Below are 60,948 nucleotides of genomic sequence, written 5' to 3' on the forward strand. Positions count from 1 at the left end.
CAGTAATACTATCATTTGATACCATTATATAAGATCTGGAAAGGATATGCTGGTCTTCGGGACAAAAAATTATTTACTTTTCGTTAATTCTTTTGACAATCTCATTTCTTTTTGAATTGCTTTAGTATGAAATCTTCTTCTACTGACACTCGAAGCTAAATTATTTATATCTATTGCTTTGTTCTTCGCGTTCTTATGATTCTATCGATGGGCGAAGGGAAAATGCTACAAGAACGGGTTAAACTGGTGCGTAAGACGTCCAGCTGTTGATAGGGTATCCTTTGAGAAGAGTGAACCAGTCAATGTACCTCCTCGCTACTGTACCCAGAGAAATCGCTCTTAGGAACATTAAATGAGTGCTTGCTAATTAGATTATTATAGTAGTGAAGGGTTATTTAAACATATTAATGTTTAGTGACCTCAAAGTGCGTGGTACTTGTCAATACAAAAGAAGCTAAGTGCTTTCTCTACTTTGTTGGTTTAACGTATAAGGACAGAGTTGTGGAAGTGTTCTTTTTTTTGTTGAAAGTCGTGGAAGTGTCTGTGAAATTAGTTTGTTATAGGAGTAATTGTTTTCTTTCCCTTTCTGCTTGAATATAAAAAGTTTGGATAAGATTGATTTTATATTGTCTTTGTCATTAGAAGTTTTTGTTGAAGACATATTTTTAAACCTCAATTACTACTTTTATCACTTTCAAGTACACATTTTTTTTTGCAAATCTAATTGTTGTCAAGGTAACGTTTTTGTTTTTATTTAGGTCACCAATCATTCTAACTTTCTTCCTTCCAACTCCCCACTCACTTTGTTTTCTCTCTTATTTTAACCATTTATCCTCGCTCTCCCAACAGAATCGCTCGCCCTAGGGTCCCACTACTTCTCAATCTCTTTACCTCATCTTCCCAATCCGATTAGAAAACCTTAATCTCTTGCGTATTGAATTAATATGATTGTTAGTGTTTCAGATTTGTAAATTAGGTAAATCTTTGGGTTTTTCTTTTCAGCTACCAGACTAATTATTTCATCTTCATCATTTTCATCCTTGGTAAGATGAGAACAACGAAATTTTGCTTCAGTTTCGTGGTAGAGTTATTCATTTCTTCAGGTTCCTGGTAGATTTTGCTTCTGATTAGCTTCAATTCTTTTGTATTTTTCATTTCATGTTTGGTTTTTCCCAGTTGCTACTAATGTTGACAGCTCTGAGAATCGTTTTCCTGAATGATGGGGAAATTATATCATGTTGTTATGTGTGAGTTGGATCTTCTCCTCCTCAAGCTATCCAGAAGAGATTTTTGGATGTTGAGGTAATCCTAATCTAAACTCCATATCATTCATAATACATTTTTCAGAATATGGGGGTTTAGTTCAAAAAATAGATTGAAATCTGGTGGATTAAATGTGATTTTCAAAGTAGATTTTCAGATATTTTGTTATTTAATATTCCAAGCTTGTGTATTAATTGATGCACTGGTTGAGTTCATTAATAGATTTTTCTTTTGAAATGGGTGGTATTTAAATATGATTATAATTTAATCTATGGTCGATTAGATGGTATCCAATAGATTTTCAGAGTAAGTTTTCAATTATTTTCGATATTGAGCAACTAGGTTTTAGGCATCTTTTAATTTTCTATGTTTTGACTCTTAGATTTCTCCTACTTGAAATTTGGCTTCACAGTTGTTTATGTTTTACTGGAATTAAAGTGTACAGTGCCCAAGAGCTCTTCCTATTCCCCCTTGCAGAGGATTCACTAATGGAAACCGATTTATCAATAAGTAAAATCGAGTGGTAACCAACTAACCATGTTTTCCAAAGTTTGAATGTGCTAATTCCAAGCTTGAAGGGGCATACAACTCTCCCTGTTCATTAATGTAACCATCTTTGTTCACATTTTTCTTTGTGGGTCTTGGCATATTTGTTGTTAAAGTAAAAATGCTTATTTGGTAGTCGTTACCCAATGATCCGAAAATGCTTATTTGGTAGTAGTTAAAGTGACAATGAAAAAAGTAAATGTCACCATGTCTGGTGCATTTGCACGTTCGATTTGGTTTTCGTTTAACATGTTTGTTGTTTTGAAGTGTTTAAGTCAGAGTATCCTGGTTTCAAACCAACCCGAATATTTTGGGACTGGGGTTCAAAAGAGACTCTCGAGAATGGTTTTTGATTGGGTTGTTTTGATACTCACTTTTTACCCTGTTCAGACGTTCTCAAATTGACTACTAGACGAGTTACCCATTTTAGTGAAAGTAATGGACAATTCAAAATTCAAGAACATGAAGTGCATAGTAGCATGACTCGACTTATTTACTGGCACAAAAAAGATTTCTCTTCGGTTTGTATATATCTCCTTCATTAACTGTTTTTTCTCATGTTCTTTCCGTACAAGAAAAAGCAGCATGTTTTCTCTATAGCACTCAAAAAATTTCAGGACATGGATTTCCTTTCAAATCGATTGTAGACTACTGAAACAATGTTAGGTCTTTCGTCTCCACCCCATGCCATTACTCCTCAAACTTCTCAGAACCCAAGACAGCTAAAAGGAAGGTCGGTAAAGATAGTCAAAATTTAACTTCCTGAATTCTATAATGAGCTTACAAAGAAAAAGGTCTTTCGTTTTCGCGACATAATCTATTTTCAACTTGAATCCAGGTAGCGGAAAGTGAAGATCTTCCTTTGAGGAGCGTCTGGAAAGTCGGTTAGAATCTTTGCTTTTCTTTTTGGACCGGTTAGAAATTTGTGCAGAATACTTTCATTTCTGAACCTATGCTGAATTCATTTATGCAGATCTGATCAGTTTTATGACATTTTGAATTGCATCTTTATATATATTATCGTAGAACAAACTTCATGACAAGTACATCAACAAAGAACATTAAAACCCAAAAAGAAAAGGAATCATTAGATTGGATTCAGTATTTGGATCTTGTAATACTACTTTTGTTCTTTGTCAGAGTAATCACGACAGATAGAGAACCTCAAAGTGTCAGTTCGTTGTGTTGAAAGGGCTTCTTGAGTTTCAAAGTTGTTCGACTCGCTTTGTGTAGGAGATGAAAAATCTAAGAACATCCCTCGAGCAACTTGGTAGCAAGATTCAGAGAAGTCTTCTTCTTGGGAGGTAAGTTAATGATGAGTTTGATATGGTTGTAATGATTCCAAAGTAGAACTCGTACAGTTACTTCATAATGAATTATAATGTAGTCGATATGGTTGACAATGTATCAAGTGTCATTTGGCTAAATTATTTTGAGGAATGTAAAACGGGTGATTGTAATGTACTCCATATGGTTGGCAATGTATTAGGTGCCATCTGTCTATCTTTTTGAGGAATATAAACCACCTTTTATAAGAGGAACATAACCCACCTTTTATAAATGAATAAAAAAAAATTAATCAGATTAATATGACTAGGACAAAATTAATACCCTAGCCAGCTGACTAGGACGAAATTAATACCCAAGGACATGCTAATTAGGTACATCAATCTTTTAAATACAAAGACAACATTAATACCCTTACATGCTGATTAGGACAAATTGTTGTTCTTATATACTGACTAGATACATCAAACTTTTAAACAAAAAATGACCGTCCAAAACTCCATATTTACGCATAAGAGTGTTAATGACCCCCTCCTCTTCCTCTCATTAAAATTCCATCTCCTAATTTCTTCCTTGCTTTTTCTTCTTCTTTTTTCAATTAATTTACAAACTCATGTACTGAGAGAAGAAAAAAAATCTCAAATACTCAGATACTCAATGGTGGCTTCTTTAGCAGTTGCCTCTCATAATTTATCTTGAAGCAAATCTTCCTCATCTACTTCGGCCAAAATCCTAGCTTCTTCAATTTGACATCCTCAGTCTAATTTTTCTTTTTGGCAAACAACTTGGTGTATTGTCTTTCTTATTTTCATGATAATGACACTATTTTTACGGCAATGGGAGATGCCTTCCACACTACCGAAGGCATCGAGGTGCGTCAATTTGTAGAAAAAACCATAATTGTGCTAAAAGCTTAACGATGATTATACGATTATCATAGGTAAAGTTTCGATTTCTTATGTTTGTAACTTTTGTTTAAGCTGATAACAGATGGACCACTCTTCAAATTTGGTCTTCAATCTCAGGATGTGTCGTACGGTTCCGGAAGGTGTGTTTCATCTTTCACTGCTTTCTTAATGGAGTGTAAGAAGTAAGCTTCAACTTTGATATAGTGCAATTATTCTGATATAGGAAACATATATGTAGTAAGAGATTTACACATGTTCATTCGGTGTAGCATGTATCTTTATCTATTTTCAATTTGTCCATGTTCCATTGGTTAGACCAGTCTCATGAGATTAAAGTTTTAGTTAAACCCTTTTATAAAGATATAGAGAATATTTGTGGTTGCCTTTATAATTTTTCGCTATTATTCTTCTTATTATTATTGTTATGTGATAACCTTTGCGACTAAGATGACCTTTTATAGTGACGAATGATGTTATTGTATCTTTTGAAATGACTAACCTAATCTTATGGACGTGCGTTTTAGTGATCCAAGGGGTGCAAACTGTTTTTTCACATTGTGGACGTAGGTGATTGCTTCTAACGATCCAACTTGGCTTAGTTTGTAACATGAAGTTTCTTTATATAGGTTGTGGATATTACATAATGTTGCTGCTCCTTAGTTTGTAACATAAATCTTATTTATGTATTCATTGATTGTTGTTGTAGTATTAATTTTTGGTTGTTCATTGTTGCCAAGTATTGATTTTGGTTTATATTTTAATATGATACTTTATATCTTTTAAAATTCATATACTTAGACTCTTAAACATCATTTCAAAACTTGCTACTTTTTGCTTAAAAATTTGTTCATTAATTGTTATACAACCCGCATAGCTTAAAATCGGTTCATGAATTGTTTGTGCAACTTGTATGTACTACTAATGTTAATACATTTTGCAGGTTTTCAACAACTAATCTGGAAACCCCTTTTCTTCGTATAAATATTATAACAAATGACCGAACATACACAATGGTTAACTTAGTTAAATAAAAAAAACTTGTTTGGTACACAAATGGGTGGAATATATTTTGATGTTGCAATCTATGTCCAGAAACGGAATAAAGTGAGGAGGCTGGCATAAAAAAGAGAAGGTACATGTTTTATTTGTTTGCTTATGTTAATCTCATACACTTGTAGATTGTTGTTTGGTTTTATAATCTAAAAGTACTTGTGCATCTCTAATTCACCAATGAAATATTGTTGATATGATGAAAGAAGGTGGAATGGACAAAACCATGAATTATATGTATATCTTGTGGGAACATTCCAATCTAGATGAATCCAACGGTTAATAACTCACTCGGACTAACACCCTTATAGCCTTCTCTTTAATGTTGCATAAAGGGCATTCCCCCGTCCGTAGGACGGGGGTTATGCCTAGTATATCTATATAACAAAACAGAGTGGGGTTATTGCTTACCAGGACAAAATGAATGCAAGATGACTAGGACAAGATTAATGAGTTGTGTTCAAATCTCAACCTTTGAGTATGAACCCATGAATCCTAGCCGCAAGATCCCACTGGTTATTGGAACGCCACAGTTCCTATCTCTTTGTCTTCTCTTCCTTACCTGAAGATTAATGAGTTGTGTTGAAATCTCAAATTCTCGCCTCTTTCATCTTCTCCGTTACAAATCTTCTCAAGACTTGTCGGTTGCTACCTCTCCAAGCCTTCTTCACTTTCTTCCTGACGCCAGGAAAATTAAAGGAATTGGCGATGTGAATCTCTTCCAATGGGTGAAACACTGGACCATCTCAATCGAAACCTCTATATCCTCGGTAATCCTGTTCTTTTCTTTGATCGATGTAATTTCAAAATCTTCATTTCAACTCCGAATGTGTTTCGATTTATGAAGATGTTCTTGTTTAATTTGAGAAAGTGAAAGATCTCATCTTCCCCTGATCAAATTTCATTTTATTTGGTTTATCTGAATTTGTTTCTTGTGAAGTAATTGGATACACCTAACGTGTTTGAGAAAATGTTTGTGAGGGAATTTGTCAATCTCTTACTTTGTTTGGAAAAATATCTCTCCTTTAATTTGTTGTACACCTACATCCCATCCACTTTTGCTTCAGCAAGTCAAAGGATTCTCTTTGGTTGGTATTATATTTAGCTTTTTTTTTTGCCATAATTGACCATGTAATTATTTGATTCCTATCAAAAGTTAATTTGGGTATTCTTTAATCGTGATCTGGTTCTTTGTTTGATATAGATGTATTGGACAAATGAAGCAGACTCAGGTAAGATTCTAATGCGTGGCTGAAATGTGAGTGATTTTGCTTCTATATTTGAATAAATGTTCATGAATTTCCTGTGTTTCTTTTGCATTCCTTTGGAACATTTACATGGTTAATAGATAATATAAATGTTTATCATCACCCCAAATCGACCCCAAATAGTCTGTACTATGAGCCATTCTCTTCCTCCTTCATTATTTCCTTTTCCTCCATTATTTCCTTTGCCGTACATTCTTCTCCTTCACAGTCTTGCTCCATCTTCTTCTTCAATCTCATGCTTACTTCATCATCAATGAAGGAACTATGGTTAAATCACCTTATATAACAGGAAGTGGAACCGACTATCTCTGAGAGAAAAAGCACATAAAGACGGTCACAGGAAGAATCGTGAGACAATTTCTTCATCTTCACATACTATCTCTGAAGCTAAACCGTAAAATCTTGTATATTCCTCTTCACAGTTATATGGCTTCAGATTTTCCCTAACAATCTAAAAATCTAAATCTGTTACCTTTTGCAAATCGTTTACTTGTTCAGTTTGGTTTTGGTTTTAAATGTTTTCTAAAGTTAATGACATAGTTTTTCTTGTTACAGACTGTGGAATACGGAGATCATAGACTCTGGGAAGGTTACAATGTTAGGGTATAAGCTTATATCATTTCTTCTCTTCATCTTTGTTAATTAATCGAGATTTATCATACACCTAATCGGGGTATATGGTTCTGCATCTTTCTTACTTTTTAAGTGCTTTACCGAGATAATATTCTACGTATTTGTTAGTGGTAGTCGAGATTGACGAAATACTTGATTAATTGACTGGTTTCCGTCCCTCTTGAGTGTCAAGAAGGATTAGGTTAGGTTTCATCAATTTAGTATTTCAATAGTGAATTTCTGGTTCCAAGAGTGGTAACAATCTACCTTGGCAAAGTGACATCCATAAAATTCCCTTTCTTCTTAAAGATATCTCAAAGTTTCATGAGCAAATTAGATAGTTGATGTGTCTACATTAGCAAAGTGACATCCATAAAACTTAGGATTCCCTTGCATTTTTTGGACATGGGATTATCCATTTCCTTTTGTTTGGAGCAGGAACATATGATGAAAATGGAAATGGAACACTAGAAGAAATGCCTTTTTCATCTATACGTTCTGTCTATAAGGGAAACAAATAAAACAATTATAGGCAACATAACTCTTAAATTTGTTGTTGAAAGAACAAAGTGAAAGATCCTCTTAATAGCATCAACGGGTATAATGCAGTCTATAGGATGAAGAGGTAATCGATTAATAATTTTGATGTCAGTTAAACAATTCATTTTGTATACCCATATGCTTTACCAATTTGATTTTGATTTTTTTTAATCTTTCTTTAATAGAACTGCAGAAGAACATCAAGTATCTCGTGGGTTTGTCTAATAACAGGCCTAATCATATGTAATCAGCAATTAGATTCTTTTATCACCATTTAATGAATTACTGTTCATTACCCTAATTGTTGTTCTATCAAGTCTCACTTCTTACAGATTTGTGATATGGTTATGATTGCAAGATGTCTGAATGTTATACTTGCAGTCCTTCAAATCGATAAAACTTCTTTCTGGGTCAATCCTAGGTAAATTCGATATTGTTCCAAATTCCATATGTTTCTTAATTTCAAGAGATACTATTCACTGATTATATGTTTACTTGGGTTTTTGTGAATTTCAAGATATATTTGATCTGAATGATTTCATTGCATCGTTGCGAGAGGTAGTTCGGATACTGAAAGTTTTACCACCCGAGCTTAAGACAATAGTGGAGCAATAAATGTTGAACTCTATGCCAGCAATTAGTTGTTTGAACATATCATACTACCTTCATCAGGTTAGTTCAGTCTTCCTTTCAAGTCTTGGTTGATTTCTTTATTGACTCAATCCGATATCAACCATTTTATGTTCTACATTGATGTTTAAACAAAACCAATGCTCGCCTTGATAGCATTGGATTACACTCATATTTTGAGGTGTCGAATAATGCTCTTACGTTCAGTACATAGATAAAATAGTTGGGTAAAAGGGTTAATAAGGCCAAACTTAGATAATTGAATACTTGAGTGTTGTCTGGTTAATTCTCAAACTGCTATTTTGACATCTGAGACACCATTTCTTAGAAATCCAATGAACTAGGACAAATTATAATTCGCTTGAGTATATAGGAAATTTAGGTATTTGTAGTCATTGACTTGATCTCTTGTGTTTCACATATGCCATGGTAATCGTCGTAGTTACTGTTATGTTAGTTTATTCAAGTGCCTAGAGTACTTTTTTCTCTTAAGAGGAAAACACTCATGTGCTTCTCTTCTATTACTCGGATAACAAATTTTATGATGAATGTAAGCGACGGTTTAACTTGAGACTCTTGAAGACCTTTACGGATTATTTTAATTGCCTTCCTGTGCCAGCTGTCATACTCGATAAGGTTTTGTGCATTCATGGTGACCTTTCCCATGAATTGTCGCACTTGGATTAGGACAGGAACATAACTTGCCACTAGATGTTCCAGACACAAGCTTGCAAAACTGACCAAACTGATCAGACTGTCAAACTATATAACAGATTATGATTTTTTTTTTTTACTGATTCCACCTTTGTATGACACATCAAGAGTATTTTGCCAACACCCCACGGAGAGAGGAACAAAATTCTGAATTGGTAATGACTGAACTTCTTTTTCATTTTTTTTGTCGAAAACAACTTCTCCTAAAAAGGATTTCAGTTTCTATTTGATTGAAGAACAAAGTTGTGAATCTCCTTTGCAATTTTTCTTCATTCATATGTTTAACAGTAGGTTGAGAACATCAGATTGATTGATTCACTCTTTGCCTTTCTTTGTTTTTCAATTTGTTAGTATTCTTATGCTCGCACTCTTTCTCTTTTATGGTAACAGATTAAGACCAGCCTCTGGCTATTCTAATCTATTTTCCCCTTTATTATTTTTCCTTTGATCTACTGCCATAATCTGCTAGAGTTTTGCATTAGAAAGATGCAACCCAAGTACCCAACTGCAGTTTTTTACCATACTCTGCCAAATCTGACTTGCTTTTGTTTTACATTGATAATCATATTTCCTTTTGGATTTTCCTTTTCGAACTTTTTGGGTGATTGAAAAAATATGTAACTTTAATTTACTGTAATTTTTCGAGGTCGGTGTCCTTTTGTTGGTCTTTGTATTATCAATTTTGGTTTAAGATCTTACATGTCAATGAATAGAGACGTTTCCAGCTACTCGTAGTTCAAGGGCAGTATAACTAGATTTGGATTACTCTAAGTTGTCCTATTTTATTTTTAACATTAATGATGACTTCTTGATAGCTATGTATCTTGTAACATGTTTCCTTCAAGGTTTTTGAGTACTTTGCATCTTTCATTACCCAATGAAATGGGGGCGATCATTCCCATCTTCCCTCCATCTGAACCAAGTGTTAGAGATGTATACTTGAGACGGGAACGTGCTCTCGGATGTGTTCCTTCAACATTTTTTTCCTTTTTTGTCCTAATAATGATGGCCATATATCCTTTGCCGTGTGAGATCATCAATTTTGCTCTCACATAACAACTATAGGCAGTGGCGTATCCAGAATTTAATTTCAGGAGGGGCTAAAAAATTACTATGTTCGCTTCGAAAATTACAACTATATAAACTTAAGCAAATAATAATTAGCCATTTTAGAATTTTAGAAATTATTAGTAAGTAGTTGTAGATTTATAGAAAAAAATTGTTGAATAAAAAAATTGTAGGATTAGTTCGAAATTATATTAATGAAATTGTCTTTCTGAAGTTCGAAATTAAATTCAAAGCGTACCCTATAATTTGTATTTGCCAAAAATCTCAGGAAAAACTTAAAACTAACACAAAAGACGATTTTGAAAGAGTATAACACAATTAGCTAAAAATTGAACCAAAGAATTGGTTATCACATACGGCTTACCTATGTTTGTTAGGAACAGAAAGAATCACTGCAAAAAGACGATTTTGAGAGAATATAACACATTATATCTAAACTACCTATGTTAGTTTAGATATATTTATGAAATTGTCTTTCTAAAGTTCGAAATTAAATCGAAAGCGTACCCTATAATCTGTATTTGTCAAAAATCTAAGAAAAAACTTAAAACTAACACAAAAGACGATTTTGAGAGAATATAACACAATTACAGAAGGAATTACTGCAAAAAGTTGTAAATTGATGAACTCCGAACTCAAGACCCCAAGTTTGGTATGTAAGGGATTTATCCATTGAGATAACACTACCTAGTGATTAGAGTAGCAAGACTTATTTACTTGTTCTAGTCACTTATACTTTTTTCTAATTTATCTATATTATAATTTAATTATAAAAAATGAGGGGGGTCTATAGACCCCCCTAGTCCTCAAGTGAATCCGCCACTGACTATAGGTGTAAATGTTGTAATTTAAATTGGTTAACATAGATATAGGTTCTATTGGTTTTAATTTTTGGGTTATTGCTGAATTTATTATATGCCATCTTCTTACCATCCTTGAATTAGGCCTTGCTATAGACCTCGTAAACTTCGTCCTTGACAACCACCTGTAAGTATTTTTCTTCTATGAAAATTGAGTCTTAGTATTTAGAGTGTTCTAAACTAGCTTCTCGAATGACGGAGGTCCGTGGTAGTCTATCCGCGTAGTGTTTATTTATATATCTAGGCTATGCACTAATATATATATATTGATTGAAGAGATGGGTGTGGGATTTTCTTTGTGTTCACCATTATTTCTTATTATTTGAGAATCCTTGAGAATAATCAAGACAATTGTAAACCTATCCGATTGTTGATTAAATGTAAAGTTTGTTTTTGGTAATCCCATTTGTAGTTTAGAAGTTTAAATAGTAGGAGCTCATCCTTAGCTCAATCGGTTACTGCAACTTGGAATGCAAATTCTTCTTTGTTATTGTAATTTAATGTTTTCTCTTTGTTGATAGTCGGCATATATTTGAGATATTGCTCCATTCGACTGTTTTTGATGTACTTGAGTTCTCTTGTATATTCAACTTGTTCGGTTAGAAGATAATGAGGGAATGTGTTATGTGATTAATTTCTGGCTTCGTTGGTAAGAATACAGTTTGATGCAAATTTCAGAAGAAAATAAGATAGTTAGATCTTTAGTGCAAGTAATACGCCTAAGCACAGTCACAGTAAGAGATGAAAGTCGAGGAAAGGGAAGGAACAATACTATAATTACTAAAGAATCATAATTAAATTTGTTTACATTAGGTCATGCCTCTGAGTACTATTTACTTTACATTATGCACTACCAAATAAGTTATGCTAAAATACACTCTTAATAAAATTTTAGGTTGCAGCTACAATTCACTCATTAAGACTTCAGTGGGGACAAAGAACAATATTGGCAAAGGATCCTGCATTGTCCATGGTTGATTCTGTTGATATCGGTCTTACGAAAAAAAATCAAACTTGGGGCGCCGAAAGTAAAATTATTCTTTTTGTCTTTTAATATATTGTTTTTATAATTCAAAATTTTACTCTTTTATGTTGCCTTAAATTCTTGTATATTCCATTTCTTAATTATTTAAGGTACAAGCTTTTGTTTCTCGAGACTTTCTATGATGGCTACAATATCTATTTCGAAGCTTTTTAAAATCATGTCCATGCAAAGAAAGATTGGTTTTTCTTAAGTTCAGTTTCGAACTTATCTTTTGGTGTGACAAAGAGTTAGGAATGGTTAGTGGACTTCATAGAAAAAAATACATGACATAGACCAAAACACTTTCAAAATTATTAAGTAATTTTCTTCCTCCTCTTATGATGCATAGCTTTACGAAATCGCCCGTGCCGGAGGCACGGGTCATGCCTAGTATATATATGCTGCTAAGATTTTGTGACCCATTAATATACTTCTCCTTTTATCCTCAAAAAATGTATTAAGTATATGTTTATCTTTTTATACTACGTCAAAAGTTGTTGGAAGTGTTATAACATCAGAAAAAAAACAATACTCCATTAATACTTCATTAATATATTTCATTTATAGAAAATGCAATAGTCTAGATAAAACAATACTCCATTAATACTTCATTAATATATTTCATCAGAAAAAAAAAACAAAAACTACTCGATTAATATACTAATTACTCCATTAATATATTTCATCAGAAAAAAAACAACTCCATTTATACACTAACTATTCCATTAATATACTAATTACTCCATTTATATACTAACTATTCCATTAATATACTAATTACTCCATTAATATACTAACTACTCGATTAATATACTAAAAGTCTCTTCCTATATTACTAACTACTCCATTTATATACTAAAAATCTCTTAAGTCACCTTCCTCACTTTTATGGCTCAGAAAAATCGGTTATGAACTTCATAGCATCAGCATGTTTTTGTTTGATCTCCATATTCAATTTAACCAAAGCTGTCAATCCAGCTTCCACGTCAGCCACATTCTTTCTGAATTTACGCCTCTGAGCGATTGTGGGCTGGCGGCGAGCTGGTTGTTGTTGTTGAGAAGTAGGGCCCCTGGTACCCCCCCGGCGGCGACCCCTAGTTTGACCTCCACCCCTAGGCTGCCGGGGGCTTTGCTGTGAGGTGGTTTCCGGTGGGGGGCTTTGCGGTGGGGTGGTTTCCGGTGGGGGGCTTCGCTGTGGGGTAGTTGCCGGTGGGGGGCTTCGCTGTGTGGTAGTTGCCGGTGGGGGGCTTCGCTGTGGGGTGGTTGCCGGTGGGGTGGTTGCCGGTGGGGTGCTTTGCTGTGGGGAGCTTTGCGGTGGTGGGGAACCCTGCCGGCTAGTTTGCCCCCTACGCCTAATTCTGGTTTGACCCCTACTCTTGCCGATTCCGATTTGAACTCTTTCACCAGCATTTTCAACAGGGTCGGAAAGAGATCTAACAAACAACCTAGTATGCGGTCGAACTTTAGGGACTATTTTTTGGCCTGATTTGTTTTCAGATCCACCTTTATCGTTATTATCCTCAGTAACTGGGTTCTGATCTTGGTGCTGGACAATATTATCTTCGTTTTCGCCTGATTTGTTTTCAGATCCACCTTTATCGTTATTATCCTCGGTAAGTGGGTTACTGTTAATCGGATCTTGGTGCTGGACAATATTCCCTTCGTTTTCGCCTGATTCGTTTTCAGATCCACCATCACCGTTATTATCATCAGTAAGTGGACTGTTAATCGGATCTTGGTCTAGTTGATCGGCTACTTGTTTTTCATCGGCTACTTTTTGTTTATCCACTACTGATTGTTGACCACCAGTCGAGATTTGAACTGACCGAGATTGATCTGAGCTCGGTGGCTTCAATGTCTTCAGATGTTCTTGATATAGTTGTTTCATATTGAGAGAAACTACCCTAGGTAATCCTTCTTTCATATTGGCCCAACTGGATCCGGTACACCTACTACTGGTTGGATCGATACTATATAACGAGCATTAGTTGGATATGGCTTTTGGTGATCTATAGCAACTCGAGTATAGTCTTTGCTAAAACGGGAAAAATCGGGATGATGAAACAAGTACTGAGTAGGATCCCGTTTTCCTTGACCATAGTCCGGTTCTTGAAACCCATATTCCTTCATTCTGGATACCAATTCACCCAAGTTCCAAACAGGGAACTCCTCTTCGAAGGTTTGTATGTGAATGCAAACGATAATGTCTTCATAAAAAGAAACAGCCCCTCTTCTTGTAGAGTTCATGAAAAACAGAAGTTCCATGGCGACCATCGGTATACCCACTGGCATCTTTGAAGAATGGAAGATGGTGGATTTAGGTGAAAGAAGATGAATTGATTAAACTACTAATTTATTCCCCTTTTAATAGGGCTAGGGTTTTGTGAAATGACGCTCATGACGGCTAGGGTTTTGTGAAATGACGCTCATGACGGCTAGGGTTTGGTCTGAAATGACGAAAAAGGTATTAAACTAATTTATTAGGGTTTGGTTGTGAAATGTGAGAGGGTTTGTTCTGAAAGGACGAAAAAGGTGTAGGTTAGACGAACCGCCTGAATGGCCTGCCTAGGGAACGTCCACGACACATGGAGAATAAAACAACCAGAAGTTAGCTGTTACTTTTTGCTTAAAAAAACGGGAGAGAGAAAAGTTACTTTTCTCCCTCCACTGTCCCACATGTGAGCAAATGTGGGATGTTATTTTCGTCCTTTCAATCTCGACCTTTTAATTTTTTAAGGGTTGAGATTAACGATTGTCATGGTTTAGACTTTTTTTTTTTATGAGATGTCATGGTTTAGACTTAATTAGTGAGATTTTATTACAGGAAAGTGACCTATCTTTTTTTCTTTTTGAGCAATTTTAATATTTGAAAGAGAAAAAATGAACAAGAAGAGAATTAAAGATATTTCACGATTAATATTGTATAAGTTTTTTTATGTTGAATGATTTCCGTTCTTGAAACACAAAATTCTTTTGTGGAACAATATTGTTTAATTTAGTGAGGCTATTTATTCTTTGTCAAAGTATTGTTTGTTAAATGTTGTCATGGTTTTAAGTCAATGATTAGTAGGAGTTTTATTTCAGATTTTTTTGGGTTATTTCTTTAATAGCCCCCAATTTTATGACCAGCTTCCTGCCTAGCCTCTAATTTTATCAAAAATACCGAGATGACCCCTTTTTTTAACTGACCGTTAAATGTTCGTTACTCTCTCTCCTCCATCTCATAACCTCTCTCTGCCACCTCATCGTCTTCACCGGCGACCTTCAAACATAAAAAAAAAAATTCCTCTCTCTTCTCTCTCTCTTTTTTTTCTTTCCTCTCTCTCTCTAGAACAGATCTAGAGAGAGAGATGAGAGAGGAATTTTTTTTTATGTTTGAAGGTGGCCGGAAAATTTTCCGACCGACGACTTTCGCCGGTGAAGACGATGAGGTGGCAGAGAGAGGTTATGAGATGGAGGAGAGAGAGTTACGGACATTTAACGGTCAGTTAAAAAAAGAGGTCATCTGAGTATTTTTGATAAAATTGGGACTAGGCAGGAAGCTGGTCACAAAGTTGGGGGCTATTAGGAAAATAACCCTTTTTTTGTTGAGAGTATTATTTTAGATTTGGAATGTCATTTTTGTGAAACTATATTGTTGGTTGATGGCTCCTGTAGTCCATTTTGAAAAAAAAAATATTGTTACTTGAATTCACAAGAACAACTTTCACAAAAGTTTTCATAATCATTTCGAAGGATGACATTGTTCACAAAAGTTTTCATAATCATTTCGAAGGATGACAATAAATGGATCGTAAAGAAATTTCACAAGTTCAACTTTACAGACATGATCAAATCCATATGGGTTTTAATTCTTTTGTTTGTTGGTTTATAATAGTTTTTAACAGGAAACCCATTTATGAACATATCATCAGATTGCTCTCCCGAGTGATATGGGACTACTACACTTAGTCTCCCTATTGGAAACTGGAGAGAAACGCATATTACCATCCAACCAAAGTGAACTTCACAATTCAAAGATTTGGGTTCGACAAACATAATCATCCAGAGATAGCTACAAATCACAAAAGTAATTTTTCCTTGTTATTTGTGGGATTCCCATTTCCTCTTAAAGATTTACCTACTAGTATCAGGTACAAACTTTTCTTGTAGAAAAAATCAATAGACAAGGTAATTTGGAATTAACAAGTGATTAAACTTAAAGATCTGGGGCAGTTCATTTAGGAATTTAATCATTCAATATCAGGGTTGAATGAAAAACCTTATACTAACCTAATCATATATACAACTGATGATCATATTGATATCTAATGAAATTAGTCTCAAATCAGCGTATTACTTAAGAAATTAACAAAATGAAAAGTCTAGGATGACGACCCATGATTCGAATTGAATAACGAATTAATGGGTAGTGACTTTTTATTGAGAAAAAGTAAGAATAAGATTAAAGAGAAAAGGAAGAAGAAGATGACTTTCCTGAACGAGGTTGAAAATGTTGGAGAGAGCTCAAGTGAATTCCAATTCTAATTGCTTTTACTTTTTGATCAGGGGAGTTTGGGTATTCGATGATTTTGTTCTTCAGATCTGATGAATTCGATTCCAGAATTAAATAAATTAAATAAAAGTCTTATTTCCAACCGAGGAATTTATAGAGTTGATGTTGAGAGAAAAAGAATCACGTTTTTGTCGTAGAATTCATTACGTCACAACTGTGTTACGGTTACTATTATAAGGGTTTATTCCTATTTACCCCCAAAATGTGATTAACAATACTTTAGGCCATGTTTGACACGCGGGAATATAGAGGGAATCCTATTTCCGGAGGAATGGGATTCCCTCCAAATGGAGTAATAGCAAACTCAGAGAGGGGGATGGATTTGTGATTCCCATTCCCGGGAATGATTTGATTTAATATTTCTGGACAAAATAATCCTTGGTAAAATATTAGAATGACTAATATTAAAATCGTCATTCTCATAATATTTTTATTAAAAAAATTAAAAACCTAGGGTTTCAACCACCACCATATCAACACACACGCACACACTCTCCCACCCTCTCGCTCGAACATAACTCCCCCCCCCCCCTCTCTCTCTCCATATCTCTAGTTTCTTTTCTTCTCTCTTGCTCTTGAATTGTTCATTAAAAATCGATTTCATAACGTTTAAAAAAATTAGTAGAGACCTTATTTATTTTAAATAAATCTTTAAATACAACTTAAATTAGTGTATTACGTTACTATTTCATATCTATAAATTTGAATAGACAATACTAATTAAAATATATATATAACAAAATTGACCTATAATTTATGTAGTTTAAGTAAAGGATATAACAGGACTTTCGTAAAAATTTACATTCCTATTCCTACAAAAACCAAACAACAAGTTAGGAATCCATCGGGAATGGAATTCCTATTCCTGGTCGAACCGAACATTAACCAACCGGGAGTGCTACAATGACAAAATCTTTGACAAAATCCTTGACATGATGAGTCATTTTCACTAAAAGACAAAGCTTGATCAAAGTTTTTCAAAGTTTGACTTTCATCCGGACCGTTGTTTTAGAATTTTGTCAAGAATCTTGTCAAAGATTCTTTGTACACTTAGCATTTCCCTTAACCAAAATAATCTGATTCCTGGGAATCGCATTACGGGAATGTGATTCCCGGGAATGACATTCCATTCTCGCGCGTCAAACATGTTAGGCTTCCCCAACTAGCTAACTGTTATCTACTATTTACTTTCCAATTTTACCCATCTTTTTTTACTCCCCAAAAATGTACATAGAAATAGACTCTTGTAGTTTTGAGCACTACTTAGAATAGAATAAGTGTCTTTTAACTTGCCTTTTGTTATATTAGCCACACGGGATAGGCAGTTCACAAGAGTACACGCGAAGGTGCACTTTAATCAATTTTAACTTTCTCATCTCTCACGGTTAATGATGGAGAGATCGGTCGGCCCCCTTCCGCTGGAAGATGGAGGGTGTTGCCTTCTGAGAAAAGATGGAAGAGGCTAGTTGACCCCTTCTCTTCCTCCCCAATTTTCTATCTCTCCTTCACTCTTCCTCTACATTTTCTGATCTGGTGGTCGAGGATCAAATAGGATTAAAGATAACGAATTCTTCCTTTAAATTGATGGAAGACGATACGTTACCTTTTTGAACAATTTTTACTTTTTCTTGTATGTGGATACATGACAATATGTAACAATTATTTTAGAGATAGATAAGGTGTCTATTCTGATGCGGTACTTCCACAATGAGAACATAAAAGCGAAGGGTTTTCAAAGTCCGTCGGGCCGTTAAGAGCCTTCTAACTTTCATCTTATAGTGCCTACTGGAAGTTTGAGGAACTTGGGACAAAGATTTCATTTTTTTTTTTGATACAACAAAAAAAGCTATTGTGATTAGTGGAATCTTACTTTTAGAAATTGTTTTGAAGTGTTGTTTATTCATCAAAATCATTTGTTTTGAAATTTTAAGTTAAAAAAGTGAATGAATAATCAAAAAGCTATTGTGATTAGTGGAATCTTACTTTTAGAGTATATTGTGGAAGCCATTGTCACGTTCCAACGGATTCTTACCCTAATTTGCCCATCACACGCACCCCCATTATACTTTCCAATCTATGATGCCTCAAAAGTCCAAAAACAAAGCTATAATTCCAAAAAAAAACATTTGAAATGGATTACGTTATAAGTTAAACTTGTGTTTTCACGTCGAGAATTCTTTACAGATCAAACATTACATGACATTTATACATCATGAAGTGTGATAAGCACGATAACCGCCGAAGTTAAACGGAGGCCTAAAGTCCAACAAACTTATCATTTATACTTTTAATAACTTAAGTTCAATAACCATGGATTCCACTTACTATAGAAATCGAACCTAGACCCTCTAGGTTCTTAGATTTTATGTCAATAGTTTGGACAACCAAACGTTGACAGTTATAATTCCAATTAATACTTTTTTTTTCGCTCGGTATATGTTGACTAAAACAAATTGAATTTTACCAAAACTGAAAATAGTTTTGTAATGAGATGACTAATATGCTTGTTCGCTAAAAGACTAGTCAACTCCATTAGGAAAACAAAAACGATAGAATGTCTGATGTGCGCGCCAAACATAATAAATAATTATAAAGTTCTACCAAAACTGACAATAGTTTTGTAATGAGATAATTAATATACTTGTTCGCTAAAAGCTAGTCAACTCCATTAGAAAAAAAAATGATAGAATGTCTGATGTGCGTGCCAAAATCTAACGTGGCTAGACGCATCAAACATTCATGTAGATGTGGGCGAAGTTGGTGAAAGCAAAAAATTCAAATTAAGAGACTTCAAAGTTTAGTCATTATAAGATTGTATGGTTAAGATCAACTGTTCATAAAATAAAAATGCAATTCTTATGCCCTGATTCCCAAATCCACCTGAATTATGTTCCTAATTGGGACGTAAGCTTCTCAATGGATTTTGACGAATTAGAACTATATAGATTTTGGCTTAGTTATTTGTATTTCATATTATGTGCTTTATCATCAAATCTATTTTCATGCTTTCAGTAATAAGTTAATTTTTCGTTCTTTATAAGTGTAAATTCTTCTAAGAATATGGGAGACTTGCTTTCAGAAGATAACTTCTTAAAACATTGACCCACCTAATGTTGCACGTAAAATTTTTCATTCTTCTTCCATTAAGAGATGAGTACAAATTAACAAACAAATAGGATTAGAATTTGAACCAAATTATCCAAAATTGAGTTTAACAAATTAACAAAAAATAATGAACCCAATTGGTATAAAATGGCTTCCATTTCCTGATCAACAAATCAATAAGCCCTAATAATGCCCCATTCACCTCCACTTTACTCACCTTCATTTATTCTTCACGGAGGAGTTATCTTAAAACCACCGCCACCACCGCCGCCACCATCGCCACCACCATCGTCGCTGCCGTCGTCTCCTTCGAATCAAAATCCTCACTTATGAGTATAAACATCTCCCGAGCGGCCGAGCCATTAATGTGAAGTCTTTCTCTCTCTCTTAACTATTTCCCTAATTGATTTGTTTTGCCTTCGTGAACCGAATCTCAGAAGTAAAAAAAGGTCGGTGCTATTTACAGAGCTACTAAGTGCTATTTACAAGTCTGACTATTTGTAGATCTACTTTTTACTATTTACAAATCTTTTGACTTTATCACAACTTATTATTTATTTAAAATAAAACCCCTATTTTAGAGATAGGTCCCTGACCGAAAATGCTGAAAAATTAAACATCAAACTGGCCGAAATGTTAAAAAATTAAAGAGTTATTTCCTTAATGGCCCCCTACTTTGTGACCAGCTTCCTTTATGGCCCCTTTTTTCGTAAATTCAAATATGACCCCCTCTTTTCAAGTAAATGTCACTCCTGCCCTTTCTAATTCTAAATAAAAAATTTAAAAAACCAATTATTTCCACCTCACCTCTCTCTCTCCAACTCACCCCTCTCTCTCTCTCCAACTCACCTCTCTCTTTCCAACTCACCTATCTCTCTCTCAAACCACCTCTTCTTCTCCGGCTAGGGTCGCCGACCGGAAAATTTTCCGGCCGGAGACCTTCAAACTTCAAAAAAAAAAAAATTTTTTTTTTTAAACACTCTCTCTCTCTCTAGATCTTGTCTGCGAACAGACCTTCAAGGTTTTCTCCCTACTATAATAGATTTGTAAACCTATGAAAAATCTGGTTCTTCTGCTTTTTTTTTAGCCTAAACTTGGGATTTCATAGCCTTCTTACAAAGACGATTCATGTTAGCCCTAGACGAAAATCACTCAGACATGGAGTTCTTGATGCTATTCTTGAGGATGAAGAAACTGAGAAACTCCCACAAGCCATGAATGGTGTCTTTCAAAACAGGAACTTGCAGGTAATTTGAAGCAAATACCTTTCTTATGATTTGATTGTTTGTGAATTGATTAACTATTGCATATTTGATTCATAGGCAATTGTATTTAGGATGATTTTAGATGAAAATTGTTCACTTTTTTCCGTAATGTGGGAAACCAATTCCTTTTAGAACCTATTTGTCTTGTTTCGTTATATCGATTACCAAGGACACCATAAGCCATTACCATATCTGCAAAAGTTTAATAAGATCGATATGTGGATGTTTTGAAGATCCAAGGATATGGATGTGTGTCTTTTGTATAGAAAATGAATCTTAATATGAAATTCTGTATAATTGCTTTCATTTTAAAACCTCAATTCAAATTAAACTAGTACACAGAAATATACATGGTGTGATATTAGCGGTACTTTGCTTTCACGACTTCTTTTGGAACGTATATAAGAGATTAGGAGCAAAGGATGATTGGGGATTTTTATCGAAGTTTTGTATTGAACAGTACTTAGTGTTGTATAGTGTCGCCTGTTTCACCGAATTATTTCAAAGAGGTTTATATCGATTTTCTTTTACGACTAGTAATTTTCTGTATTTAGTTTCTTTACACTATTGATATATTAACCAGCTTACGATACTTTACATGTTCTTTCTATTTTTCTTCTTGAAACTAATTCTAATCCCATTTGAGCTTCAACAGGAAATAGACACAGAATTTGATGATTATGAATTATAGGGGAAACTTTCAAATGATTTCTATAACTCACAAGATAGTTACTACGATGAAGATGGACAACTCTCGTGGTTCAATTTTGGTGTTAGAGTTGGCGTTGGAATTGGTTTGGGTATATGTGTTGGGACCGGAATTGGCGTTGGTCTTCTAATGCGTTCTTACTAAGCAACAACTAGAGTATTTCGAAGAAGATTCATTTGAAAACTGATCTTCTTGCCCGACTCCCCTGAGTTGTTTCAAGCGAAAGATTGTTCCGTTCATCTAGGACTACGGAATCATTCGTATAAACATTGTGAAGTGAGCAGAGGTAGTATATCATTTAGATGGTTAAATTTAGTTTTTTTTTTTTTTCAGTTTTCTCCTTTTACTTCTTCTTGATGAGGGTTTTCTACGTAAGGGGAAATCCTTACTAGATGACTCCACTGCGGAGATGTTATTTTCTTTCATTTTTGTGGGGGAATTAGAGTAAGCTTATGAGTGCATACAAATATGTTCATTCATGTTTTTTCCTTTAATTTACTTTTTTTTTGCTATTGTTTTTAGAGTTGAGCATTCTTTCATGTGAAAAAAATCTTGTAACAAAATCACTTTGTCCCCATCCTCTCTCTCTCTCTCTCTGCCTCTCTCTCCTGTATAAATGTATGTAGCTTAAAACATTCATCAAGAAGGGATGAGCTCAGATGGTAGAGCACTCGCTTAACATGGGAGAGGTACGGGGATTGATACAGATGGACGTTGAAAATTGCTGTAGAAATGCAATGCATACAGATGAATGCAGACACACGTTTGCAGTTTACATTATGCAAACACCGTTTGCAGTTTACATTATGCAAACACATGTTTGCATAACAGATTGTTGCAAACACGTTTGCATAACAGATTGTTGCAAACACGTTTGCATAACAGATTGTTGCAAACACGTTTGCATAACAGATTGTTGCAAACACATTTGCACGTTTGCATAACAGATTGCTGCAAACACGTTTGCATAACAGATTGCTGCAAACACGTTTGCATAACAGATTGCTGCAAACACGTTTGCATAACAGATTGCTGCAAACACGTTTGCATAACAGATTGCTGCAAACACGTTTGCATAACAGATTGCTGCAAACACGTTTGCATAACAGATTGCTGCAAACACGTTTGCATAACATATTGTTGCAAACAAGTTTGCAGAAAAACGTAAAGGCCAAAAAAACGCCGTTTTTTTCTGGGTTTTTTTTTAGAAAAAAAGTATTGAAAGTGGATCTTGTTAGAAAGCTAATGAAAAATCATTTCTAAATGTATAATTTTTATAGAAACCCGACATCTCAAACAAAAGTTATATCGATTTAAAGTTTAAAGAAAAATAAAAGAATTTAGTTACACAAAATGACAAAAAAAGGTATTTTAGTATTTGCACACTTTTTGACCTGAATAATAATTTTCAAATGTTTTGTGCGTTTCTACTCATTTTCAATATTATTTTGACATTTCTAGAAATTACCTCGGTTTTTATAAGACCCCATACCCCAACAGTGAACTTCAAAAAATTGGGTTGGGCTGCCATGCTCGCCCAATAACGGTCCGGACATTTGTATCGTCGTTATGGCCTTATCGGGACCTTGTTTGGGAACGCGAGGACACGGCCTGTTTCATGCTATGGGCTAATGTATCCGTCTGGCTGACACATTTAAAACCAGATAAAATAGGGAATTTCTCAAAAAACTGAACTCACCTCTTTAAACAGCCGAGCCAAAACTTCCAATGGATCCCCATTGAAAACCAGTAAACGAGACCCAAGCTTTTGAAGACTAGAATCAAGATCAACTAGGCTTTCTAGCATGAACTGAATCCGATTCAGACCGGACCGAGTTGACCCGGGAGAAAAAGCGGTGGGATCGGGCTTGAGATAGTAAGGGTCGATGATAAAAACCGGGTAAAGATGGTTGGTACCAATTCGAGCGTGTTCAAGAGCCGGGTTATCGAAGAAGAAGAAGAAGAAGAAGAAGAAGAAGAAGAAGAAGAAGAATGGGTATTCGACATTGTTGCTGTTAATGAAGAAGGAGAGAAGTAACGATGAGAGAGAAAGAGATAACGAGCAGTTTTATTAGAGAGAGAAAGTGAAACTCCACATTGAAGCATTAAAACCTAGAGAGAGAAGATATGGTGTGATTTATGCTAACGTGAGCTGTTGGATGTCTTAGGAAGGATAGAGTCCTCCATGGATGTTCGCCGGTGGTACTACTGGTTGGCAGTTCAAGTCGGAAAAGAGGAAAAGGAAGAAGATGAAGAGCTAATGTACGCCATAGGTGGAAAGCGTATGTTAGTACGGACAATACGAGTGGGCCGTTTCGCGCCACGTCGTTTCATTATGAGAAGGGTGAAACAGTTTAAAAGCAGCGGTTAGTGATCCGCATGGCTTCACCCATTTTCATAGGTTCTCTAGTTCTGGTCAAAATATTTAGGTGGGTGATTTGGGAAATCAAAAAAATTATTTGGAGTAAAAATTTTTAAACGGAATACATGAATTTTAATGAAATTTTTAAGTCATCTTCTTCCTCCACATCTCTCATCACTAATTTTGGCTACCAGCACCAACTCTGGTCACTACCTTTAACTCCGACCCTTACCATTTTTATCATTTTCCTCTTCTTCTTCCTTCAAATAACACTACTATCTTTCTTCTCTCTACTCCTCCCTCTTATCTCTACTTCTCCCTTTCCTCTCTCTCTCTTTATTTAATCCGACGAAAGGGAGGATCCCCTTCGCCGAAAAACTGATCTGGTTTGGTAATTTTTTCAAACCAGGTCCGGTTAAGAGTTAATTTAGTGTTCTCCCAAATCAGTGTCGTTTTTCAGCGATTTTTAATCGCAAAACGGCTAGATAGTAAGAGAGAGGAGAAGAGGAAACAAGAGAGAAAAACAATGGTGGTTGAAGGTGTTGGAATGAAGAGAAGAAAGATTATAAAAAAAAAATATTGAAGGTCATCGACAATGATGGTTTGTCATAGTGGATAAAAAATGGTGGTAGAGTTGTGGAGAATAGAAAAGAAAACAAAATACTTCACTCAAAATGGTTTCCCCCTAAAACTCTAATAGAAAAAAAAAATGAGTGAACTAAAGTTGACCAATTTTGAGGAAAGTCTTTGCACTTCAGATACTTTTCTTATTTCCCCAAATCATCTACCAACATTTAACATCGTTTTGAGCTCTTAATATGTCACCCTTTTCAAAAGAATGAAAACTGTCTATACAAAATTTCGAGTGACTTTTGCTAGTGTTTCGAGGAAAGAAATATTTTTTGTTTTGGATACAAATTTTTATGTAAACAAAAAAAATTGATATTATTTTGTTTGCTCAAAACACCTACAAATCTCAAAAATTTGAGTTTTTTTCTCCAAAATAGGATTCTTGTTCATATTTTTCACTCTTATCACTACTCTCTTCTGCCTCCTCACTCTTTAGGGTTTTCGATCAAACTTTAGAATCCTTTCCTTTGTTGCTGACAAAAGAGTTATCCTCCACCACCTTTTGGTGCAGTGGTTGTTGATTTTCAAAGTGCTGGCTAATGTCTCACGTTTAGGAGTGACAATACTCCACCACCTTTTGGTGCAGTGGTTGGACGCCCACTCCATAACTCGGAGGTCTTTGATCTAATAAAAGTAAAAAATCTAAGATTTATTGAACTTGGGTAAAAATAAAGTAAAGATAGATTAAATGGACTTTAGGCCTCTTAAGATTGTCTTCAATAGTTGATAAATGGCCTTTAACAACCCAAATGTCTTAAATCAGACTGTTATAGCTCTTATTTAATGCATGAATCTTGATGTACCTTGGTTTATCTCTTTATGATGCATCAATGTCTAATAACTAACTTAGTATTGATATTGTTGCCAACCGAGTGGATCAACTTTGTGACGCCTGCGGGCCCGGTCCATATTAATAGATTTCTTCCCTATCACCTCTTTGTTGGTTTATTCAGCCAAAAAATATCATATTTTCTGTCTCTAAAACCTATGAACAAATGTTTCACTACATTTTCGCGTAAGTTTAGACTAAATACAAGATTTTCTTTGGTATGTCCGCTATAGCTCTTACAAAGTTAATGTAAATTGATGAACTCCAACTTTATACTTACTATTTTTATTTATTTTTGTAACTATTATTAGAAGAAAACCAAAGGGGTTCTTAAAGAAATTTTGCATTATTAAGTGTCCATTAATAAATTTACATTTTGTTTTCACTTAATAAGTTTAAACACTAATAAATGCTACAAAAGTAAATGCAAAATATTAAGTTCAAAGTTATATTATTACTAATTTGCAATTATTTTGTAATTGCTAAAAAAAAACTAATGAATCTTTGTTAAGAATGAAAATTGGAGAAACCTACCCATCCAAACAACATGTGAAAGAAGTGGTTCCACATTTGCAGATAGATTTGAGCCAATGAAAGAGCAACTTAAAAGAAAGGAAGAGTCTTCATTTGGAGATCTTAAAAGGAGAGGAAAAGAAAAACTTCAATGATAATGTAATGTATTAAGTCAGTTATCGATACAATTTTTGGGCTTATAGTCCAAAAAACGGGTTCTAATAGTAGATATAATCCTCTCTAATCCTATAAAGGGTTTTAAAACCAAAAAAATAATATAAATGGATATCTAGTCCATTTGGTCTCATCTAGAGAGAAAACACAAATCTCTAGAATAAATATTATTTCATAATCCCTAATCTAACATTTCTATATATTTATAACTGATTTATCTTTGAAATCTATGCATATCTTTTTTCATATTTATCTCTCATATTTCTCTCCAATCATGTTTCTATTCAAAGTAAGGATATCTTCATTATTATCTCCCATATTTCTCTCCAATCATGTTTCTATTCAAAGTAAGGATATCTTCATTATTTTCAGTAACGGAAACTCTTTATTTGATCTCTCTAAAACCGATTTAGTTGACAAACCTCCATTAAACTCAGAAAATCTTCTTCTTCTACATTATATTGTTGTCCAAATTCATCATTTATCAGGTTTAATACTTTCGAAATCTTTATAAACACCATTGTTAATATCTAATCTTTCTTCTTATAATTAAAACCCTAATTATTTCGCTCTATTATAAAACGTATCAGATTTATGATACATATCTATAAGATCTGTTTACTAATTCATTAACTTCGAATGTATGATGTTTATTTTCTCTCTCTAAAATTTTCATAACTGTTTAAGATCTTTATGTTTATTCCTTATTCAATGATTCATAACTAAAACCCTAAAATCTTCATAACTATTTAAGATCTTTATGTTTATTCCTTATTCAATTATTACTTCAAAGTTAGTATGTTATGTTTGCATCCAGTGATAATATCATATTTCTTTAGATCTATGTTTAATCTTCTGTTGTTTGTGATATTTCGTGAGATCAGATTATCAATCATCAATCGAATGTTTGATGTTTATTTTCTTTCTCTCTCTTAAAATTTCATTTATGTTTTTGATCTTGATGTTTAATCCTTCAACTCGAGTTTGACATTATTGCAATCAATCATCATAGCAGATATCTTTAGATTTGTAGTTTAAGCTTAATGATATTCTCATTTTTTTCTTCAGATCTGGTTTTCAATCGGTACGGATTTATGGAACATTTGTTCTTTCATACGGTTACTCATAACAGAATTTACAGTACATGTACTTTACCGTAAATTACCACAATTTATAGTAAATTATGGGTAATTTATATAACATTACCCGTGCTTTAAACCAAAACAGTACTCATTTCATTAGTAGAAATACTTCGCTTTACTATCAAATCTCGTGTACTTTGCAATAAAGTATATATAATTTACGTATATCTTCATGTTCTTACCATTATGTATATAATTTACGTATAAGTGCACATAAATTGTGTATTATTTATTTACCATTACGTGTACTTTTGATCCAAAACAGTAGCCTTGATAAGTTTACCAAACTACTCAAAACCTTCAAATGTTGTCAAAATTTGACAAACATTATATATAATTTACGAAACTGTACATGTAGTTTATAATACAATATATGATTTTTTTTTCTTCTTTAATGTATGTGTATTTACGTGTGTAGATTTGATATACCAGATGAAATTTCAAAGAGAATCATCAAATCAAAGTGAGTCAACGAAACTAATGGAGAGTACATGGATGGGCACTATTTTTGAACCAAAGAAGATTTTGTACTTTTGTTTTGTAACAGAATATAAAGGATGTGTAATGTAAAAGAAATTATGTGTAATGTAAAAGAAATTATGTGTGATTTATTGAACAAGACCCACATACATTTGATAAATTATGTTGTATACTTGACAAATGATGGTTTCCTCGTCATAAATAATACATAATTTACGTATTTGTTTCATAATTTGTATTCTTTGTGTATTTATGTATGAGTAAAAACGAAAACATATGTTGCTTTAATGTTCCCAGAAAAATATACTATTTCCGAAACTGCAAGTTAAGTGAGAGAAAGTGATATATATGTTTTGTATGTTAACCCCCAAATCACGCTAAATTGATCCTAGAAAATATACTATTTCCAAATCCGAAAGTTAAGTGAGAGAAAATTGATTTGAATCGAAAAAAATTTACATAGTAGGAGAGAGAAAACTGATTTGGTTTCCAAATCTGTAAAGAGAGAGAAAAATTGATTTGGTTACGATTTTTGTTTTGAATTGATTTGGAAATAGATTTGCTTTCCAAAACGGTTAGAAGATAGAGAAAAATCAATTTCGGATTTATACGTTAGTTGCTTTAAATCCCCTAAATCACGCCCACATTAGAAACGTTCCAAATTCACCCTGGAAAATTAAAAATCCTGTGATTTTTGTAGGAGGGACATGGACGGTAGTTCTCTCATAAAGAATGGGTTATTATGTCCATAATGTAAAAGGACTAAATATCCATGTTTTGAGAAGATTGGATCATAAACCTTTTTTGAATATTATTTTGGTCTATATACCCACGGACCCTTATCGATATTATCTCAGCTTTCGTACAGTTAGGCCCTAGCTAAGGCTTTAGAAGTTCATCTGAAAGATTTCGTCCCAGCAAACTTAAATCGTTATTCATATTAATCTACTTTACAACCAGTGGCGTATCCAGAATTGACTTCGAGGGGGTCTAAAAATTAGTAGTTCCCTAATTTTTTTAAGAAACCTTAAAACCTAATTTCAACACAAATGCAACAACTGGTAGTCCAGTTGGTTAGTGCATCTACTCCGTAATGCGTAGGTCCCAGGTTCTATCACATGGAAATGCAAATCCAAGAATATTGAACTTGGTATAAATAAAGTAGTTTTGCGGGCTTTAGGCCATTTAATTTCATCGGGCTTTAGGCCATTTATTTCATCAAGCTTTAGGCCAGTAGTAGTTCGACAGTTATCGTTTATCACAGTATCAATGACTTTCGTCACTAATCAAAAAAAAAATCAACACAAATATAGGTGGAGGGGATTGAACGAGTGACCTCCAAGTCATCTCATAACTAAGTTGAAACTCTAACCCTTTTTATGCACGGACTATGTATCTATCCCCATCCGAGTTCTAACACAATTACCATAAAAAATGTAAGAAGGTGGACTCGAACCCAAGACCGTAAGGAATCTACGAAAATAATAAACCCCTAGAACAGGCTTTAGGCCATTTAATTTCGTCGGGCTTTAGGCCATTTATTTCATCAAGTTTTAGGCCAGTAGTAGTTCGGCAGTTATCGTGTTTATCACGGTATCAATGACTTTCTAGTGACCGTTGTAGTCACTAATCAAAAAAATGCACGAGCTATGTATCTATCCCATTCTGAGTTCTAACACAATTAACATAAAAAATGTAAGAAGGTGTACTCGAACCCAAGACCGTAAGGAATCTACGAAAATAATAAACCCCTAGAACCGTTGAGCCAACTGTGATTAGTGCTAAAATGGGTAACCTAAATTTACTTGTTCGATTACAATGATTTTTTTATTATTATTTTCATCTTATTACATGTTACCTGTTTTATCGCTTAAGTTGAGGGGGTCTATAGACCCCCTAGGCCTCACTTAGGTCCGCCACTGTTTACAACACACAAATTCGTATACGACTACAAAGTTTTGTTCGTGACAAAGACTCTACAAATTCACCCTAAAAACCTCAACGCTCACTAATCATGAACACACACCCACAGACCAGACTATCGACGCACGCAGGAGCGGAGCCCGATCCTTGGCTGCAGTCAGGGGTAAAATTATGCTGGTATGATATAGGGAAGAGCTCTTCTGTGTGTTTTATTATATTAGCACTTTTCGTCTCAAGTTATGTCCCTATTTCTGGACCTTATTTTTTGACCCATTTTTTTGTGCTAAGTCAAGTTTTACTTCTTTTGTTAGGTTCCAATGCGTCATCCAAGTTATGTGTTGATTATTTCTTTGTCTCCAATTATCAATGATCACGTGCGTTATAAACTGTTAAGGTTAATTTTTCTTATATTCTTTATGTATGAAATGCTCACGAAATTTTACATATACCTTACTAATTCTAATGTAAAGTTTTGTAATTACTTTTTTTATTAAATAATTAAGATAATAACTAAAAAGAAGTCAACAATTAGTTGTACAAGTGGTCCAATTTGTTGATCCAAATTTAATAACTTTAAATCTTGACTCTGTCCTTGAGAGCACGCAAATAAAATGTGACTAACATGGATAATACTCACATTATAAGTGATAAAGTAAAATCCTATTGAAGAGAATTAAAAAGATTAATCACCACTTACTTGTGCTATAAAAATGGTCTCATTTGGCCCCACTATAATAACTGCTTGAGGGATGATTTCATACTCTATAGAATACTAATCTTCAGTAGCCCTGTCCTCACATATTGACCCACTAATCAAAGATGAGCCTGACCCTACCTTATAATTCAACCCTAACTCGATATTGACAAATTAGGTTTATGTTAGGGAGAACATGTTGACTAGTAAACGTAATTAAGCTCAACTTGAAGTACAAGTATTAACATTACGAATTATTTAGCTGCAACAGGTGGATAAATAACTCTGCAGTGGTTATCAAGTTAATTTTTGCTTTCTAGCTTCGGATTCGAACTACATAGTAATACCCCTCAAAATATGCTCAAGGTTAAAGTTAATAGAGCTAAGATCGACCAAACGAGAAATGTTAAAAGTGTGCATCACCAACCAATTGACTGATTGAAATCCATTCAAACCAATTCATTTGTTTTTTAACCAAACTAAAGAGGGTCGCTTTGATACGTCGATGAGATTCAAATAAATGCGCAATTTATTCGGGCAAATAGACGAAAATTTAAATAACAAAACCAAACGGCATTGTCCATAAAAAAATGTTATCGGGCGAGTGAGTTCTTAACCCATCATGATTCATGGAACTATTAGAATTGAGTAACATGTGATCACAATCCTTAGAGAATACAAGAGAAAATGGTGTATGAAATTGGTACACACCATAAGCCTCATGATAGAGAGAGAGAGAGAGTTGAAGAAGGAATAACAAATCCACCTTATCAAGCTATTCGTTGGGCAGTTTTGAGAGATTACGTATATTCGTTGTTTATCAAGAAACAAGTCCCCTCAACAAAAAAAAAAAAAGAAACAAGTCCGGACTTCAAAATCACGTCAAATTCGGAATTCTTTAATCACTTACTCTCTCTCTCTCTCTAAAACTAAAACTTAAACCTCTTCCTAATTTTCTCTCTCTATAATTAAAAAAAAACACCTAAAAAGTAAAAAACCATCTGTTTATGTGATTATCAATTTCTCATCAAATTCGGTTCTCAAAATCAAAGACGAGAAATATTGAACGATCGAACTCAGAAGATTATTGATTCACCAAGGTTAGTGATACCTTTCTCTCTCTATGTTATTTGATTAACGTTAGGTTTTACTTTTCTATGTTATTCTTGTTGTTGAGATTCAATTTCTGCTTCTGTTTCTGTAAAATTTTGAATTTCATTACTTGTTTCATGGATGATGATAACTGAACTTTGTTGCTTTGATGTTAAATTGCTTAATTAGTTTACATCTGTTCTGATTTCTAGTGTTTTTATGGAAATTTTGGGGATTTCATTGGTATTTTTTTTCTTTTTGATGATTAAAGGCTACGGTAACGATCGATTTTATTGTGGAGAAGGTCTTTGGATTTTTAGGGTTAGGAAAATGGTTTGCTTTTTGAATATTGCATCGTTAATTTTGTAATTTCTTGAGCATAAAGTTTGATCCGAACAAGTTGCTATTGTCTAGTTTTTTGTCTTGTTTGTTTTGATTCTTGTAACAAAAGGTTTTAAATACGAGATCATGCCATTATATTTGCATTCCAGTATCATGTGAGATTCGTGTGTAAGTAATCAAGTATCACTGTCAAGAGGTTGTTCCTTGGATAAGTGGCGAAAGTTTTGATTTTTATTAGTTCCGTCTTGATCAATTTGTGGTTAGTCCTTAGTGATTCTTGTAATTAACCATGTAAGTTTTTCTCATTGGAAGCTTTGTTATGTTGTTTGATGCAGATTTTTGGAGTTGATTTGCTTTGAAGTTGTAGCCATGAAATTCAGGAAAGGGGGTAAAATTGAAGTACTGAGCAAAAAGGAGGTGCCTTCGGGGTCCTGGCGCTGTGGTGAGATTATTTCGGGTAATGGGCACACTTACGATGTAAAATATGAATGGTATCCTGGTGGTACGGGCATTGCAACTACAGAAAGAGTTCCTAGGAAGAACATCAGGCCTTGCCCACCTCCAATTAGAGATGCAATTGATTGGGTTGTCGGTGACCTTGTAGAAGTGTTGGACAACATATCTTGGAAAATTGGGACAGTTGTGAAGGTTAGTGATGGAGGCTATTTTTTGGTTAAACTACTTGGAACCTCTCAGGAATTAAGAGTTCACAAATCTTACCTTAGGGTTCGGCAATCTTGGCAGCATGATAGATGGGTTGTAGTTGGAAAGGTAAGTTATTTTGTTTTACTTGTATTTGCGAGTTTGAATCTTTTATTAGTTTAATAAAGTGAAACTTGTGGAGATTTATCGAATTGGGATTCTCTAATTATTTGCTTCTTTGTGCGTACAGGAATTTAGAATTTGCGAAGATGGAAAAACTAGCACAGTAGCATCTTCCAGAGTTTACCAGAAGACCAATTCTCAAGGTCCGGCGAAAGTTGTAAAGGTGAAAAGACGTGTTAGAGGTAAGTGCTTGCCGGTTGAGAACGTCGGTGATCACGAGCCAGATATGGTTTCTTCAAGACCCCTGAAAAGAGAGTCATTTTACGCCACACCTCAGGTTGAAACAACTGGATCTGATCGAAAACGGAAAGCAATTGAAAAAGATGGTAGGCCTCAAAGACTGGTCGCAGATCATCCTTCCTCATTCCAGGAAAAGGTACATGCTGTTACTTCCCCACAAAATGTGCTGGGTGAAAAATACATGCATGCTTCCTTTATAGAAAGATCTGGATTTTCTGAACTGAATACTGAGATAGCAGAACAAAACGGAGATTTTGGGTGTGGTCTTGTGACAATCTTAGAACCTAATGTTGCTGACAGTAGTGAGTGCTCAGTTGGTAGTTGTAGTAGTACTAGCAGTCCCTATAGGTTGCCTTACCGTTCTTTAGCCAATCTTAGTGACAAACCTGATGGTTATGTTAGTGATGCTGAATCTGTATGCTGTTTGGAATATGAAAAAGAATGTCTCTTTCCCTCAGAAGAGGCATGTGCAGCAGAAGTCCATAAGTTAGAACTCGAAGCCTATCATAACATCATGGAGGAATTATTTGCTTCTGGGCCCTTAAGTTGGGAACAGGAAGAACTAGTGACTAACCTTCGTCTTAAACTCCATATTTCAAATGATGAACATTTGATGGAGATAAGAAATTTGGTTTCAGCTGAAACCTACCTTTCAATTAGTTAACAAGATAACTTCCCTATCATGAGAGTTTTTTTCTTCATACCATTTCTTATAATTGGTTAGTTTTCTATGTCTCAATGTGGTATAAATGGAATTGTAATGTGTTTAAATTGTTAATGGAAATTTTTGTATCATAAAAACCTTATCAAAAAAGCAATTCTGTCTTGCATTTCAAGTTTATGTTGGTATTGTTTATCTCTTCTTCAGTAGTAAATTGTCTTAAGCATTTCTTTGTATTCTTATCTCTTGTCCAGTAAGACTTTTTAAGCAATTGTGCAATTTAATCGATAGATACAAAATTCCAGTATTGTGTTTTTTTTACATGCATCCATTGCTTATGCATCGGTTGTGTGTTAAATAGATCTATGTTGGATACCTCTTTCAAAACAGGATTTTGAGGGTATCTAGCCCCCTTCCTTGTATTTATACTTGATTAGAAGAGTAAGCTAGTTACAGTTCACATACAGCTTTTTTCCTTTTCCTGTATGAACTAGAAGCAAAATGGCTTGTAACTGATAATAATTGTACATCCAAGACTAGTGGAATTCAATTTTTTCATTTGCATGTTTAGTCTTTTTGCCTTTATCTATATTGATGAAGTGCTAATAAGATTGAGTGATGATTTTTTCTCGTCTTCTAATTTGAGTACTTCCAAACATTGGCAGCTTTATGGTTTTCATTTTGAGGATGCTATTGATGCTCCCCCCTGCATTTTCCAGGACCAGAATTGGGGGCTTGCACCTTACTTCCAAAGGTCCAAAGTTGATGGTGGGGCTGCCACCTTTCTCTTGCTGTAGGAGAAAGGGCAAAAGCTCTATGAGCTATTGGTATCATTACTCTGGTGTTCCTTTGTTCCTTCTTTTTCAGGCTAACTCTGGTCCTTTTATATTGTGCTTTTTTGAAGGAAGCACAAAAATCTAGATGCATTACTTCGGGTGGATGCTAATGGTTTTTTTAACCTTCCGTTATTTGTTATGTTACTTTGAAGTCTAAACGGTAATACGTTATACTTGACTAGATCCCCTCCTGCGTTGCTACTCTCGTGCAACTTAAGCAGTGATAATTAGGTTGAGACTGTCCGATGCTTTATGGTTATAGAGGATCTTTCAGATTTCCCTCTTGACAAGAAGATCCTAAATTCACTTCAGGTCATTAAGGTACTGGTATTTGCATGTACAAATATAGAATGATATAATGTAGTTAAGTACAAGAATTTCAGTCAAATGTTATGAACATGTGCAGTATGTGATATGAAGCAGAAGTTACATTTTTTAATTTGGCTGCCTACGAGATCACTTTTTTGGTGGAGCTGTTACCTTGGTTGCATTGTGAATAAAGGGAGTAACTTTGGATGGCTCAATACAGGAAAGTCGTGCAGATGTGTTAGGTAAGTTGACCAAAACATGAATGACGGGTTTCAGTAAAATTCAGTGCAAGGAAACTAAATTTCATAACTTAATGATCTATTTGTTGTACCTGTTCCTCTGATATCTCAGTATCAATCTGGAGATGAATTTCAGAAAATATGCTGTTAAGATTTGTCTGCTTAAAACCTAAATGCTCTGCCGACATTTAAGTTCCATGCTGCTGCTACTACTATTTTTCTGCTTTTCTTTTTCCCCCCACTAGTTTCCAACGTGCAGATTCTGATAATGCGAATTTTGTGTATCTCCTTACTAGAATAAGAATACTTAGGTTCACCTGTCGACAAATGACATTGCAGTTCTATAATGTTGTCTCTTGGGAATGCCTCTTTATCTGCTTCAACTGGCTTACCTTATTTTTAGTAACTAACATAAATTGGAAATGTTGTTTATCTATATGAGGTCGATGAGTTTGAAATGAGAGTAATGGTAGATCTGTATACACATATGTGTTAGAAACAGCTACAATTCCTCATGTTCTATTACTCAGTCATGTAAATTCTGTAGATGTTTATTTCCTCCATGGAATCACATCTTCGACACTGAGTTGCAGGTTTTGATCAGCAAAAGCAGAATGTTGAGAAAGCGGAAAGAGTCAATTAGAATTGCTCATTATAATCCAGTAAATTGAAGGAGAAGCGAAAAATATTGATTTGAACAACTGTACCTAGTACTCCTGAATCTTCGACAAGAATCAAAGACAAATATGTACACATTTATTGTATATTTTACAATTCAATTGAATTATTTACTGATTGTTAATTAAAAGAATTTTTGTTTACTTCGGTTCGGAAACCTTGTGATTTGCTGTTATATGTGTTTCTGCGTTGATTCAGGTTCATATTTCATCTTCTAGTAATGATTCTGCAGCAGAACCGACATAGAACTACCAACAATCAAGACAACTGGTTAAGACTCTCAACGGAAACCTCTTGGTATTTATTGATGGAGAGTTTGAGACATTATTCCTTTGAAGCCATCCGGGCCTATTAGTAGGGGTCCGTGGGCTTTTACTACCCAACATAAGTGTACAGGCCCTTTGCTCAACGACAAAAGTAACTGGACAAAAAAAAAAGGTTTGAAGTTGGTTAGCCTAGTTCATTGTGGATCGCTCTACTTATAAACCCAATGTGACTCACCATGATTGGAGCGGCAGTGGATAAGAATCAGTAGAAGCTGAAAATATGGGAAGCCACACCGGATTTCTGCTAGAATCTTTCCAAAATTTCTTATTCTCTAGCACTAATGTTTGCCTACAGATTAATGTTAGCTTCAGGCGGGTTATAAACAAAGGCAAATTAAATGAAACTTAGAATATCTTTTGGATGAATTTCATGTAGAAATCCAAAAGATTGTGTTGAGTGTGGTCCAAAAACTAGTGGGTTTTTTCACCTGCCAATTATTGGTTAAAAGTGTAATGTCTATCGAGAGAGAGAGAGAGAGAGAGAGAGAGAGAGAGAGGAAGAGAGGATAAGGATGAATTTTCATGTTGGTTTGCTGAACATGTAGCATTTGTTACTATTGCGTGCCCTAAAAGAACACATTTCTGTGTTGGACAGCTCTTTTTCTTTTTTTCTTTTATATAGGGTGTAGTTGGTTTGTTGATTCAGTACATCCCACTGTTTGGCAAACTGAAGTGGTACATGTTGAAGCTGTCTTTATTGGTTTTCTTTTTCGATTTTTGTATAATTTTGATTTAACTTGTAGGAATGGTCTAAATAGTCGGACTCAATAGCTTACTGAGCTAATTTATGGTCTATTTCTGAGTTAGACTTAAAAAAGTTCGAATTAAGAATCTATTATCTAAAACTTAAACAACTAGTGTAACCTAGACAACAATAATTTACACTATTCAAATCAAGACCAAAAAGAATCTTTTTTTTCTGTTTGCTTCCTTCTTGAAGAAAGTGTCGTATATGTAAGATTCACGATTATGTGATAATTAGAAGATAAATTGAAATAGCAGAGACAAAGATTTTGTGTAGTCTTGTCGGATATTCACTACCTATGGTAACCGAGAAAGTCATGAGCAATTACACTGTACCACAATTACGAGTTTGGTTGGTTATATTCACTCTCTAAAACTCAATGAATTGAACCTTTAGATTTTATATATGGTGAACATTCAAATATTTTAGATTCTTCCTGAATGTCGGATCTCGTCTCTTCGATTTGTCGTTTAGTTCATTAGAATCAATTGCTCCAATTCAAAATATTTCCATTAAAGATGAATGTATAGTTGCTCCATTTTCCCAGTGAGGTCAAACTTAAACCTGTGTTCAAAAAATAATTGTTCATACATTGAAAGGGGATGTATGAATTCTCAAGAAGAGAGGAGTCGTGGCGGTTCCCCTCCTTCGGATTGTCCAGAGCCCAAAGTGTATAGAAAATTGGATCGACAGTGGATCTGACCTGAATCATCCCATCTATTATTGTGAAAAGAAGTTTGATATCAAACTTCGGTTCAAACAATAGGAGTACTACATGCTAATGTGCGTACATCTCCACGTCAGACGCTGATGAGCACACCTAACTATTCATGTGGCTTAGACCCCTCACAACTTAGACACAACTATCCTATGATATTTGGATAAAAAGAAATGAGATGATTTGGGAAGGTAATCAACTTAATTGATTGCCTTGGCTACGACTCATTATACATATATGTAGGATACAAATGACATCTGGTTTAAGGACCACTTGTTCTTTTCTATTTTCATGTTACAAAACATAATTGGGCTAAATAGTAAATCCCATTGATTCGGCCTCCAAGATGCAACCAATTTGCTCCTCTAGCTTGGAGCTCCACATTTGATCACTAGACCGTTTGATCATTTACCATACTTTAATTAGTTTTTATCTTCCTTTCTCATTCTCCTTCTCCTTCTCCTTCTCCTTCTCCTTCTCCTTCTCCTTCTCTTCATACTTTCTTGTGAGGTCCTTAGTGAGAGGCCCAATACTAAGATCTCATCCTGGCTGTCCTTGCTAGGCTAGTCTTCTCTCTCTCTCTCTATCTCTCTCTCTCACTGAAAAGTTAACAACCCTACAAAGGGGGTTGGTACTTGGTAGTTAGAGGATACATACAAATGAGTTGTATATTTTCCCCCTCCCATCAAAATCACAAATACAGAGCTTTTGTCCCATTAGGATCTCATCATGATTGCTCCACCCATGTGATCATACCCTTCTCTCACCTACATCTCTAACCACTCACGTGATCCATAATATTTCAAAAATTAAAAATCAAAAATTAATTCACAATATTATTTTAAAAACATTAATGATTATGCCACCCAAGCCTCTAGTTCCTAGCTAGTTCCTCCTATATATCTTTCCCACTAATCCAAGAGATTATATATTCATTTAGCTCTCTCATTCTCTGATTAACATAGTAATATTCTTTATTTCTTTTCCTTTTTAAGTTCTCTACAAGTTTGATTTTATTTCTACGCGTATATGCAAGCTCATCAAAGTACTATTACAGATACTAAAAATAACAAGACACTATTTTTGTCAGTGATTCATTAAGTAAACATTACAGACAACAAAAATTTATACAACTAAGCTAACATTAACACTTTATATTAATAATTATCAAACTTCAATTGGGAGATGGATGATTAAAAGTTAACAAATATTAATTATTTGTGTTGCACGATATAAACCAATCATATGTACGCAATTTGTACGTCAATTATTCACGACCGGACATGGTGGCTCAAATCAAGGGCAGACATAAAATGAATGAAAATAATTAAAAATTAAATAAATTTTGATTAATAAGTTGGGATTTATTATAGTAAATAGTTATGAACAAGCAAGAAATAGAATATAAAAAGGAATTTACAAGGAATCTTAAATTAACAAGGAAGTGTAGTTTCTTATATTATATAGGGAGGCCGAGGCTCAATGAGCTGGACCATCTGGGGAAGTAAAATTTGCTGTTTTTATACTCTTCACTCTTCCTTCAAAACTATTTTATTAACTTCATTGATGATAGATGATAATACGAGATTTATGTGATTTTAGAATGTACTTTTTCTCCCAGGTACTAAAAAGAAAATTTGTTGGGGTTTTATATACTATAACATTTTTTTCCGTGCTTTCAAGTAGAGAAACAAATTAATTTTTGTCAACAATTCTTGGTTGATGTGGTAAGAGATTTAGTCTTCCACCGTAGAACATCTCCAACGCAAAACTTACAAAAACTCTAAAAATTCTAGTTGTCAAGTGTGAAAATTATATCCCTAAAAGGTCTCTTTACTACTTGGCCATTTAGAGATACTCTGTTAGAGAACTTTCTCCAATGCAACACTTAAGAGAGAATCTAAAACTTACATTTTAACTATAAAATTAATCGATTTGTTTATGTGGCACTTAGAATGTCTTCATAAGGATCTCTATTATAAATCTTGACACGTTATATTAGTGATTCATATTGAGTTTTACATTAGAGATTGTTTTTAAGAGAAACTCTAAAAATCCTTTGTGACACTCTAAGTTTTAAAATTTGAGTGTTGCTTTGGAGATGTTCTTAGAGCTCAAGGATTCGAGGCATCTGCTGACAATTAAAAAAAAACGAATTAATCTTCATATCATGATATTTCATGGCATATTAGGAGGGATTTTATTTATAACTTCCACATGGCACTTTTCAAATGATATGTATAATTTGCTTTGTAGTTTCCATAAAAGCATGCCAAAAGATGGCCTCTTTAGCATAAACTAACCTTTAATGTAAGACTAGGGTTTAATTAAGGCTTAGGAGCATAAAATGATGGGAATTAAAAAGTGGGCCAAGGCCCCCTACAATAGAAAGAAAAAAAAAGACAAATAAACTCTATATGCCTTCTAACCAAAAAAAAAAAACTCTATATGCAATACACCCATGTACATAAAACTCGTAAATAAAATCAGAGTTAATTATCAAAGCAAGAAAAATCCATAAATTTTCATTGACAAAATTGTATAAGCTAAAAACGTGAAGAAAATTATACATTACATACACGCAGAGAGACAAAGAGGTCTCAAGAAGAAAAAGGATAAAAAAAAAATCCTGAATCTAGCAAAGGGTAGGAAACCCAAGGGTATTTTAGACATTTTACAAGAAACATGGGTTGTAAGTTGTTAGAAGTAACCACTGTACAAGTGGTGGTACATAAAAATCCATCCATCTTTCAGAGATCAGATCAAGTTCAGGGGCATATGTGGTATTTAACCACTACTACCCCTCACAGACTTAAGGGTATATTTGTCATTTTGAGTTTTCAATGCCCCTCCCCATATAACCCTTCCCAGTTCTTTAGGTTGGGTCATATTTTTGTTCAGTTGGTTCTGATATATGAGCAAGTTCATCGTGACCCTTGATCTTGATTTTGCGTATAATCCGTCAACTGTCGGAATATAATTGGTGCACCGTGTTGTGGGTATAAAAGCATCAGAACTGTTGGTGCGTGCTGGTACTTTGGTGATAATCTGAAGGAGAACCGTCGAAGTATAGTCGCCATGGCTAACTTTGCTTGTAATATCGCTAAATTCTGACCAATACATGTTCGTGCACCGAGACCAAATGGAATGAACGCCAACGGGTGCTTTGCAGCACGAGACACACCATGGGCAAATCGTGTTGGATTAAATTCAGTTGCGTCATTTCCCCATAATGCTTGGTCGTGATGAACAGCTAGTATCGGTATAAGTAGCTCTGTCCCACCAGGGATTTTGTAGTTACCAAGATCAACATCAGTTTTAGCTCGTCTGATTGTTGCTATTGCAGGTGGGTACAATCGTAAAGTTTCGTTCACTATCATATTTAGCTGCAAACAAACAACAAGGAAGTGTTTAGCTTTTCTTTCTCAAAAATGACAACACTACCCTTCATCCTACAAAATCAAAAGTTAAAATGACTAAAATACCCTTATGATAAGATGGAACAAGAAAGTACTTGAACTGCAAATCTGTTAAATTTGCTGACCAAAAGATGACAAAAATTGCTACTTGAAAATCTAATATTAGTTAAAGGACTTTAGGCGATGTTTGGCTTCTCCACTTTTTGGAGAATCCAGCCATGTTAGCTCACATCTCATATTGTTTACTTACAAAAGGGACAAAATTGTCAGTCTGCTTTTATTTGACACCGAAGCACGTAAGGGTATTTTGGTCAATTTCAGAAAACAGCCAATCCGGACAGTGAGTCAGTAACGAAAAGATCTTATAGCTTACCGTTTTAAGTTTCGCCACGTCATCTTTAGTAGGACTGTCACGTGATCCACACACCTCTCTTACTTCGTCACGTGCCAGCTCTTGCCACTCTGGATGCATTGCTAACAAAATCGTTGTCCACGTCAGCAAATATGCAGTTGTTTGCTTGCCAGCAAAGAAAAAACTCTTGCATTCTTCTACTATGTCTAGAATGGTAATAATGGAAGAAGGATCGGTCGAAATTGTCGATAAATTTTTTTCGCCCGCCTTAATCATTAATCCTAATAGATCTTTATGGCACATATCCGATATCTTTTCATGAGAATTTTCTTTGTGTCGCTCGATGAGGTTAACTAGAGATTTCTTGATTTCTTTATCTACCTTCCAAGAAGCTCTGTTCTTTTTCGTTGGAAGGAATCTGAAACGACAATTACACAAGAGTTAATGCACATTTTTATATTTCAATAATTTATTTTATATTATTCATAGCACTACGCGGCAAAAGTAAATAATAAAGACACATCTAAGTGATATCCTAGGAAGTAAAGTACAACAATGAGCTAGAAAACGTACTATTTTCATAATATAATATGGGTATAAGGATATTATCAGTCACATTCTTTCTTACACTTCGTTTACACTTTTTCTGAAAAGAATTTACACTATTGTAAAACATTTAATATACCTGTATCCGGGGATAAAAACTTTTTGAAATGCTTCTGCTGCATAAATCATTTGCTTTTCTTGTAACCTAAAAACTTCCTTTCCTTCTTTATAACTACTTCCGAAAGCGATTCGGGTAATCACTTCTTCTACTAAGGATTGAAATGAATCGGAAACTTCTATCTCAACTTCGCCGGAAACTGACATTGTCGACCATTTCTCCATCATTTCCAAAGAGCTTGTACCCATCACTGGTATTAACAACTAAGATAAAAGTTAAATGTTAGTTAATCATAAAATTTGGGAATGTAAGATACATTTTAAAATTGTAATGGGGTTTTAAATGGATAATTTAATTACTTTGAGATTTTCCATATTAAAAGTTGGTGTGATGATTTTTCTATGGTGTGCCCATTTCTCTCCTTTGAGGCTTAGCAATCCATCACCTTCAAGTTGTCTTACAAGAGGGGGAGACTCATTTTTCTCATAGAATTCTGATTTTGAAGTAAATATTTCTCGAATGAGATCGGGATCCGCTACTGTGAGACGAGGTGTCGGTCCAAACCAAACAAGAAAAGTTCCACCTGCATTGAAATAAGTAGTCCCATTGTCACCAAATTACTTTCATGTATGAAATTAAATTATGTATTAGCATTGAATTATTAATAAATGAACTCTTAAAATTAAGAAAACATCCAACAAGTCCAATATGGTAAAAATTAGGTTCCCAAAAGGAAGATGTAGATCATGCAAACATAAAAATATGTGGATTTGAAATGTGACCTAACAATAGAGAGGGAGATAGAGGGAGAGAGGGGGAGAGAGAAGAAACAAAAAAAAAAGCAAGAGGGAGAGAAGAAGATGATGACAACTCATCTTACTAAACCACTAAAAAACACTGCAAGCTTCAAAATCAAGATCAAAACTGAAAAGGAAAAACAGAAGAAAAGAAGAAAGATAGAATAAATGACAATGAAAACTCAACTTTCCCTCAAAAGTATCAAAAACTTATCATCACAAGGTTCTTGTGAGAAGAATTAAATGTGGGCATAGAATTGCAAAGAGAATAAGCAATTATATGATGTCATGATCCCCCCAAAAAATAACACATCAACAATAAAAACAAAATCTCAATATCAATGGATCAAACTCACCACTTAAATTTCAAATAATGAATAACTAGGACCACCACAAACTTCAATATGACACATCAAAGGAAAAGGCTAACTATTTTCAAAAGCAACTCCAAATTATATGACCCTTATTACAAGAACCCATTTTTAATAAAAAGACACAAACCAAACTCAAACCAACAAAAAGCTAGACATCATCTAACCATCACCACAATAATTCAAAACCCAATTCAAACAAGAATCATATATATTGATTTGATTTTTTTCTTAAAAAAAAATATAATAAGTGTTTATTAAGACTCACTCATAATATGTGAGTCTTAATAAAGGTCATAAAGTTAAGAATTAACTAAATCACTCATAATAAGGTAGAAGAAAAGATTGAGTTGATTGCATCCCCCACAAAAATCAAAATCAAAATCAAATTGAAAAAACAACCCTTTCTACTCAATGAAAAAAAGCAAGAAATTTTTTCCAAAAGTATGAGAGAGAGAGAGAGAGAGATAGGACAACATACCATAAAGTTTCTTCCAATGATGGTAGAAAGAGAAAACTCTAGGTAGAATATTATGAGAGAGAGGCATGGGTTGAGTAGAAGCTTTGATCATCAAAGAAACAAGTTCCTTAACATTTCCTATAAAGAAAAGATAAGGAGGTCCTTTGATTCCTTGTTTTGAGAAATGTTCTTCAATTCTTTTGGGTCTCCACCAAAGATAACTCACAACTTTTAAGACTACTAGAAACACAAAAGACACTATGGATACTAACCAAATCCAATATGACCATGTTTCCTCCATTCTCTCTTCTTCTTCTCTTTTACTTCTTCTCTCTCTCTATTTACTTGTTTTACTTTCTCTCTCTCTACTTAGCTTTTAGAACATAGTAGTAGTTGTAGTATCATCCTTTCTAGTTATCTCCTTCATTTATAATTTCTTCATTTCTTTCTTCCTTTGGAACTTCCCCTTTTTCATTCTCTTCTTTGGTAGGCACCCCTCTTTTTATTTCTACTTAAAAAGGTGGTTAGAGAGAAAGAAAACAACTCTAGAGAGAGAGGAGTGTAGATGTGGAGAGAGATTTGTTAAACGGGTTTTGCAAGGCCAGCGCCGTAGGGGCCGCCATGGGGAGTTATAGGGGGTCAACGCGTAAAGAAGTTTTAGACAATAATACCCCTCTTTAACAATTTTGTTCTAGTTCATATATTTCCTATATACACATAGTTTGAAATCTAATTAGTCATTGGTAGCCCAAGTGATTCTAAGGTGTTGACATAAATTCCAAAAAGTCTTGGAGATCTCAGGTTCGAATCACCAGAGAAAGTGGAATCTTTGGTTATTAGGTTCGAATCACCAGAGAAGGTGGAATCTTTGGTTATTTGAATTGAGATTATGGGATTATTAGGGTATAGATATTAAATAATGTAGTTGGGTTTTAGGATATAGTTTAGTTGAGCTATAGGCCCGGTCTTGTAAGAATTTGAATGGGCAGTTATCGAGCTTATCACATCTTTAATGTAACTATCGATGCCAAATGTAATGACTATCGTTGATCGTAGTCAATTTCCCAAAAAAAAAAAAATTAGTAATTACATTTTAAGTTAATTAGATTCCATAATTTATTGAAACGCGATTATAAAGATATAAATAATGTAGTTGATTTTTAGGTCATAATTTTAGTTGGATTTTAATCTCCATATAATAGTTTAAATTCTGCGGTTAACGTGCTTATCGCACATTTGATGTGTCAATTAATGTCACGACTATCGTACATCGTTGACAATTTCCAAAAAAATAATAAATAAATAGTTGCCAACACTTGGTAGCCAGTCGATAGTGTATCTACACCACCGCAACACGAAGGTCATAGATTCGATTTCACTGAAAGGCAAATCCAAGACTTATATAATTTCGGTATAAATAAAAGTAGATACATAATCAATAGGTCAAGATCAAACACTATAAAATATGTATGTATAGGTTTTCAGTTAAACCAAATATTACATTTAAATGTAAACAAACTAGGGTTTTATTTTAGTGATAATAGTTGTTTTTTTTTGGTTGAAATTAGTGATAATAGTTGTTAATGATAACAAGTGCAACAAACTAAAACAAGGTGGTACTACCAGAGGAAAATTGTTTTTTTTTTTCTAAGAAAGAAAATGTATTATTGAAAATAAAATATTAATGAATTAAGTTTTATTTATGAGGATGGTGGTAGTGGTTATTTGGTATATAATGAATCATGGAGGAAAATACTTAATTGTTAGATAAAATTCAATGGAACTGAAACATGGGTTTGCTTCTTATTAGGGGACAAATTTGATTTTTTTTAACAAATACTTCTCAATTGACATAATTTGATTGTGAAAATATCAATATCATTTTCTCATACAAAATATATAAATGTCTATTTTACCCATATAATTTTAATAACATTTTGATTCCGAGAACAATTGTTAATAATCTCACATGCATACTAAATAGAAATAATAATGAGAATTCTGCATGGAGAAATGGTAAAAAAATATATTAAAATGGTATGAACACCCATATTCTCCATTTTTCTAATTTCTTGGCTAGCAATATAAGGTTGATCGTACTATGGTAGTATATCCTCCTCTTACTTTTATTGTTTATTTCAAAATTGTATGAATCTTTATCATAATCTAAAAATTCAATAAAGTTACCCAAAATTCCAAGTTAACTCAGCACAAAATGAATTTGGTCATAATTTTTAAAACATCACTCTTTAGAAAAAAAAAAGATCCTTATTATGTTGAAGAAGAATATTAGGACCTCCTAAGAAATAATTGTGGAGATTATCGACTAATAGTATGAGCAAAAAAATTGTGAAAATATGTACTTCAATATTTCAAGCAATTATATTTTCGGAAGGATAAATTGCTGCAAGTATAGTTGTTATTGCAAAAAGAAAAATCAATCAATTGTAAAATAAGTATTAGTTTCTGTATGTATACTTCAATTTTAAGAGATAATTAAGTCTAATTATGTACCAAAAATGCGTTGTTTCTGTTGTCCTAAACAAACCTTTTAAGTAGAAAATAATAAGGAAAAATATAGAAAACCCTAGAATAAACATGAGCTAGAAAATAGTCCGAGCTAACTCGACTCAATAATTCTTAGCTAGTGAGGTGAGTTATATAGTTAAGGTTTTAAAGCATTTAGTAGTACCCATGATGTAGCATGTTCTTCTTTAATAACAAGAACAAATCTTTAAACTCATGACACATCAATATAGATAATGTCTGCAATCTACCTAACTCACCTCATTTTCATTCAATTCTTGTCTACATTGACTTCTCACTTTCATTCAAAATCTTTTCCTATATCACTAGATGACAGAGAAAAATCATTTTTCCTTTTCTTTGATTTCTCTCCAAATATCAATTTAAACAAAAACAATATTATTGTTATTATTTGTATTCATTAATTTTGACAAGGGTATTTTAGTCTTTGAAAAGAATTTAATGGACTTTCCTTGATCACATAATCGAGGACTTTCAAGGTGACTTTGGTCATTTTACATTTTTCCCAAGAAAATTATGGGGAGAGAACAGAAGGGCATGAGGTGTCAAATCCATATTATTCATTAATTTTATAAATGTAAAATGTTTTAATAAAATTCATGGATGTCTCTTAACCCATGTCAAAAGGGTTGGCTTCTTTGGGCCATGACCTTCCATTTAAATAAAAACTTAACAAGAGACAATTTGAGAGTGTGAACATAATATACAACGGGCCTGATAATCATAAATGGGCCATGCCAACCATTTGATTTAGATCTTCAACTTTTTTATTTTATTGTTTATTAGTATTTTTTTAATTGTTATTTATTAAAAAATTATATTTTATTAATTTTTATGTTAGAGCATCCTACAAGGCAAAATTGGGAGTCACAGAGTATTTTGTCTTTTCTTTCTTTCAATTATTCATAATTATAATTAGTTATCTTTTTCACACAACCGAGTATATAAAATTAACTTACCCAAGGAGGATCAATAGGCAGAGTCCAAGCATTTAAAACTCGCCTTATTGACATGGCTAGCTCTGCAGGAACTATATCTTCATCACTCGTCTTAGTAATGTTTTAACTAAGATCCGTTTCAAAAAAAAATGTTTTAACTAAGTCGGCGCATTGGTTTCTATCTCGTAAAAATATATAAAAGCTAATGAATTTTGACATTTACCAGCACATCTCTCTAATACGTCCCTGTGAGGATTATAAGGTTTTTTGGTGATCATATTTATTGTACTTCACCAAAACATTTGGAAGATATTTTTTTGTTGAAACATTTGGAAGATATTGTCCACCATGAAATTTTGGATTCAATTAGATAAGAAGAGGTTATCTTATTAAGTACAACACGATTAATAATTATAGAAAACCTGAGTTGTTAGTTTTTATTTACATATATGGAGAGACGGGAGGAGAGAGAGAGAGAGAGGTGGGGGATTCCTTACTTTCTCCTCCTTGTTCCCAAGGAATGATTTGGGTGATGAGAGGGGGATGGAAGGGGGCAAAAAGGGGGTTGATGTTTTGGAAGTTAGCTCTTAAATTTGTTCACATGGGAACAATGCTGTCTATTTTAGGGCGTTTTTGGTGGAGGGATATACTTTGGTCCACCCAACAATAGGTACCCCACTCTAGGGCACTCTCCCAAATCTTGTCTTAATATTCCCAAGACATGTTGGGGCCATGTGCCACCTCCCCTTTCCCCTTCTCACAATTCACCCCACTTCATTCATCTCTCATCTTCACTCCACCATCGGCCGCAATGTTATAGTGATACAACATTTTAGGGGTGTTCATTTAGTATCCAAACCGACCGATCCAAACAGATTTCAGCAGTTTGGATACCGATCCAATAGTATTCCGGATTGGTTCGGATGTTAAAATGGCAAAACCGAGTGGTTTGGATCGGTTTATGGATTTGGTTGACGGATAATCGAACAAACCGAACCAAACCATTTATTGTTATTTTTTATATATTATATATATAAATAAAAATGATAGGAATGATGAACGGTTGAGATTTAATAGTTAAGTTAGTTCCATGTTTGTTAATATCGTAGCTTAATGCATGTGTAACAGAAGTAAATGGCGTGGAGAGTTGTAGCTTAATTCAATAGTTAAGTTAGTTCCACGTTTTTAAGTCGAAAGTGCGAAATTTTATATATGGTAAAATATCACAGGTGGTTCGGTTATCCAACCGATCTAAACCGTTCATGCATAGTTCGGATCGGTAACCGAACCAAACCATGAACGGATTGGTTCGGATTTAGATTTGAAAAAACCGAACCCTTCGGTTTGGACTTTGGATTGGCCGAAAAAGTCGGTTATCCAACCGATGTTCACCCCTACAACATTTATATTAAGGGGGGTAGTGGTTCAGGACATTGGAGGACACTCAGAGACAAAATATTCCAGAGACATTTCAAGACATTTCGGGACATTTGTCCGTAGACAAAATGTCTTTATGGACATTTCAGGACATTTGATTCATAGACAAAATGTCTCAGAGACATTTCAAGACATTGGTTCATGGACAAAATGTCCTGGGGACATTTCAACATATTGAATCCATGGACAAAATGTGTAGTGGATATTATTATTATTATTATTATTATTATTATTATTATCTCATCATTGAAGGATAATTGATAGACATTTATTATTTTAATATTATCATTATTGTCAAACCATATGAAATAATATATTTGTACTCATGTTTCAATAATATATTTTTCGACTTTTGTGGACATCTGTGGATATCTGAGGACATTGATGGCAGTTGGTAGACATTTATTATTTTAATGTAATCATTATTGTCTAATCATACGAAATAAATTTGCCCTACTACTTTGAAAATATATTTTTTGACTTTCGTAGACATCCGTGAATATCTGTGGACATTGATAGATATTTAGTTGATATTTATTATTTTTAATATTATTACTGTCTTACCATATGAAATAAAAAAAATTAATTAATATTTCCAAATATATATTTTTCGACTTTCGTAGACATCTGTAGATATCTGTGGACATTGATGGACAATTGGTAAATATTTATTATTTAATATAGTTAAATATTAATATAATATAATATAATATAATATAATATAATATAATATAGGGTTATTTCCCTAATGGCCCCCTACTTTGTGACCAGCTTCCCGCCTGGCCCCATACTTTACGAAAAATACCCATATGGCCCCCTTCCGTTATAACACCGTTACTCTCTCCTCCACATGTTTTCTCTCTCTGCCACCTCGTTAAAACAAGCCACATCATCGTCTTCACCGACGGATCGCCGGCCGGCCAAATTCCGGCCGGCGACCTTCAAACTTTTTTTTTTTTTTTTTTCTCTCTCTCTCTAAAAAAAAAAAAAAATTTTTTTTTTGGATTCTCTCCTCTCCCTCTCTCTAAACTCCGGCGAAGGGGGTTTCCCTTCGCCGGAGTAGGTCGAAATCGACCTTGAACAGATCTGTTCAAGGTCTTGAAATGACCTTGAACAGATCTGTTCAAGGTCATTTCAAGACCTTGAACAGATCTGTTCAAGGTCATTTCGCGACCTTGAACAGATCTGTTCAAGGTCACGACGGCCTTGAACAGATCTGTTCAAGGTCACGACGACCTTGAACAGTCTGTTCAAGGTCACGACGACCTTGAACAGTCTGTTCAAGGTCGACTGTTCAAGGTCGACTTCGACCTTGAACAGATCTGTTCAAGGTCACTTCGGCCTTGAACAGATCTGTTCAAGGTCACTTCGGCCTTGAACAGATCTGTTCAAGGTCGATTTCGACCTACTCCGGCGAAGGGAAACCCCCTTCGCCGGAGTTTAGAGAGAGGGAGAGGAGAGAATCTAAAAAAAAAATTTTTTTTTTTTTTTTTAGAGAGAGAGAGAGAAGAGAGAGAAAAAAAAAAAGTTTGAAGGTCGCCGGCCGGAATTTTGCCGACCGGCGACCCGTCGGTGAAGACGATGATGTGGCTTGTTTTAACGAGGTGGCAGAGAGAGAAAACATGTGGAGGAGAGAGAAAAGATTGTGAAGAGAGAGAGTAACGGTGTTATAACGGAAGGGGGCCATATGGGTATTTTTCGTAAAGTAGGGGGCCAGGCGGGAAGCTGGTCACAAAGTAGGGGGCCATTAGGGAAATAACCCTAATATAATATAATATAATATAATATAATATAATATAATATAATTTAATATAATATAATATAATATAATATAATATAATATAATATAATATAATATAATATAATATAATATAATATAATATAATATAATATAATATAATATAATATAATATAATATAATATAATATAATATAATATAATATAATATAATATAATATAATATAATATAATATAATATAATATAATGTAATAATAATACAATAATATAGTAATATAATAATAAGATAATATTATAATAATATGATTTGATAATAATTATTATTTTTATTATCTTCCTTACTCAAATATATAATAATAATAATCATAATAATAATAATAATAATAATAATAATAATAATATTAATAATAATAATAATAATAATAAGAATAATAATAGTAATAATAATAATAATACAATAATGTAGTAATATAATAATAAGATAATATTATTATAATATGATTTGGTAATAATAATTATTTTTATTATCTTCCTTACTCAAATATATAATAATAATAATAATAATAATAATAATAATAATAATAATAGTAATAATAATAATAATACAATAATGTAATATAATAATAAGATAATATTATTATAATATGATTTGGTAATAATAATTATTTTTATTATCTTCCTTACTCAAATGTCCCCAAGTGTCTTCCATATTTTGAGAGACATTTTCTCTCCAAAAGCTCTCCAAATTTACACTAAAATGTCCCCAAAAACAATTTGTCTTGAAATGTCCCTAATTTCGTGTCCCGAACGAATAACACAGATATTTGGAGACATTTCAAATGTCTCCAACCAATAACACGGACATTTGAGGACATTTGGAGACATTTTATATGTCCCCAACCAATAACACGGACATTTGGGGACATTTCAAATGTCCCCAACCAACAACACGGACATTGGGGGACATGAAAATGTCCCCCAATGTCCCCAAATGTCCCCAACCACTACCCCCCCCCCCCCCCCCCCCCCCCCCTTAGTCTGAGAATATTTCTACTCCAACACCCAATTTAAAAAAAATTTAAGTATCACGTAACATTCTTAAAGTCTTTTTCTAAACTATATCTTTTGTAAAACTCAAAAGAAATTCTATCTGTCAAAGTTCAGAATCTTATATGTATACGATTAAACGGAAATCTTCTAATTTTTGTGTCTACAATGCTAATCTCTAAAATTATTTTGTTTACTTATGTTGCATGATAATTTATCTAGAGAAATATTTTGTTATTTCGAAGATATATGAAGACTTATTTTCTATTGCTCTATATTTTAAAATGATGAGTTGGCCAATTAAAGATATCTCAAGAGGACACTTAGAGTGTCCTCTTGAGATATCTCTATTTAAATACCGCCACATCACCTTAAAGATTCAAACTGGGTGTTGCAGATGCTCTCACTTTGGAATTCTAAGATGATGTAGTTGTGAGTAAAGAGAGATATCTGAAGAGAACTAACTAGAAATAAAGTGTCATCTCGAGATATCTCTAATTATCAACTCATAATTTTTAGAACTTAGACCAATAAAAATCAAGGCTTTATATATCTTTAAAGGGTTATTTCCCTAATGGTCCCCAACTTTGTGACCAGTTTCCCGCCTGGCCCCCTACTTTACGAGAAATACCCATATGGCCTCCTCCCGTTATAACACTTTCACTCTCTCTCCTCCATCATGTTTTCTTTCTCTGCCAACTCACGCCACATCATCTGTTACGCCACCTCATCACCTTCTCCGGCAGAGGTCGTCGGCCGGCGACCTTCAAACTAAAAAAAAAAAAAAAAAAATTTCTCTCTTCGTCTCTCTCTCTCTCTAGAATTTTTTTTCGCTCACCCTCTCTCTCAAACTCCAGCGAAGGGATTTCCCTTCGCCGGAGCTAGGTCTGTTCGTGAGCAGATCTAGGTTTGTTCAACGAACAGACCAAGCTCCGGCGAAGGGAAACCCCTTCGTCGGAGTTTTAGAGAGAGAGAGAGGGAGAGGAAAAAAAATTTCTAGAGAGAGAGAGAGGAGAGAGAAAATATATATATTTTTTTTAATATTTGAAGGTCGCCGGCCAGCGACCTCTGCCGGAGAAGGTGATGAGGTGGCGTAACAGATGATGTGGCGTGAGTTGGCAGAGAGAGAAAACATGATGGAAGAGAGAGAGTGACAGTGTTATAACGGAAGGGGGTCATATGGGTATTTCTCGTAAAGTAGGGGGCCAGGCGGGAAGATGGTCACAAATTTGAGGGCCAGGCGGGAAGCTGGTCACAAAGTTGGGGGCCATTAGGGAAATAACCCATCTTTAAAATAACTAGATACTATCTTTACAAAAACTATCATGTCACATAAGTACAGAAAATAATTTAGATATTTGCAGTGGAGACACAAAAATGTGATGATCTCTATTTTGCCACATAAGACTGAAATTCTCAATTGAGACTTGACACCTAAGACTAATAGTTTCTTTTTGAGTTTTGCATTGCAGATGCTCTAAGAACACATTATACCAAAATTATGATTATTTGTAATTAATTTAAAATTATACTATAACTTATACAGAGATTCAATATCGTCTTCCCTCTGAAAACTTTAATTTTGATTTTAAGCCTCACTCAACTATCTTTATTTTTGGACATATTGATTTGTAACAGCTTCACATTGTCTGAGAAAACATTCAAAGATTAAGCTACTAGTAACATGGTAATTGACAAACTATATATGCAACACACTTATTTGCAACATCTTGAAGATTATTACTGCAGGCCTCGAGGAATTTAATTTGAAATACATTAAATGAAAAATAAACAAAATGTTGTTAGTTTAAGCTTCAGTTTATAAGTTTCATCCTTGAGTAAATGATGTTAAACAAGAGAAAACTAAGATATTTCATAAAGATGTTTTCAAAATATATGTAGGAGAAATAAATCATATTTGGTGATGATATTTATTTTGTGCTGCAAATAATATTCGTCCAAATTCAAGTTATTATCACCGAAAAATTACCACACTAGGACTTGATTAAAAATGAACAGAATCATCACTTATCTATCTAGGTTTATCTGTTTTTTCAACTCATTTTAATGGGGTAACTTTTTATTTAATAAAGTTAATTTTTTTTCTTTAACAAAAAAGGAAAAAAAAAAAGAAAAGTTAATTTTTTTAGATCATATGTAGAGGGATGAGAAAATAACATGTCACCCATTAAAGAAAAACATGTCATAAGGTTAACTCTTAGATTATAGGACTTGTATGGTCTTAACAGGTTTATACTAACGGTTATATCTAATTTATAATGACTACTTTTTGTCATATAATGTAATGATTCTTGGGCTTATTGTTGGAAATAGAAAAACAAATAATTATTACAGTGTTACTATTATCATCTAAATTGGGGTTAAATTAATTATATATTCACAAAATTCAGAAAAGTAACTAACCAAAAGTTTAAAAACTAGAAAGAGAGAAATACTCAATCAATATTAAGGCATCGTTGTCAAATTATGCAGATGGACCCCCATTCAACATTTTGTCATAATAAATAGATCTAAGGAGAAACAAAAGATATTTGATAGTATACTTTGTCGTCAAGAAATCGGATTTGCAATGTACAAAGAAATCATACTAAATACTAAAATCTTGAGTGAAAAAGAAAGTTGACATTATTTTATTTAAAGATAAACACTTCTTTACTTGCGTCCGGCAAAATAGTAGTTGATTAATAGTCAAGGTGGCTTATGCTCACACGTATTACCAAAGCCACCCAAAACAACTTTGACTTCAGACGTTCAAGTCAAATTGTAGAAATTTTTAGTAGTCAAGGACTCAACATGGACGTGTTTTGGTCAATATTGATTTATGCGATAGAACGGTTGTTGGAGCTGTCATTAGAGACTATAACGGCAATTTGTAAATGGTTTCACCGCCCCCAAAACTATCAAGTTCCTTGAAGTTGCGTAGTAGCTAACAACTTTAAGAAGATTTCAAGGGGAACTAATGCGAGACTGTTAAACCATCTTGAACAACATCTCTCGTTACGTGACTTATTGAATTATTTTTATAATTGATCATAATTTGTACATATTTTACTTTATATGATTTTGATTCGATAAAAATAGAGAAATTGTTTTCTTTTCATTAAATAACTCCCTTTATATTTTACTCTAGTGTAAAAACGACATTTATTTTCTTTTCAGAACTTGTAAAATGAGATGGCGCCAGTTCAAAAGATAAAGAGATGCTACCACTTCATAGGACAAAAATTATATACCTAGACAAGATGAATAGAATCCCACTTAGCAAGTTTAACAAACAAAAAATGGATTCTTTGTACATCGAGACTTGTGTTTAGAATTTTCTATTGGTCTAACCAAACAAAACCTCAAACCTTTTGGCTTTTAGTAAGCAATAAAATGTGGAAATAATACAAGGGTATTTTAGAGATTACAAAAAAGTAAGTGAGGGTTGTTTGGCATTTTGGTACAAAGATAACAAACTCTGCAACTAGTATTATAGTTGTTCTATGTACTTTTTCCCCCTCGTTTCTCGAGGAACTTAAGTTTTTATTTTATTTTTATTTGTTTTATAACTTTTTAACTTAAAAGTGCTTATTTTAAGACTTTTGAAGAAATTCTTACACTTTTTTGCTTCCCAAGATATAAAGAAAAATAAATAAAAGTTCATTCTAAAAGTAACAAAAATAACTTAAAAATGAAAAAGGGTAACAACAAATACTGCAATTTCAAGCCTAATGTTTTGTCTCTTTAAAACCATCTTTGTCTGAAATATGTATTTCTGTCCATGGCTTTTAAACCTAATCTTCTCTTTCTTTTATATTTCTTCTTCTTTTAATTTCTTTAATACTACTTAGAGTGGAGGGATGTCTGGCGTGCTACTTTCTGATTTATTACATGAGTATTATTTTATCGAAGTTTGATTGTATTTGGTTTATAATGTCATATAAGATCATCTTGTGGATCATTTGTATTTTCTTTTTAGTACAAAATGATCAAAAGAGCAACTTAGAAAGCACGTGGTAGCAACAAACTTTCGTTACAGTAGTCATAAGCTTGGTGTATGTCGTTGAGGTTTTGGGGTCGAGTCTTTAAGGGTATCATACTCCCTTAAAAATATGCCGACCATTATAAAAAACAAAAACAAAAACAAAACAAAGAAAACGCATGATGACCACTTGACGACAAGTTATGATATGAAAATCTGGTGTGTAGTTCAAAATGCCTAGTTATTTTGATAAAGAAAACTTGGTAGAAGTCACATGTCAATCTCTTTCAAACAAATTAATGGCTAAGAAAGGGACATTGTTAGGGTAAGAGGAGTCCTAAAACATTAGGGTATTGTCATTGGAGACCCCTTCTATAGTCACTTGTGTGGGTATGTTGGCCATGGCCAAGACCAGTCTTTTGATGCATTCAAGCAGCTTCTTAATTGCCATCCTATTCCCCAATTTCATCCTGGTTGGAGTGATATTGATAGGCCTTGTCATCTCTCTCTCTCTCTCTCTCTCTCTCTCTCTCTCTCTCTCTATACATTGTCCTTAGTGGCAAGAATAAGCGGGTCTATTAGGTTATAGCCTTATAGGTGTACCTGTGTCGGTGTCGATGAAGATGGGTCCGAGATGAGAAAAAAATCCCAATGAGTACTTCGGTCGAGGAAAGAATTATGTTGGTGTTATAACAATATATAATTCCTTTAATTTTTTGAAATAGAATGATCATATATAATTATGTTGGTGTTATACCAACCATTTTAGATAAAAAGTAGTAATTATTACGTTAACTTTTTCTGAGAGGTAATATGTATATGTACATATCTCGAATTCAAGATCTAGAAGGTGGAATCCGACTTATAGTAACCACTTCAACCAAGAGTTTTTGACTTATTATTACGATAATGACTGCAGACGGTACTATAAAACATTTCTAGAGCAATATTGTTGTTTCATTTGAGAAAGAGAAAGGTCCCATAATATCCCTACATTGTTTGGGATAGCTTGAACCAACACAGAGACACCCCATCCCAAATAGAAAGACAGGACATGCTTGAACAATACTTTGAAGAATTCCAAGAAGGTAGTGAGAGGAAACAGTAAGGGCCAGTTTGGGCCCCTAAAGTAATTCACAATCGACCAAGGGTTTGGTTTACTCAACTCTATCATCCTCTAAGTAAAACTTACTACCACTTACAATGTTGTTTGTTTTTCCACTACACAAATCCAATCAGGCCTTTCATCTGTTTGTTTTCACAAATTGGCCCATTTTCACTTTTTCTTTGCTCATTTTTGCTAAAACTCAACATAGGTTTAAGGCTATGATTTTTGCTCTCGAACTAAACCAACTCGATAACGACTTCAACCAAGAGTTGTCGACTTCACTACTTAAATTAGCACCTTAGAAGTATCAAGTATGTGTATATTAGAATCCACTCAGAGAAGTCCTCATAAAATATCAATATAAGGTTAAGGTTCTAAGGACAGTGAAAAGAAACGATGCAGGACTTAAAATACCAAAATGCCCTTTCACCACGTTTTAGAGAAATAAGTTTTCTAAAGACGAAAGTTAACGCAGAAAAAGGTTTTGCTTAAGCAAAGATATTTTATGCAAAAACAGTGATTTTGTAGTATAACATTTAGGATTTAAATTTCCCCTAAACTGAGCTAGGTATCTTTTGTCACTTGACTCTCCACTGCTCTAATCATAGTTAAAAAACTGTACCAGTTATGGGACGGCCACGAAACCCATAACTGAGTAACTATTGGTGCCTATAATAACTTTCCTTTGCTTGAACATGTAAATGGATGACGAGGGAAACATGAAATTTTATACACACCTCCAACTTGGCTAAAGGCAAGCAGATTTGATTTTAGGTCCAAGCTCAGTAAAAGGCGCTTGAGGATGTCTGTAACCTTCCTGGTGGTTGTGCATATATATATATATATATATATATATATATATATATATATATATATATATTTACAAAGTTCCATCATCAGTTAGAAGGGCTGGCTACAAACTTAAAACTGTGATAGTGTCTCTCTGCAAGTCACAATTTTGTATCGAGGGAGAGGCTTGCTACGGTTCTATCACTAACGTCGTTTCGAATGTTCGCAAGAAAATAAGCTAGGTAATGTTGTCACTGACTCTCCACTACTCTAACCAGAGTTTAATTTTGGAGCGGACCCACGTATAGATCTGGCCCAGGGTGGAATTCGTACGTCTTCATATACATTTGAAATCGAAATGAGGGTGTAGCTCAATGGTTGGGTCCTTCCATTATAAGTCTAGGTTCAAGACTTAGAAGTTAATTCAGCTTTGCCATTGTATTATGAACAACTCATGAAATGACCCCCATATATTGACTAGCTTCTAAGATAGCCCCTTCAAATAATATTTTAGCTACCTATCTTTTTCTTTTTTACAGTATTACGTCTTATTTTAATTCTAATTTTTCCCCACATTGTTATTTTTTTTAATATTATTGAAGTTAAAGAGTTATTACGAGGGAGAATGAGAGATTTGGTATGTTTGCCCTCTCCTTTTTCTCCTCTTGTCTAAGGTCATTATGCCTTCTATTTCCTCTTTCTTCCAAAGAAGACGAGAGTCATTTGCGGAGAGGGACTAACTCTACGTTGGTGAGTTTCATTTTCCATCTCTCTTTCTCCTCTTTAACTATTATCTACGTAATTCAGATGAAAAATTATCAAGATTTGTACCCATATGCATAATACCTGTGGATTTGGTAAACATATAAAAAATAAAGTATACATTTTTAATTCACAGTGATTATAAACTTGCCCCGACTAATAGAAATTTCGAGTTCCCCGCGGTTCAAATGTTGTACCAGTTATGTCACCACAAAACCCATAAGTCCATAACTCACTAACTATTGGTGCCTACAATAATAACTTCCCTCTGCTTAAATAGGTAAATGGATGGCGAGGGAAACATAAAATATTATTGACGCCTCCAATTTGGCTATCTGCAAGCGGGTTTGATTTTAGGGTCCAAGCTCAATAAAGGGCCTTTGGGGTAGTGCCTATAACCTTCCTGGTGGTTGTGCATATATCTACCTGGCTACAAACTTCCAATTTTTTATTTTTTTTGAGAGTTCGACTACGATCTACGTTAGTCGTGACAAGGCAAATGATACATCATGAAGATGTGATGAGCACGATAACCGCCTAATCTAAACTACGAATAAAAGAGGTCTGAAGCTCAACAACATGAAAGAGGCCTAAAGCCCGACAAATTTATGACATTATTTACTTTATTTATAGCCTAAATTACATGTGACTATTCTTGATGGCAAACTGCTTCCACCGAGACTCTATCCCACGACCTCATGGGCTTAAGAGGGGTGTCCAACCACTGCACCAAGGGCTGGTGGACGCTACAAACTTAAAATTGTGACAGTGTCTCCCTCCTTACAGAAGGAAGGGCCAATTTTAACTGCTCTTGCTTTCTGTAAGTTTAGGCAAAATATATGCACGATACCTGGCTACAACACGTACACAACCCTATTTAGATTTCAGATACGAAGATGACACTGTCTGAACCTTTTAATTAGTGGTGTTACAAAGGGCGGACCGGCCCGTCCGTACAGGCCTGACCTGTACGAATAACGGGTCAGATAGGCCCTGGTTTATTCCCGAGCCCAGCTGGGCTTATGGTTTTAGTCCAACGGGCCAAAATCGGGCCGACCCGGGAAAAACCCGGGTTTCAGCCCGGGCCGCCAGGCGGTTGAGACGGTCTGGATTAACCGGCTCTACCCGTCTCAACGGTCAGATTTCAAAACAAGTTCTTAGAAAAAGTATAAAAAACGACTAGTTGGGGTTTTTACCCCCAATTAGCCGTAATCTAGTTGTTGTTTGGGGGGGGGGGGGGGGGGGGGGGGGAGCTTGAATGGCCTTTTTCTATATAATATGATACTTTCATCAAAGAAGTAAGCTGATTCAACTAAACCTTTTCAACGGCGGGGAAGGCGAAGGGATGAAGCTTCTTAAACAGATCCGTGAGTAGAGTCGTTCGCCCCTTTTACCTTTTATGAGTAGTTCCTCAAGCTCAGACGGTGCCTCTTTTATCTACAAATATATCATCTTCTCCACCAATTTTTGGTGCAGCGGTTTGACACCCCTCTTAAGCCCATGAGGTCGTGCGATCGAGTCTCGGTGGAAGCAGTTTGCCATCAAGATTTATCTCATGTAATTTAGGCAATATATATAGTACATATTATAATAATTTGTCGGCCTTTAGACCTCTTTCATGGTGTCGGGCTTTAGGTCTCTTTCATTATGGTTTAAATTAGGCAGTTATCATGCTCATCACATCTTCATGATGTATCAATGCCTTATAACGACTAAAGTAGATCGTAGTCTACTTCTTAAAAAAAAACATATAAAAAGAAAAAAAAATCTCATCTTCTGAAATCAATTTCCATCCAGAACTACCCACCTCTACTTCTCTTAACTTCATCTTCAAGCTCTATAATCTTGAAGCTTCAAAAATATCCATCTTTATTCTTTTATCTCACATTGTCTGCAAAGTACAAACATTCAAGATTTTAATTTTCAAGTATTGATTTATTTAATTAAAGAGGACAATTATTCAAGAGTCAAGTGATCAATTATTGAAGGGGTTAATTCCGTTTGGCCCCCGATTTGTGACCAACTGGCCGTTTTGGCCCCCAATTGTGTCCGGCAGTTCGTTTTGGCCCCAAAAAATTCCTAAATGGCCCCAAATTTTTTCAACCTCCCAATTCTACCCCCATAGCATTTCTGTAATTATTTTTCTTTCTTTTTCTTTGTCCACCTCATCTAACAATTACCACATCACTCTGTCCACCTCACCCTTCTTCTCCGGCGAAAGGTTGCCGGCCGGAATAAAAAATTCCGGCCGGCCACCTTCACAAAAAAAAAAAAAAAATCTTTACCTTCTTCATCTCCTTCTTTCTATCTCTTCTTCATCTCCTTCTTTCTCTCTCTTCTTCTTCTTTATCTCTCTTCTTCCTCTTTCTTTACCTCTCTGTCTCTCTATAACTCCGGCGAAGGGGCGGATCCCCTTCGCCGGAGTTATAGAGAAAGAGAGGGGTTAGAGAGAAAGAGAGGTAAAGAAAGAGGAAGAAGAGAGAAAGAAGAAGAAGAAGAGAGATAAAGAAGAAGAAGAGAGTGAAAGAAGGAGATGAAGAATTTTTTTTTTTGGTAAAGGTGGCCGACCGGAATTTTTTATTCCGGCCGGCAACCTTTCGCCGGAGAAGAAGGGTGAGGTGGACAGAGTGATGTGGTAATTGTTAGATGAGGTGGACAAAGAAAAAGAAAAAAAATAATTACAGAAATGCCATGGGGGTAGAATTTGGAGGTTGAAAATATTTGGGGGAGATTTTAAAAGGCCTCCCCGTTTTTGTTAAAAGGCCTCCCCATAGTTTCGTTGACTTAGTAAAAAGCCTTTGACTTAGCTTGGTTAAAGGGCCCCCTCTTTGAATGGGTGAAAAAAACCCCCTTTAAAGGTGTATTTCACCCACATTTTCTCTCCATCATTGGACCGCGCCACATCATCATCTTCTCCGGCAGGGTCGCCGGCCGGCCAAACTTCCGGCCGACGACCTTCAAATTTTTTTTTTTTTATTCTCTCTCTCTCAAAAAAACAAATTTTTTTTTTTTAAACTCTTTCTCTCTCTACAGATCTAGAGAGAGAGAGAGCAGATCCATTGAAGGTCTGTTCGCAGACCTCAAAGGATCTGCTCTCTCTCTAGATCTGTAGAGAGAGAGAGAGTAAAAAAAAAAAATTGTTTTTAGAGAGAGAGAATAAAAAAAAAAAAAAAATTTTGAAGGTCGCCGGCCGGCGACCTTGCCGGAGAAGATGATGATGTGGCGTGGTCAACAACACCGGTCTTGGGTTAAGTTTGACCTAACGGCGTTAACTTTGCCGTTAGGTCAAATATTGATGAAGGAGGTGCCCTTTTGTAAAGGGGGCCCTATAACCAAATGGGTTATAATGAGGGGCGCTTTTAGCGGGGAGGC

At 34.3% G+C, this 60,948-nt stretch overlaps 2 protein-coding genes and 1 long non-coding RNA gene across 22 annotated transcripts; 2 read left to right on the top strand and 1 right to left on the bottom strand.

Annotated features, from left to right (window-relative positions):
- The first annotated feature begins 1,769 nt into the window (after positions 1-1,769).
- On the top strand, positions 1,770-11,897 carry LOC147550592 (uncharacterized). 8 transcript variants are annotated; one of them, XR_015237184.1, is made up of 10 exons: positions 1,770-2,542; positions 2,648-2,693; positions 2,950-3,113; positions 4,087-4,144; positions 5,097-5,136; positions 6,259-6,286; positions 6,878-6,925; positions 7,807-7,895; positions 7,992-8,146; positions 11,642-11,897. It is a non-coding gene; the product is annotated as an uncharacterized LOC147550592 (long non-coding RNA). The 8 variants fall into 8 exon arrangements; XR_015237186.1 differs by lacking the exons at positions 1,770-2,542; positions 2,648-2,693; positions 2,950-3,113; positions 4,087-4,144; positions 5,097-5,136 and adding exons at positions 5,626-5,824; positions 6,612-6,726 and having other exon boundaries at positions 7,833-7,895; XR_015237179.1 differs by lacking the exons at positions 1,770-2,542; positions 2,648-2,693; positions 2,950-3,113; positions 4,087-4,144; positions 5,097-5,136 and adding an exon at positions 5,601-5,824 and having other exon boundaries at positions 6,259-6,312.
- An 18,900-nt stretch (positions 11,898-30,797) lies between these two features.
- Positions 30,798-36,293, top strand: LOC147550593 (uncharacterized). 13 transcript variants are annotated; one of them, XR_015238124.1, is made up of 8 exons: positions 30,798-31,251; positions 31,921-32,356; positions 32,478-32,786; positions 34,031-34,138; positions 34,330-34,468; positions 34,554-34,698; positions 35,289-35,443; positions 35,572-36,293. XR_015238124.1 is itself a non-coding variant. In XM_086670642.1 (4 exons), the coding sequence occupies exons 2-4, from the start codon at positions 31,955-31,957 to the stop codon at positions 34,106-34,108; spliced, it is 843 nt and encodes a 280-aa protein (XP_086526768.1). In that variant the 5' UTR covers positions 30,798-31,251; positions 31,921-31,954; the 3' UTR covers positions 34,109-35,520. The 13 variants fall into 13 exon arrangements, 3 of the variants coding, with proteins under 3 accessions (XP_086526768.1, XP_086526769.1, XP_086526766.1); XR_015238117.1 differs by having other exon boundaries at positions 33,977-34,468; XR_015238121.1 differs by having other exon boundaries at positions 34,031-34,468.
- Positions 36,294-39,658: 3,365 nt separating this feature from the next.
- LOC147550594 (cytochrome P450 734A1-like) lies at positions 39,659-43,829 on the bottom strand. The gene is made up of 5 exons (XM_086670545.1): positions 43,247-43,829; positions 41,957-42,180; positions 41,619-41,860; positions 40,955-41,351; positions 39,659-40,548 (listed from the first exon to the last, which is right to left on the bottom strand). The coding sequence occupies exons 1-5, from the start codon at positions 43,524-43,526 to the stop codon at positions 40,087-40,089; spliced, it is 1,605 nt and encodes a 534-aa protein (XP_086526671.1). The 5' UTR covers positions 43,527-43,829; the 3' UTR covers positions 39,659-40,086.
- Between the last annotated feature and the right edge of the window lie 17,119 nt (positions 43,830-60,948).

Source organism: Eschscholzia californica, unplaced genomic scaffold (assembly GCF_041429995.1).
Source record: "Eschscholzia californica isolate CP2 unplaced genomic scaffold, dmEscCali1.0.p SCAF_3, whole genome shotgun sequence".
NCBI lineage: Eukaryota > Viridiplantae > Streptophyta > Magnoliopsida > Ranunculales > Papaveraceae > Eschscholzia > Eschscholzia californica.

Coding starts and splice junctions, on each gene's coding strand:
- LOC147550594 (XM_086670545.1), bottom strand. CDS start 43,526: ATGGAGGAAACATGGTCATATTGGATTTGGTTAGTATCCATAGTGTCT. Junction 42,181..43,246: donor TCATTGGAAGAAACTTTATG/GTATGTTGTCCT, acceptor ATTTCAATGCAG/GTGGAACTTTTCTTGTTTGG. Junction 41,861..41,956: donor TTAATATGGAAAATCTCAAA/GTAATTAAATTA, acceptor CTTTTATCTTAG/TTGTTAATACCAGTGATGGG.
- LOC147550593 (XM_086670640.1), top strand. CDS start 31,955: ATGAAATTCAGGAAAGGGGGTAAAATTGAAGTACTGAGCAAAAAGGAG. Junction 32,357..32,477: donor GATGGGTTGTAGTTGGAAAG/GTAAGTTATTTT, acceptor TTGTGCGTACAG/GAATTTAGAATTTGCGAAGA.